This window comes from Coregonus clupeaformis, chromosome 28 (assembly GCF_020615455.1).
Source record: "Coregonus clupeaformis isolate EN_2021a chromosome 28, ASM2061545v1, whole genome shotgun sequence".
Classification (NCBI taxonomy): domain Eukaryota; kingdom Metazoa; phylum Chordata; class Actinopteri; order Salmoniformes; family Salmonidae; genus Coregonus; species Coregonus clupeaformis.
Window position 1 is genome coordinate 20,981,653 of NC_059219.1, and position 71,897 is coordinate 21,053,549.

General features: G+C 44.4%; 4 protein-coding genes across 4 annotated transcripts in view; 3 read left to right on the forward strand and 1 right to left on the reverse strand.

The window, feature by feature from the left end:
• The first annotated feature begins 13,605 nt into the window (after nucleotides 1-13,605).
• On the forward strand, nucleotides 13,606-27,485 carry LOC121570048 (PR domain zinc finger protein 1). Its single transcript, XM_045208723.1, is given in 9 exon segments — nucleotides 13,606-13,853; nucleotides 16,147-16,461; nucleotides 18,407-18,526; nucleotides 19,602-19,854; nucleotides 23,877-24,461; nucleotides 24,464-24,894; nucleotides 25,006-25,134; nucleotides 25,268-25,528; nucleotides 25,530-27,485. Coding segments are annotated over 9 exon segments (2,454 nt in total). The 5' UTR covers nucleotides 13,606-13,826; the 3' UTR covers nucleotides 25,863-27,485.
• Nucleotides 27,486-36,678: 9,193 nt separating this feature from the next.
• atg5 (ATG5 autophagy related 5 homolog (S. cerevisiae)) lies at nucleotides 36,679-66,873 on the reverse strand. The gene is made up of 8 exons (XM_041881496.2): nucleotides 66,773-66,873; nucleotides 65,803-65,964; nucleotides 65,299-65,426; nucleotides 64,734-64,812; nucleotides 63,499-63,661; nucleotides 62,925-63,019; nucleotides 45,450-45,567; nucleotides 36,679-38,109 (listed from the first exon to the last, which is right to left on the reverse strand). The coding sequence occupies exons 2-8, from the start codon at nucleotides 65,908-65,910 to the stop codon at nucleotides 37,973-37,975; spliced, it is 828 nt and encodes a 275-aa protein (XP_041737430.2). The 5' UTR covers nucleotides 65,911-65,964; nucleotides 66,773-66,873; the 3' UTR covers nucleotides 36,679-37,972.
• A 286-nt stretch (nucleotides 66,874-67,159) lies between these two features.
• On the forward strand, nucleotides 67,160-69,358 carry dctn3 (dynactin 3 (p22)). The gene is made up of 7 exons (XM_041881497.2): nucleotides 67,160-67,315; nucleotides 67,636-67,720; nucleotides 67,863-67,949; nucleotides 68,083-68,166; nucleotides 68,286-68,344; nucleotides 68,483-68,542; nucleotides 68,880-69,358. Exons 1-7 carry the CDS (start codon nucleotides 67,214-67,216, stop codon nucleotides 68,964-68,966), a joined length of 564 nt encoding a protein of 187 aa, XP_041737431.1. The 5' UTR covers nucleotides 67,160-67,213; the 3' UTR covers nucleotides 68,967-69,358.
• Nucleotides 69,359-71,130: 1,772 nt separating this feature from the next.
• Nucleotides 71,131-71,897, forward strand: part of nt5c3a (5'-nucleotidase, cytosolic IIIA) — a 15,324-nt gene continuing 14,557 nt past the window's right edge. The window contains 1 exon segment of the mRNA XM_045208729.1: nucleotides 71,131-71,354. Coding sequence (XP_045064664.1) covers nucleotides 71,172-71,354 — 183 coding nt within the window. The 5' untranslated portion in view covers nucleotides 71,131-71,171.

Consider the following 71,897-nt stretch of genomic DNA (forward strand, 5'->3'; position numbering starts at 1 on the left):
TCTCTCTCTCTCTCTCTCTCTCTCTCTCTCTCTCTCTCTCTCTCTCTCTCTCTCTCTCTCTCTCTCTCTCTCTCTCTCTCTCTCTCTCTCCCCCTCTCTCTCTCTCCCTCCCTCGGCTCCTGAAAGACTGCATGAAAATGTTGGTGTTCGCCTTTCACGCCCTCTCCTCTCCTCCCCTCTTGTTTTCATTCTTCAGCCCATTAATTTCCTCCTCTCCTGCTACCTTCCTCCTGCCTCCTCTCCAGCTATCATCCGTCCGTTCTTTCCAGCTCTCCCCTCATCTCCTCCCCTCCTCCGCCACTGGTGCCATCCACTCCTCCTCTCTTCCTCCTTTAATATAGCTGTATAATGGCTCTCTTATGTGGTGGGAGGGGGAGTTTGGGAGGAGAGGGGGAGTGAAGAGGGAGTGGGGGGTTCAGAGTAGAGCTGAGTCTATGTCTTGTCCAGAGGTCACCATGATGAAGCAATAATGGATAAAGGTAGAGTGGAAGAAGGACAGAGGAAGGGGGGCAGGAGATGTATAGTCCCCTGAAGGAAAGGGTGTGTGTGTGTGTAAATGTGCTTATGTAAGGGTGTACCTGTGTCTGCTCCATCAGTGCTCGCTCTCTGCCCATCTATGACCTCTGAGTGGCCGTAATGCAGAGGTGACCAGAGGTGACCAGGGGGTCAATCCAGGGTTGTTTGGGGGCTAAATCAACACCACGTTCCAGAATGGGTGTGTGTGTGATTGATCCAATCTGAGGATCCGGGCGTCCGGCGCTCCGGACAGGGTCACTCTGCTGACGGATGGTACCTATCTGTCTCCTTGGCGACAGGATGGACGATGGACTCTTCCGCTTCTTCTAAATATTTATAGAACGAGGCCCAATCAGAGAGGGGCTGGTGAGATTACGCTCAGAGAGTGAAAAGAGTGTGTGTGTGTGTGTGTGTGTGTGTATATGAATGTGAAGGTGGGAAGGAGTAGCAAGTATGGTCACCCTCTTGCCTTAATGAAATGTATTTAATATGATTACACACAATATGAGTGTAATTATAGCTGCAACTCATTACCACAGATATTAAACCCAATATTCTGCCTAGTGAAGTACTACCAGACATCTGACAATCACATCACACCATTTGCTCTGCCAGCACACACACATACATACACCTAATCTCCCCCTAATTTCGCTAATTTAATATTCATTCATTCAAAACACGCATGTGCACAAACACACATGCGTGAAGACAGACATACACACACACTTCATTCAGCCTCTTTCCAGTGAAAGTGCTTTTCCCGCTTCCTTTGAGTTCAAAGTAAATGAGTAAAATGTGTCGAGCCGCGGGGAGGAAGTGGTTTCCAGACCGCCTCGGCATGTTGGAGCTCACAGAGACATGTTTACAGCAGCTGTGTGCGTGGAAACGTAGGGGTCCTGTGCCAGACAGACAGACAGCAGAGGTAGAGGGCGCGATGGCCGAGCAGCCTTTTCAAAGGAAACCACATCTCAGACGCTCCTCTGTGTGACCATATTCATCAGTGACTGAAGACCAAGTCTTCGCTGGAAGAGGCTAATGCTAACATCGTACAGGCCATACATTACCCTGAAAAGGGAACATGCTGACCGCTAACTCTCTGGAAGAGTATGAAAAATTTATGCATTCACTAAAACTGTAAGTCGCTCTGGATAAGAGCGTCTGCTAAATGACTAAAAATTAAATGTTAAAATGTTAACACTAAATTACAAGAAAGGGGCCAACAAAAATGCTCTGTCTTTGGCAGTTCACAGGCTGCTAATTGTAAGTGTCTCTGGTGAGCTTGATCAAGGGCCAAGGATGTGGATAAAATGGGCTATACAAAACATAGCCTCATGCTTACATCAAAATACTTAACACACTAGATTTAAGATATTTACACTTCAAATACACTTACTGAACACACTCATTCACTCAATTAAGCCTACTCTAATGGTCAATACAACTAGCCCTGATGTGTAATTAACATAACCTACTTAGCATTGTCACTCTGACCAATCCACAACATAGCACTAACTGTCCATCTCACACACTCAGTAGCAATTCACAACTTTCACTCACTTGTTGTCAGAGCCTAACCAGTTAACACGTACACAATACCCCTCACAGCTTGAGCACTGGAGGGAACTGTTAACCCCCGCCCCAAATACACACAATCACTCCCTCCCACGCACACAGTTATTCAAAAACCAGTCCCGACACACACTTGCCAAGTGGAGCAGAAATAAGTGGAAGGGGGACAAGTGACACACCACACACACAAATACACATAACACACACATGATAACACTGACAAACTTAATAGACCTGTGGCCATGCTGATTAAAACTGTAAAGTCCTATTCAGTCACTCCTGACTGGCTCTCCCAGGGGGGTGAGTCTGAAAGGACTCCTGACAGTTCTATGGCAGTTTAATTACATAATGACAACAGCCAGTGATTATGATTAATAAACGATAAATCAATGATTGAGTGAATAGGCCAAACAGCAGGGGGTGGTCAGTAGTAGAGTGTGTGTGTGTGCTTGGATGGTTCTGTGCGCTCGTGCATGTGTGTGTGTTTTAAAGGCTGTGTGTGTGGTGTGTGTGTGTGGGGGGGTGTGTGTGTGTGTGGCTAGATTGAGTGACCACTCATTAGGGGTTAAAGGAACCTATTGTCCAGGCCATGCTGATTAAGCTGCACTGGTGCCAGCAGCTCCCCTCCACCTGCCATAACCCAACTCCAACTCATCCATCACTCACTGGACCTGGTCAGAGAAAGGCCTACAGCCCCAGACCAAGCACCATCACCAGCCAAGAGTTGGACACCAGTAAGAGAGCCAGCCTTAGACCAATTCCAAATCCCAGCCCCTAGCCCTGCCATGTTAGCCCCTACCCCAGGCCTGGTCTTTGCCCATCCTAAACCCCAGCTAGTACCTGACCCAGTCCAGCCCCAGCCTGAGTATGTGAGGCTCAAACTGCCCTGCCTCAGACCCATCTAAACACCCAAGCCCCTGCTCTAGCCCCTATCCCGGTCACCCCAGACAGGCCAAAGAAGCTTAGCCACCACCCGCTAGATGCAACAACCCATCAGCCCAAGGCAAGTGCCCGCCTGTCCTGCTCCACAGTTTAATTGAATTGCCTTTAGCTGCAATAACCATAATCAGCGGCGTCCTCCCAGCCCCACGCCACAGATGGCAGCTATAAATCGGAATCAAATTAATAACTGGATTATTACCTACATCCATTCTGAATTAAAACCTACATAATTGTTTTAATTAGGTCAAAAGACACAATAGGACAGGGCTATATCCTCTTCATACATAGGAGACTCATTAAGATATGGAGACAAAGTGGTGAAAGTAAATCTCTGTCTGTAGATCATATGGAACATCACAGTAGGCTATTCATTTTCAATTCTTGTATCTCTAAATTATTCATGTATTTTGCCCTCAGAACAGTCTCAATTTGTCGGGCATGGACTCTACAAGGTGTCGAAAGCGTTCAACAGGGATGCTAGCCCATGTTGACTCTAATGCTTCCCACAGTTTTGTCAAGTTGGCTGGATGTCCTTTGGGTGGTGGACCATTCTTGATACACACAGGAAACTGTTGAGCGTGAAAAAACACAGTAGCGTTGCAGTTCTTGACACAAACCGGTGCTCCTAGCACCTACTACCATATCCCGTTCAAAGGCACTTAAATATTTTGTGTTGCTTATTCACACTCTGAAATGCCACACATACACAATCCATGTCTCAATTGTCTCAAGGCTTAAATATCCTTCTTTAACCTGTCTCCTCCCCTCCATCTACACTGATTGAATTGGATTTAACAAGTGACAGCAATAAGGGATCATACATTACATCTCATTCCAAGATCATGGGTATTAATATGGAGTTGGTCTCCCCTTTGCTGCTATAACAGTCTCCACTCTTCTGGGAATGCTTTCCACTAGATGTTGGAACATTGCTGTGGGGACTTGCTTCCATTCAGCCACAAGAGCATTAGTGAGGTTGGGCACTAATGTTGGGTGATTAGGCCTGGCTCGTAGTCGGTGTTCCAATTCAACAAAGGTGTTCGATGGGGTTGAGGTCAGGGCTCTGTGCAGGCCAGTCAAGTTCTTCCACACCGATCTCGACAAACCATTTCTGTAAGGACCTCGCTTTGTGCATGGGGGCATTGTCATGCTGAAACAGGAAAGGGCCTTCCCCAAACTGTTGCCACAAAGTTGGAAGGACAGAATCGTCTAGAATGTCATTGTATACTGTAGCGTTAAGATTTCTCTTTACTGGAACTAAGGGGCCTAGCCCGAACCATGAAAAACAGCCTCCACCAAACTTTACAGTTGGCACTATGCATTCGGGCAGGCATCGTTCACCTGGCATCCGCCAAACCCAGATTTGTCCGTTGGACTGCCAGATGGTGAAGCGTGATTCATCACTCCAGAGAACGCGTTTCCACTGCTCCAGAGTCCAATGACTGCAAGCTTTACACCACTCCAGCCAACGCTTGGCATTGCGCATGGTGTTCTTAGGCTTGTGTGCGGCTGCTCAGCCATGGAAACCCATTTCATGAAGCTCTCGACTAACAGTTTGCTGATGTTGCTTCCAGATGCAGTTTGGTACTCGGTAGTGAGTGTTGCACACGAGGACAGACGATTTTTACGCCTTACGCGCTTCAGCACTCGGAAGTCCCGTTCTGTGAGCTTGTGTGTCCTACCACCTCGCGGCTGAGCTGTTGTTGCTCCTAGATGTTTCCACTTCACAATAACAGCACTTACAGTTAACCGGGGCAGCTCTAGCAGGGCAGACATTTTAAGAAATGACTTGTTGGAAAGGTGGCATCCTATGACGGTGCCACGTTGAAAGTCACTGAGCTCTTCAGTACGGACCATTCTACTGCCAATGTTTGTCTATGGAGATTGCATGGCTGTGTGCTCGATTTTATACACCTGTCAGCAACGGGTGTGGCTGAAATAGCCGAATCCACTAATTTGAAGGGATGTCCACATACTTTTGTAGTGTAGCTTTCACCTGGAGTCACCTGGTCAGTCTATGTCATGGAAAGAGCAGGTGTCCTTAATGTTTTGTACACTCAGTGTATACAAAGTTAGAGGAAAAAGTTTGCAAATATTTAACATACAGTAAAAAAACCTGCAGTATAGCATAACATAATAATAGTTGACCTTATATAACCAGGAATATCAATAGATTGTATTTACACAGCACCTTTCACTAGGTCTCAAAGCACCAATGTATAGCATAGCACCCAACTATATAGAACAATCCTGAATAGGTTTATCGCTCTCATTCAGTGCGTGTCTAAAGCAGGTCTTTGGAGCACAATCCGATCGCTGGACTTAATTGGTTCAGGTGGGATCTGATAGTAGGGGAGTTCAGTGGCTTTTCACACCCGGAACACTGATCTCTTATCAGTTCATAGTCACAAGAAAAGACACAGCAGCACTTTGTAACACAAACCCACTGAACCTCCTAACATTGAAAAGTTAAACTGCTTTATTGCCATTATGTTTTCCCATTCATTCATATGCACACACACACAAACACACACACACCTCATTGTTGCTGTCTCGTCGTTCCACCTCAAAAAGCACAAGAAAGAGAATTTCGGCACCCGTCATCTCAGATTGTTCTGAAATAGTTTCTGTTGTTAGAAATAGATAAGATTATCATTCCTTCAACATTATTTTGTTGAAATATAATTTGATCTCTGAGAAATTAAGCTAATTGATTGCATACAAATTTACCATTTTAATTTATAGCATTCATATAATATTCAATAAATATAGTACCTATCATCCGATTTGGACCAAACTTTTTTCTAACAATGAGTTAGACATGAGGAATCCAAAGAAATGGTCAAAAGCCACCCCCGGACCCCTTCGCCAATCCCACCCCAACAACAAATATATAGTATCAGATCTCTATGTCTGACAAGTAGTATGGAGCTGCGGCTCAGAGTATTGTTTCTTCATCCTATGTAATGTTTTCCCAGTGAATTTTGTGATGTTTTCTTTCCCCCTGTTCAGAGAAATTAGTCATTGAAGTTTTTAGGTTTATGTCCCATCCCACATGCTGATATTACCAGGTTCTGACCACTAGATAGTGCTGTTCCTGCTATTAGATTATGTTAAAGGGATAGTTCACACAAATTACATATTGGTTTCCTTACCCTGTAAGCAGTCTATGGACAAGGTATGACAAAAATCAATGCTTTGGTTTTGTTGTCCACTGTTTCAAATGCTAACTTTTTAGCATTAGTGGCACAAATCCAATGCAAGCCAATGGTATCTATATTATGAAACAGTGGGCAGGTAAACAAAACCAAAGCATGGGTTGCTGTCATACCTTGTCCAGGAAACCAATGTAATTTAGAAATTTGGGTGAACTATCCCTTTAACATTGAACTATCCCTTTAACACCTAATAGCAGGAACAGCACCATCTAGTGGCCCGAACCTGGTAATATCAGGATGTAGGACAGGACATAAACCTAACAACTTAGATGACTAATTTCTCTGAACAGGGGGGAAAAAAACATCACCAAATTCAATGAGAATACATTACATAGGATGAAGGGGGGCCAGTATGAAAAATAATAAATAAATAAAATAATAATAATGTATGCACTCACTAACTGTAAGTCGCTCTGGATAAGAGCGTCTGCTAAATGACTAAAATGTAAATGTAAATGTAATGAAGAAACAATACTCTGAGGCGCAGCTCCATACTACTTGTCAAACATAGAGAACTGATACTGTATATTCATTGTTGGGGTGGGATTGGCGTGAGGTAGGGGGGTCCATGGGTGGCCTTTGATCATTTATTTGGATTCCTCATGTCTTACTCATTGTTAGAAAAAAGTTTGGTCCTAATTAGTTGTTAGGTACTATATTTATTGAATATTATATGAATCCTATCAATTAAAATGGACGATTTGGGTGTTATCCAGGGGCGCAATTGCATTTTTGTCCCCCTCAGTTTTATCATTGGAATGTGATACAAAACGAGGCAAAGGTGTGCTTTAGGACCATGTGGACGCCTCCGAGCGTCGGGTAGGCTGTTTGGAGTGTTTATCCGACTGGATTTAAACAAATAAATAACAATGATGTCCCCCCACTTCTAAAACCAAAGTTGTGCCCCTGGTGTAATCAATTAGCTAAATATTTCAGAGATCTAATTATATTTCAACAAAATGTTGCAGGAATGCTAATCTTATCTGTTTACTACAGAAACGATTTCAGAACAATCTGAGATGGTGGGTGTCATTGCTTGCTGAAATGACATGGAACGACCCTTTCAACAAGTTTCTTTCTTACACACACACACACACACACACACAAAGCGCGCACACACAAAACACTCACACCCTCTTTATCTCTCTGTTCAGCCAAGGTCATGGTTTTTCATTGATAAGAAGAGACAGACAAAAAATAAAGAGAGAGAGTGAAAGAGAGTGACATACATTCTGTAACAAAACGGTGTCACTCAGCTCTGTGGTTTTGTGTGACAATCTTGTGGGACACACTTCCCTCAACACCTGACAAAATGTCATCATCTGCAGATTGCAGTTTCTCTTATACAGATACACAAAGACAGCACTCAAGCAGGCACTTACACACAGGAAGACACACAGTTATAAGCACACTAAGATTCAGATATATCAGATACACGCAAACCCACTGACACACACACTGAGCTGAGCTGGGGCGCGTGGCTGCCGTTGTAGGTGAATCCCAGCTTGGCTCAGCTTTGACTCGCTGGCAGCCTGCCAAGCTAAATATTTATCCTGGACGAGAATGTAGAACACACACACATTCACAGCTCAGCGCCAAGCTGCGATAAAGCAAAGGGCTTCCCTCGAGCCAACTAGGTGTATGTGCATGTGTATGTGTGGGAGAGAGAGAGAGAAAGAGATAGAGAGAGTTAAGAGGAGGCAAACTGTAGCAGCAGGAGCAAAGAGAGAAAGTGATGATTAGTCCCAGCTGTGACGTGACAGAGGAGAGAGAGAAAGAAAGAGGGATGGAGAGCGAAAGAGAGCGAAATAGAGACAGGGACATAATGAAGGATGCGGTATACCTCTGGGCACCCAGGGTTAGAGGAAGGTTGGGGCAGGGCACAAGGAGTGGGTGGAATGTGTATGTCTGCTGCGCTCAAAGGGTTCTGATCCCCCCCCCTTCCCCATCACATCCATCGTCCCACACACACTTCCACAGCTTTGATGAGGAGTGGGCTGCATCACTGTGTGTGTGTGTGTGTGTGTGGGGGGTTGGAGACAGGAAGAGTGTGTAAGTGTGTCTGTTTCGTGTAAAGATCTGAGACTTCTGGGCATAGCGGAAGTGTGCCACTACAGCTAACCCCCTCAGCATTGACTCCATTACCACAGGGATGGGGAGACTCAGTGGAGAGAGAGAGAGAGAGAGAAAGAGAGGGGAGAGAGAATGGATGGGGGGATTGCATAAGAGGGAGTGGGTACAGTACAGACCCTCATATCAAATGGGATAGGGCTACAGGGGCTCAGTCAAAGCTCAACAGGTGCTCACGCTCCCCCTTCACTCAAACATGCAGGACAGATATACAACATTGGATTCAAATGGCTTCCATTTTCACTCAGGCATAAAACGAAATGCCCTTTTACTTGGAACGATTTTAAAAGCACTGGACAATTATTATCGTAACAATTTCATAACTATAAAAACATACTCAGCCCCCAAATAGAAAATACATGTAATATAGTAAGTAGTCAAACACACACATCCAAATTCCAAATTCTCAGAAAAAGTGGCAATATGACTAGGCTACACAGAATTTGCCTTCACCAGACTGCTTCGGGTGCTCTAAGACACATATTTATATTATTGGCCTACCAATAAAGATAATTAAATTTTTTAAAGCAAATAGTATTCATTTTATTACAATTAAATGTGTTTAAGTTTTACGAAAATGTTTGGGACCAAAAATGTCATCCAAACATTTGGATGCATTTTTTAAAAAGAAAAACGTTCAGAAATTGGACTAATCCTGATAAAATGTATTTTTGCTTGATGAAAAACGATTCCTTTAAGAATATTTTTCTACCAAAGAATTAGAGGCCAGACAGGGTAGCATATGGTAGGCCCGCATATGCCTAATAATTAGGCTAATTCTTTCAAAATGGTCCTTGATTTCGTATCATTAAAGCGTTCAATGTCTTATATTAATCAAGTTTGAATTTCACCTATTGCTTCCAATTTTCCCTTTTCTTTCATGTGTTTTAATCATTCTAATATGCACATTACAAAGACATGACTTTGTAACGATTGCCTATTGATTAATTGTCTCGTCAGACACTGTCAGTTAACTTTTAGCAGCCTTCACAGGGGGTGAAGGCTGCTAAAACTTTCTCGACATTTAGGCTATCCTAAACGAACATGTTAATTTCCTTTAAGCACTCTGCAAATGTTGGAAAAGAGAGGTGTTACTTTAACAATTGTTCCATGAGTTATCGAAAGCGTCCGCGCAGGGGAGTTTGTTTTGTTAATTGCTTGTCTTAATCCTAATTACAGTTTTGGGTGGAGCAGACTTGGGCGCGGAAACAAGGGGTAGGCTACTTTGTGTATGGAAACTGTGTAGACTACAGACTCACCTCGACAATGTCATAGTATACTCGCACTACAAAGAGAAACGATCGGACCTAGGCCAGCAGCACCTGAGTTTGGAAATTGGGATAAGGATATCTTCCAGCGCTCCGCGGCAGGAGCTTCATATTGCGGACAGGTAAAAAAGCCTATCTTTTGACGAGTTGACCTGCTAGCCCCGTTTCGCTTCATATCCGACAGTCTCATCTTGCACAGGTTATTCAATGTCCTGATTCGATCTTTACACCATGGCGTTTGCTAAACTGGCAAATGTGCCCGACCGGGTATTTGACCGTTTTTAACAGTTGAACACCCGCTGCGCAACGCTTTGCTTGCTGTCACGGGCACGGGGGTATGGTACACACTCGTCGAGGTCCATTAGCCTATATCTGTCCAGTGTAACACATACCACAACCTGACAACTACATAAACATTGTTTTTAAGTACGGCTGTCGTGAGCGGTAGTTGGGCTACAATCGGACTTTCAACCACTAAACTATAGCAAAGGGCCTAGGCTCATATGTCCTATTGTTTTATGATTCGTTGCCTACTCTCTCATAGGTGTATAAAACATGGTGTGGTTTACATATGCCTATCAAGGCTATCATACAAATGTCAGTAATTCGAAATTTGTCCGATGACGCAGCCGGTTTGGAAGGTTGTTATCACAAAGTGCTGTGCTCATCATTGTGTGTGCAGTAGCCATATGACTTCCCTCTCAGTGCCGAAAAGAAGAGGCATGTGATTCTGGTTGTGACTAAGCGCACGTTTTGGGTTGTTTACGGGAAGGCACTATGAACCTCGGTAAAGAACCTCGGTAAACCATTTACCTGCGGAAAAGGTTTGCGAGCTTAAATAGGTTTCTCTGTTTAGTGGTTGAAAGTTTCATTTATAGTTTCTAGAGTTGAGTCCGTTTTGCCCAGGGTATCAGTCACACACATCCGTTTCTCTCTGTGCAAAACAAGAACATCTCAGTCATGTTACTTACACTATTATTGTCATTCTACACTGTATAGTTCAGTCTTTGAGCAAATGCAAAATGAAGATTTCATAAGTCTAATATTTGGATTTATGAGTTATGAAGCAAACATTGTAGTCTTTTGATTACAGGAAGTGATGAAGTCATTACATCATTTGATGTTTGAGATTTTATTTAACCTTTATTTAACTAGGCAAGTCAGTTAAGAACACATTCTTATTTACAATGACGCCAAACCCGATCATGGCCGGTTGTGATACAGCCTGGAATCAAACCAGGGGGTCTGTAGTGACACCTCAAGCACTGAGATGCAGTGCCTTAGACCGCTGCGCCACTCGGGAGATAGAGCTGGCCTGGCACTATCTGGAATCCAGTGGCTGCATGGCCTGAAACGTGTGTGTGATGGGCTAACTCTTTCCTTGCCTCATTGTCAGCAGTGTGTCAATGCCACTGGCCCCCGCTTGCCTCTTAATGAAAATCAGTGGCATGTGCCAAATAGACTATGATTAGCTCTTCCTCTGGGTTAAGGAGGGTGACTGTCTGGTGGTGGTGTTGATCGTAACACACACACACGTGTCCGCCGTGTGGACAGTCCCTCCAGATGGCTGAGGGGGGAGAGTGTGTAGCCACGGTGGATTGGCAAGATTAGGAGAGCTACTGCAATGCCCCAACCCCACCCTGCGCTACGCTGTAGGGGGGCTCGACCTGACGCATGCCACGCGTCCACACACACACAGGTCTCTCAGCCCAAACAGGGGATAATGGCTAGCTCTAACCTCCCTACTTCCCACTAATGGCTCCTCCATTGAGGGATTAACTCTTTCCAGAACAATACCCAAATCCACTGCGCCTCTGCCGCCTCCTCCGTGCACACACACTTTTTGAGGAAAGTTCAAGCGGATACAAGCTTCATTTGGACACACACACACACACACAAAGGCCACAGGAAATGGTCAATAACAATCTTCTTGCTATGATCTTGTGAGAGGCATCCTGTAGAGCAGAATTAAAACATATTGTGATGGGGGAGAAAATCAGTGACACTCCAGATCAACTCTCAAGATAAGATCCACTACTGTTGTGGGGAAAGTTTTGGGAAGTTTGCGTGTGTGTGTGTGTAAGAGAGAGTTTGAATATCAATGTGAATAACAGTCGGGGCATTTTGAATGAGAAATTGACAGTGTAACCAGTACTACTCTTCTTATGACAACCAGAACATGAAAAGCAGGACTGTTAAACTGTATCTGCTATGAAGTCAATAAAGTTTGCTGCTTTTTGCCTCTTGTCGCAGAGGGAACCAGGAATTTGGAATGGGTGCTAATCTCACCTGTGGCTTAGCCACCCCCACCCATTCCACCCGCTCCGTCTTCACCTCCTTTCTTCTCTTTCTTTTAATAATCCCTACCTCCTTCTGATGTGTTGGCACCACAATTCTGCTCAGCTCTGTGTGTGTGTGTGTGTGTTATATACTCTTAGCCCTGATAGGAGCCCTCTGTAAAACTAACAGAGACATGCCCTTCTTTTGTTCGGCCCTCTCCCGCCCTCTTTTCCTTCTTCCTCCTCTCCTCCAGGCATGCAGGCCACATTAAATACCCTCCTCGGCCTGCGCATAAACAAAAAGAGCCATTTGAATTTGACTTCAGAGCAGAGGGACCCCCCCCCAGCCTCAGGCCTGCCTGCACCCCCTCCTTCCTTTACAGTTTAAGCAGAGAGAGGGATGAGGAGAGGGAAAGGGATCAGGAGAGCCTAGTGTCCTGGGGGGGGGGGGGTTGTCTGTGTCTGGGCCCAGATTGTTCCCAGCCAGCAAGCGGGTCGGGATGGACCACATGTGACTTTCAAAGGGGAAAAGTCGTTATTTTCGATCTCGTTTTTTTTTAGTTGAAATCTTAACTTGTTTTTCTGGAGGGAGGAAGTTGTTTCTTTCAGTAGGGGTTGGTTGCTACAGAGCATGAACATGTAGACCAGCTGGGGTGCAGATCATGTGTGTTGGAGGCCGGTGGGTCGTCTGTTGGTAGGCAGCGGGTGATGTGGTCAACTCTCTGTCACCATGGGGACGGGGGGGAGGAAGAGAGGGGGAAGATTAAAGACCCGGTTCTGTCTTTCTTTCCCTCCCTCCCTGCCCTCCTCCCCTGCCTCATGTTTTATTTTCTTCATTATCATTCTTCATTAGCCCTCGCTCCACTCCGCCCCGCTCAAGACTGATGTCAATCAAGAGGGAGGGAGGAGTAGGGGATTTCCAGTTGAATTCCAGGACATGGTTGCTTGCTTTGAGTGGGCTTTGCTATGGGGATCTGATATACAGACCACGGACAGAGAGAAAGAGAGACAGTGTTTAGTGTTGTATTTAACCAGGGTCAGCAAGCCCTGGTTCTTTTATGCCTCAGTTTATTACCAGAGGCAGAGAGAAAGGGAAGGAGAGAGAGGGAGTGTGTTGGGGAGACTGAGCCATGAGGTCAGTTCAGTGTCGCCCTCTAGAGGGTGTGTGTGTGTGTGTGTGTGTGTGTGTGTAAGAGGAACGTCCGTCTGTGCTGGGTAAACAGCAGAGGGGCATTGAGTCACTGTCACAGGATGTCCTCCTTCCCCAGTAAGACGCATAACCCCCCCCCCAACACACACACATATATGTATGTGGGGGGGGTTGTTGATATATAGCACTGCCACACAAGCACCAACCCATGTTGAGGGAATATGTTTTTGAGACTGATTTGGAACTGCCAACCTTTTCTAATTTATTGAAGTTTATCGAAGACTGCAGGAGAATAATGTTTGAATTTATGTAACAGTGTGTGACGGTACTTTTATGTGCCAATTAATATTGCTGTTTTTGTGGAGCAGCAAGAGCTCTTGCATCAGGTGAAAGCGCCTGCTGTTTCCAAAGAGCATTGTGTGTGTCTGCCACTGCTACCCTGAATGAGCTGTGAGCGATCATGTTCCGCATGGTGGTGGGCGGTCCTTGGAGAGGGGGAGTGGAGAGAGAGAGAAATAAAGAGAGAATGAGGGAGGGACCACTGACTGAATCAACAGCTCACTCGCATGTGAAGGGGCAGTCAGTTAAACAGAAGGCACTCACTGGAGCAGACACACACTCTCTCACACACACAGCACTCACACTCTGGAGTAGCGCTTGGATCGGAGGGGGAGAGGGTGAACTGCACCTGTCCCACACACACACGCACACACATAAACACACTCGCCCAGGGGATAGATCAGTCGGCCCTATGTGTGGCTGGGACCAAAGCTTCTCGGTGAGTACGCTACTGAACCTAGTCAATGGAGAAACAGAGACTTGTAGATAAATAATATGCCATTTAGCAGATGCTTTTATCCAAAGCGACTTAGTCATGCGTGCATACATTTGTGTTAGATCTTTTTTTATTTCCTAAATGGTATTATTAGTTTTGAGAATTTTAATTAAAGTTTTGTGTATTAAATTGGTTTTGCTTGTTGTAATAAGAATTGAAACAAAGACTTTTCTAAATTAATCCAGTGGCAACAAATATGAAGGTTTATTTTATGACTTATTTATGTAAGTCATAAACGTTTTCTCCTTGTTTGTCTGGCCACTCCATTATGCAATGAGTTTGTTTAACTTTATTTAAATGCAATAATTTTGATTATTGAGATTGTATTTAAATTGTTAAAAGCTTATTGCAGTTTTGTGTCCTTCAGTGGAATTGTTTTAATTATTAAAATGCTAAAATTGTCATTGGTCATAGCTTGCTTAAATTTAAACGTGTATTTTCAAAGTCTGTTTTTAAACTATATCAGTAGTGTTTATCGAATATTTGAACAGAAGTGTGTGTGTGTGTGTGTGTGTGTGTGTGAGAGAGAGTTGAATAAATCAGTTGCTTTGGCCAGGTTCTCAGTTTCAGTATTACTTTTGCACAGCTGTTATAGAAAGACTTATTTATTATCAGGAACAGCTTTTGACTAGTGTTTGGTATTATATTTATCTATATATTTAAATCCCTTTTAAAAAAGATTCATGAAATCAATGTCCAATAAATAATATCACAATATTAATAAATATTAAATAGTTTGAAATGATATACTCTACATTGAAACGGAATATCCTAGTTTGTTGTATTATAATTTCATGTATGTAATTATTTGGGGATATTGTTTGTAGTACAATTTGTTTTAAAGTAATGTTGGAAAAGCATTTGAGAACGATTTGTTGTTCTGTTACTCTTCTGGAAGTTCATTAATTACACTAGTCTCCTAGGAACCTGTTTTGTTGGCTTGAGTGAATTTGTTGAGTATAGGGTCATGTTTAATTTGGTCAAGGTTTGGGGGATTTTGTCAAGCTTTTAGTTGTGGTTTAGTTTTGGAAATTGTTGGAGGGTTGAGTAGATTTCTGTATGGGTTGGAGTTATGGTACGTTTTTCCTGAATTATATGTGAGCGAGTGACGGCGTATAAGGTTGCACTTCAGTGTCTCATCGGCCTTGAAATTTGACAATCTTTGTGGCGTATGATAATTTATTCTACTGGCACTGTTCTTTGCGTGGGACAAGGATGTGTGTGTGTGTGTGTGTGGTCTTGGGTGGGGAGCGTTTGAAGTTTGTTTGTGCTGCTGTGGCCCCCCAAATGGAAAAGTTTGGCACTCCCTCCCCACTGTCCCACACACACACTTGGGGATGATTTGCCGGTTCCGCTGCTTCCAATTTTAGCTCCATTCAGACGCAGACAGGACTTCCTTCCTCCGCCTTCCCTTGTTTGTGACTCTTTTTCCACCCTGGGGAGAGAGAGAGAGAGAGAGGGACAGTGAGGGAGCATAAGGGAGAGGGCGATAAAGAAAGAAACAGGAGGATTAAGAGACTGATGTTGACAGTTTGACAAGGATGGAGACTGAAGAAGGGAAGGCTGGAGAGTTGGACGGAGAGGGAGAAGGGTCCAGAGGGAATGAAGAGAGTGAGGGAGGGTAGAGAGACCGGACTGACCTTATGCCAGCTTACATAGCTCATGGAATGGACTCACAGCTTCGCTGCCATTGGTCAGTCCGTCTCAGCCTATCTGCACAGTCATTGGTCAATCTGTCTTGCCCTGAGACACTAGCCGGATCAGCATACAGTATATAACACACACATACTCTTGGGTCACAACTCATCTGTAATTTAAAAAAAATGAATAGACTTTTCCCTCTGGATTCAATAAGTGTATTTTTATTTCATTTAACTTATTTGAATAGAGTTGATGAAAGTTTCCCTCTGTTTAAGTATAGAGTAGTGGGGATCGGACTGTGTCCTGGGCTAGAGGCTAGTGGGGTTGGTCGACAGTGGCTCTTGTTCCCACAGAGAGCGCACAGACACAGTCTGCTTAGTCAGCCAGTCTCAAAGGAATTCGCCACTCACTGACTCATACTTGATAATAATGCTGCCTCTTTTTTTTCTTTCTCCCCCTTGTCTTTCTTTGTTGTCTTTATCTCATCTCCCCCCTTCTCAATTTTTTTCCTTGTCTTTGTCTGTTTCTCTTGATTTTATTTCTCACTCACGCTCTCTTTCTCCCTTTTATCGGCCTTTCCTTTTCTCTCTCTCAGGCTACCTCTCATAGCTCAGCCATGTTGACTACTGAGGGGGCCCACACCGTAGAGCACAACGACGTCAAAATGGACACAGAACCCCATAGGGACACGGAAACCCAGATGGACACGGGATCCAAAATGGCCACCGACACAGACTCTAAGATGGAGGTGGACATAATGAAGTGGACGGAGGCAGAGTTTGAGGAGAAGTGTACCTACATCGTCAAGGATACGCCCCAGGAGGCGGGGACAGAGAGCGAGGGGTTAACGAGAGCAGAGGCCTCGCTGCCCCGTAACCTGGCCTTTAAACAACTAGCTGATTCCAAAGAGGTAGGAGGACACACACACACACACATACATACATATATACATACATACATACATACATACAGACACACACACCATCTGTAAACCCATACAAACTCACGTGACTCAACCGTAGGTCATATATATAAAAGCAGGAGAAGTCTTAGCCGGGGGGATTGCGGTGAGGAGTGTGTCTCGTTGTAAAAGATCACACACTGGAGCACGGCGACGACCTGTGTGTGTTGTAGGAGTGGTGTGTAAACCCTGTCTGGAGGGGAATTCACACACACACACACACACACACCACACTCTGAGGTGTGATGCAGGTTGCTACAGAGCCTCCGCAGTGAGAAATGAGCTCCCACCCATCCACGAAGAGTCATTAATCATACTTAGCCCTGCTGTTGATGGGAGCTTCATCAATACATCCTGATAAAACCATTTCCCCTACCTGTCTCTGTGTGTCTATCCCTCTGTTCTCCAACTTTGTCGCTCTGTCTCTTCTTTCCCCTAGAGGGCGCACTAGTCAGTCCCACACTAGACCAGACCCAGCTCTCCATACGTACCTACCTACCTACCTCTGTCCAAACATCAACCTCTTGAACTCAGACATCCCAAACTGATCCCCATTCAGTCTAACCGTTGAACCCTGTAGAATAGGTGTGAAGAGGGGTCATGAGATTAGGTGGGGAGCGTGTTGCGTTTTGTGGTTTTAACCTGATCAAGACCACATGATTTGGTTGCAATGAATAGATTTTCTCGTCATTGCTCATCTGTTTCTTATCACCGTGTGTGTGTGTGTGTGAGTGAGTGAGTGAGTGTTTCCCACCACGTTTGTTTACGACCTGATACGGTATCAGTCAATATTTATCACCTTCACAGAAGCAACCACTAAGATTGATAGAGAAAATCAGAAAGAGGAAAATGAGAGAGGATGTGGAAAGAGTATAGCATTACCCAGTGATCAAAGGATATTGACATAGTCATTTAGGGAGTATTGTAAAGTCAGTTAATAAGTTATCCTCAAAACACCCCTAATCTTGAGACGTGGTCTGGCCCTGGGGTGGAAATGGGAAGGGGGATTTCCCAATCCTTTAGGGGGGGGGGGAGGGGGGTGTTTGTGTAGGATATGCATGAAGGGGATAAGGGTGTGTGTGTGTGCAAATGTGGACTGTGTAGGGGGTTGGGTGAATACATCTCAGTTATATCAAAGTTTATCGTGGTTAGGAGATTAGCTGAAAGTCTAGGTTTGATAATCCCTCTTTTTCAGACAGATGCGCTTCCCTTGCTTTTCTTCCTTCCTCCCTCTAGTTCAAGTTTTCTCGCTCTCTTTAATGTCAATTGTTTTGAAAGGAACAACAGTGATTTAATATCAGGTGTGGATATCTTTCTCCTTTAAGGTGAACGGTCTATTGAGATAATGAGTTATTTTGATGTGGTAGGGTGCGTTGTGTGGTTAGCAGAGTGGGTGTCGTCAAGGGTGTCAGAGGGAGTGGCCCTGTGGTCAATTAGAAAGGAACAGAGACAAGGTGAGGCGAGAAGGGGGAGATGCTTTGTGGCATAACCTGGGTGAGATGGAGGAAATTGAACTCTGTCCCTCAGGGTGTCTAACTCTTCCTGTTCATGCTGGATAAGGTTTAGGTGTGTGTTTGCCTATGTTCACACACTTAAAACGCACACAGCATATGCGGCTTGAGGAAAAACGTGTATGACAGTCAAATTTCCAGCCTAGGCCACTGATTGTTCTGGTACAGAGTAGTAATTATACACATACACACACACACACACACACAGAGAGGCAGCCTTGTTTGTTGATTTGATCATGATGATGGGTTCTTCCGGCCGTCTTCATGTGAAGTCTGACCTCCTGGCAGGATGTGATAACGTAAATCCTCTAACCACAGAACACGCACACACTTCCACTCAGACACACACACTCCAACTAATGGTTTTTATCTCTGTCCTGTAGGTGATTGGAGTGGCCAGCAGAGAGTACATCCCCAAAGGAACACGCTTCGGCCCCCTGGTGGGTCAGCGCTACACTGCAGACAGCGTCCCCAAAGACGCCAACAGGAAGTACTTCTGGAGGGTGAGTGGTTTTCCCTCCTGTCCACTAACATGTGCGCGCACACACACAGAGAACGAGCACTTCACTTTCAGTAAAAGACAGCCACAGAGGAAGAAAAACAACCATAGGTCATTTCCTGTTCCACTGACTGACTTAGTGACGTCATGGCCGGGGTCTCTGTGTTCTGAAGAAGTTTGTGTGTGTGGAGACAAAGGAGAAGGGGTTTTCTCTCGAATCATTCTGAGACTGAGGCTCTCCACGTGTGTGTGTGTGTGTGTGGTACATCCTGTGAGTATGCAGTTTTTATACGCATACTTGTCTCAGACACACACACACACACACACCCTCAACGCCTATTTCATCATGATAAATCTACTGGGTAAAGCCTGCTGTTCAATAGTGGTTGTCTGCTCTGTAAGTGTGCAGCTAGTACAGTATGAACTGTAGTGGAACAACTGAGGGGGAATATGATGTCACTTTTACACTGTACACAGGAACAGTGCTACAGTGTGTCATTGTTCCTGGAAGTGACAGTATAGCACTCGTACCCACCCCCCCACACACACACACAGGCACTCACGCACACTCACCTAGATTCAACAACATCCCAAAGCAATGTGTTCCATTCATGTCTCTCGCTCAGGCAAGTCACAATAACACAGAGTTATAGATCTCACTCTCGCTCTCTCGATGATGTTGATGGCCACAATCAGATAGGAGAGAGAGAGTGGTCTGAGTGGAGAAAGGGGGAGAGATTCAGAATGAGTGTTGGTGACATTGTCGGCGTGACGTACTCTCTGACTCAACTCTTTTGGACATGTATAAGAGAGGAGAGGCTCCTACTCGTCTGTCTGTCTCTCCGTCCCTCAGTCTGTATAACTGGCTATAACGTCTGGAGTGGAGTGTGGGGAGGGAGGTGTGAGATGGAGATATTTAACGAGTCACATTAATGATATTACACAACACTGCCGAAAAATATGATTTGTCAACATATTTAGTCTTTACTCAGCACTGTTTTTCTGGAGCTTTCTAACTTGCCATTGAGACTTCCTTGACCGTTAACCTTTGACCATTTCCTTACTCTCCGTCCCCTCAGATCTACTCGGAGGGCGACTTCCACCATTTTGTGGACGGCCTGGACGAGGAGCGTTCTAACTGGATGCGCTATGTCAACCCGGCCCACTCGGCAGGGGAGCAGAACTTGGCGGCGTGCCAGAATGGCATGAACATCTACTTCTACACGGTGAGAGCCATCTCCCCTGGCACCGAGCTGCTGGTGTGGTACTGCCCCGAGTTCGCCCACCGCCTCCACTACCCGCCCTCTGGAGAGCTCATGATGCAGAAACTCAGTAAGTCCTATCATATGAAACCTTATTACATAGATGTTATACCATAGTAATAACACTGTAAACTGGAAGTTATATAATGATAATCATATACTGTATGCAATGCTTTATTACATATTAATAACACTGTATCCTTGGAAGTATAGTGTACTATTGGTATTATGTTGATGAACTCCAGTTCTATACCTTTCTATGGTCGTCTTGAGTGTGTGTGAGTGATTTTATTTAGCACCTACCTACTCAGTGTTGGTGTGTGTCGTGAGAGTGAATATATTTGTGAGAACCTGACAGTGTTTCTGAGGGGAGCCATGTCTCCTTCCTCTCTGAACATCCGCCTGTCATTAACACACGCACACAGAGGGCCTCGACCTTTGATCTCTGTCAGCGCCACTATTTTGTGTGTGTGTGGTCACTCTAGTCATAAATACAGTGAATCCGCTAAATGCAAATATGAATACGTGTGAGGGAGCAAAAAAAAAGAGACTGAGACAGATTATAGATTGGGGTGGGGGGGGAGTGAGCGAGAGCGCCAGACAGACTGAGTTAGAAGGGGAGGGAGGGAGGAAGGTAGGTAGGGATGGGAGGAAGGAAGGAGCCACATTCTTCCTCCAGGTGTGTGGTAGGTAGTGACTCAGTTCCCAGAGAGATGCGCATCTCCTAGGGCAGAGAGACACAGGGGCCTGGGCCCCCTCATGGTACTGGCCCCTACTCTCTCTCTATGGCCCCTGTCAATAAACCACCCCACTACCGCAGGGGCCCCCTGTTGACCTGGGAATGACATCATACTCACCTCTCTTTCTGTTTTTCTTCTCTCTGTCTGTCTCGGTCCGTCTCTCTCCCCTAACGCAGTCATAGTAGAACCAGACGTGTGTGTTTGGTTATGTGTGAGTCAGCAGAACTGGCTGGTCTGAAATGACTGAACTGGAGCTCTTCTCCCACTCGCTCTCCCTCTTTGTGTGACAGCTGTTTTCTTTCTCTGCGTGTGTGTGTAAGCATGTAACAATCAATGTACCTTCCTTAGAACGACAACAAGCTTTGCACAGACAAATGGCACCTATTAGCATTTTCTGTTCTAAATGTGTGTGCGTTCAAATACATACATCCTACTCACAGCCTCTCCCTGAATGCACACACATATACCAGTAGAGGCATTTCATTCCAACACACACTCTCACTCTTTTTAAAATCTCAAACGTGTTTGTGTGTGATGTGCTGACGGCTCCTTGGCCCTTCTCCCTAATTTATTTGGCACTTTAAAAGTGGAGAGAGAGAGAGGAAGAAAAGCGTCTCCTCTATTGACTACTTGAACTTCCTGGCGGCGGGGCCGTGCTGACAGATTGAAATCTCCAAGATGGCCGCCCTGTTTGTTTTCTGAAAGAAAAGAGGGGAAAGAGAGGAAGGCTGAGAGTGGTGATATCTGAGGGGGAGGACAGGGAGGAGGAGAGGGGGGAGGCACTGATAACCTCTGTGTTTACACACTGCCGCTGTACTGGTGTGGGGTCACAGAGTGTGTGTGTGTTGGTTGAAAATCTGTCGAGTAATTCTGAGTTCTGGAAAGTTTGAAATGTATATACAGTGGGGAGAACAAGTATTTGATACACTGCCGATTTTGCAGGTTTTCCTACTTACAAAGCATGTAGAGGTCTGTCATTTTTAATCATAGGTACACTTCAACTGTGAGAGACGGAATCTAAAACAAAAATCCAGAAAATCACATTGTATGATTTTTAAGTAATTCATTTGCATTTTATTGCATGACATAAGTATTTGATACATCAGAAAAGCAGAACTTAATATTTTGTACAGAAAGGGATTTTGGCTCACTCCTCCATACAGACCTTCTCCAGATCCTTCAGGTTTCGGGGCTGTCGCTGGGCAATACGGACTTTCAGCTCCCTCCAAAGATTTTCTATTGGGTTCAGGTCTGGAGACTGGCTAGGCCACTCCAGGACCTTGAGATGCTTCTTACGGAGCCACTCCTTAGTTGCCCTGGCTGTGTGTTTCGGGTCGTTGTCATGCTGGAAGACCCAGCCACGACCCATCTTCAATGCTCTTACTGAGGGAAGGAGGTTGTTGGCCAAGATCTCACAATACATGGCCCCATCCATCCTCCCCTCAATACGGTGCAGTCGTCCTGTCCCCTTTGCAGAAAAGCATCCCCAAAGAATGATGTTTCCACCTCCATGCTTCACGGTTGGGATGGTGTTCTTGGGGTTGTACTCATCCTTCTTCTTCCTCCAAACACGGCGAGTGGAGTTTAGACCAAAAAGCTCTATTTTTGTCTCATCAGACCACATGACCTTCTCCCATTCCTCCTCTGGATCATCCAGATGGTCATTGGCAAACTTCAGACGGGCCTGGACACGCGCTGGCTTGAGTAGGGGGACGTGGCGTGCGCTGCAGGATTTTAATCCATGACGGCGTAGTGTGTTACTAATGGTTTTCTTTGAGACTGTGGTCCCAGCTCTCTTCAGGTCATTGACCAGGTCTTGCCGTGTAGTTCTGGGCTGATCCCTCACCTTCCTTATGATCATTGATGCCCCACGAGGTGAGATCTTGCATGGAGCCCCAGACCGAGGGTGATTGACCGTCATCTTGAACTTCTTCCATTTTCTAATAATTGCGCCAACAGTTGTTGCCTTCTCACCAAGCTGCTTGCCTATTGTCCTGTAGCCCATCCCAGCCTTGTGCAGGTCTACAATTTTATCCCTGATGTCCTTACACAGCTCTCTGGTCTTGGCCATTGTGGAGAGGTTAGAGTCTGTTTTGATTGTGTGTGGACAGGTGTCTTTTATACAGGTAACGAGTTCAAACAGGTGCAGTTAATACAGGTAATGAGTGGAGAACAGGAGGGCTTCTTAAAGAAAAACTAACAGGTCTGTGAGAGCCGGAATTCTTACTGGTTGGTAGGTGATCAAATACTTATGTCATGCAATAAAATGCAAATGAATTACTTAAAAATCATACAATGTGATTTTCTGGATTTTTTTTTTAGATTCCGTCTCTCACAGTTGAAGTGTACCTATGATAAAAATTACAGACCTCTACATGCTTTGTAAGTAGGAAAATCGGCAGTGTATCAAATACTTGTTCTCCCCACTGTACACATCAGTGGACACACACACACACACAGAGAGAGATTCGTGACCCTCTAGTAAAAGTTCAATGGGTAGTAAATGGATGGGATTATTGATGTCCACTCTAAAGCCCGACTTTGATGGAGGTTTAACAGGTGAGGATGTGCTAACCTACATGCAGAGGCTTTTAGCGTGTGTAGCCTGGAAGCGCTTGCAGTAATCCCATCTCTCATCATGTGGAGGTGACAGTAGGTGCGAGGGAGGAGGAAGCTCTCCCAGTTGACCTTTAACCTGGAAACAATAGCAAACAAGAAGGAATCCTGGGTGGTTGTTTTTACTTCTACCTAAAGAACTGATAAAAGTCCAAAGGTGTAGGATAGGAAAAGTGTGTTTTTGTGTTAATGGAACGTGATTGAAGGGTCCTTCTTTGGGTCGTGAGTGTGCATGCTGGAGAAGATGAGAGAACCCATCAGACAAAGGCCTCTTTGTCAGGAAGTGTGTGTGTGTGTGTGTGTGTGTGTGAGAGGGCGAGAGAGACAGGGGGAGAGGGCAGGTTGAGGCCAAACTTTGGATAGGAAACTTTCAATCAGCCCTGCCCCATTTGGATTTTATCTTGATTTTTATCTGCCCCCAGACCACCTCCCCTACAGACACACACACCCTGCCCAGAGGCAGCTGTCACGCCTCACTTCCTGTCTTTTAGCCCCCCATGATCGTTCGTCAAATCTGTCGCTCTAATTGGACCACAGGGTTACCGTGTTCCTAACCCCTCCTCCCCCCGCACACGCTCTACAGCTGAAAGACCATTATTTCTCCTAAGCTAAAGACATGTCTAGATAAGTTTTTCTTCCTGTGTGCACTTTAAAATGCTCCTGACACCAAGTCAAAGGGAAATGTGGTCTTCAGTCAGAGGGAGAAAAGTGTGTCTGACCCTCTCTCTCTTTACAGAGGAGTCTCTGCTGGAAGCCAAGCAGCAGGCCAGTGAGGAGCGTGTCAGCAGCAGCAGCGCCCCAGTCAAGAGAGAACACAGTGTCTCCTCCATCCTCAGGGGCCCCACCACCTCCAGCAAGAGGGAGCCCAGCCGGCCCCTGTACCCCCGCCCCCTCTACCCCCCACTCTGCCCCCACCCTCATCTAACAGAAGAGTTTCTGAGTCTGAAGACCAGCCCGATACAGTTTGGTTACCCAGCAATCAGATCACCAGGCAACCAGTCGTCGGCGACCCCGAGTCCATCGGCGAGGAGCAGTCCGGAGAGTAGCCCCCACGGTAGCCCTGCAGCTCCCCAACCCACACGCCCATCCTCCTCATTCTACCCCCGAGGGTTGGGTCCTTTCCCAGGCTATTCTCCGCCAGCCGCCCCCCTTTCCTCGCCCTTCTACCCTCCCGGCCCCCACTACTCCCGCTACATGCTGCCTCACCACTACTCACTACCTGGGGGTGGGGTGCCCGCTGTCGGAGGCATGTTCCCAAGAATGTACCCTCTCTACAGCAGCCTGCTGCCACCCCACATGCCCCTGTTGCCTGGGGAGGCGGGAGAAGGTTCTTACTGCCTGACTCCTCCCACCCCTCATTCTCCACCCACAGGGACTTCCTCCTCCCCGCCTCCACCAGTGCCTTCTCGGCCGCCACCTCCCTCAAGGACAAGGCCGGCCCCCACTACCCCCATCACCCCTACCCTGGCCATGCCCATCCTCACCCCCACGCCCCAACCAGTGGCTCCCCTACAGCGGGCACAGCGCCCCCTAGCGAGCGCGTGCCCACCAAGCCTACCTCAGCCCTGCTGGGCAGCGCCAGCGGCCGGCCAGAGGAGGAGGCCATCAACCTGAGCAAGATGAAGCGTGGTGGTGGTGGTGGTGGCTCTACAGGCTACAAGACACTGCCTTACCCACTCAAGAAGCAGAACGGCAAGATCAAGTACGAGTGTAACGTCTGCAGCAAGACCTTCGGCCAGCTGTCTAACCTCAAGGTGAGACTCGAGACATTCTGTTCGCGTCCCTTCATTCCATGCATCCAGACTACTTTGTGTTCCCTTGCATTGAACCCAACTGACGTAGCGTTGTGTCCCTCCTGTGTGTAGGTGCACTTGCGTGTCCACAGCGGTGAGCGACCCTTCAAGTGTTCGACCTGCAGTAAGGGCTTCACCCAGCTGGCCCACTTGCAGAAACACTTTCTGGTGCACACTGGAGAGAAGCCCCATGAGTGCTCGGTAAAGACCACCACCAATGCTATGCTAGCTGCTTGTCTGTTAAGCTAGCTAGATAGCTAGCTAGCTAGCTGCTGCATACATAAGCAACGCTGAACTTCCTCCTCTAACCCTTCACTTGTCCTGTTTCCCCCAGGTGTGCCATAAGCGCTTCAGCAGCACCAGCAACTTAAAGACCCACCTGCGCCTCCACTCGGGTGAGAAGCCCTACTCGTGCAAGCTCTGCCCTGCCAAGTTCACCCAGTTCGTCCACCTAAAGCTGCACAAGCGCCTTCACTCCCGCGAGCGGCCACACAAGTGCCCCCACTGCCACCGCCACTACATCCACCTGTGCAGCCTGCGGCTACACCTCAAGGGCTACTGCCTGGTTGCGGTCACCTCCTCAGGTGGCCCCACACCCCAGCCCCTCCACCCAGGAAGAGCTCCAGCGCATCAACGAGGAGATTGAGCGCTTCGACATGAGCGACCACGCTGAGAGGCTGGACCAGCTCCAGGGAGGGGTTGAGGTGGAGGCTGTCCTGGAGAAGCAGGTCCTGGGGATGCTGTGGAGGGAGATGGACCTCAAGACCTCCGGCTACCACCACCACAAGGGCGGCGCCAGCGAGCTCCAGTCTACAGGTTACGAACTGTACAATTCAGTCAATGAGACGTCGGTTATCAAACTGCGCCGAAGCAGTCCACTTCTTCCCTCCAACGTCACGATCAAGCAGGAGTCAGAGGAACTGGCTTGAGCTCACCTTTTTGAAGGATGTTGAGTCAGACTGTGTGGCTCTGAGAACTTGGTTGCCAGGAGCAACGATGTAAATATCCTTTTGATGGTTGTCGGCGATGAGGTTGTAGTGACTGGGGTTGTCAAACTTTCAGGGACTTCTGTACTCAGGGCTCCAAGAGACACTGTCCCCAGACTACTTAACTGTTTCACTGTGTCCTACACTTAAGACAAAAGACAATCATCCACCCTGGATTTCATTATTATTAATATTATTTGTTGTCTCTTTTCAAATGTTATTTTTGTTATTGTATAACCTCCTTAATTTATTATGCAATTATTTTGTCCTCGAAAAGCAATATGTGGAAGGGATGTTTACAATGACCAGGTAATTCATTGTAATTTACTGTTTGTTTTCCTGGTTTTGATTTCACTCTGGGGCCATTTCTTTGTAGATACTTTCTCTCTCTGCCTCTATCCGTCCGATGAGTCTGACCTGTTGAGAAGCAGGGGCGCCCACTTTTCATTTATTTTAATTATTTAAACAATATAGCAGGTAAGAAAGGGTCAAAGGTCGCATCTTTATTGTTGGTGAACACAAACTGTTGATTAGAAAGAAAAGGCTTTGCTTGACCTTCTGACCCTTCCAGCAAGCTTCCCCTATGTCCACGCTCGTCCTGAGCTCTACTTATTTAAACAGCACAAAAAAGGGCATTTTGTTTTGTATATTTTCAACAACGGTTACCTCAGTGTGTGTATGATTGTATGCCTGTGAGTAGGAGTGTGTTGAGTATGTGTGTCTGTACGTTCAGATGGAAGCTGAAGGCGAGTGAGTCTCTATTTATTACTTTTGCTACTTGAAGAAGAAACCAAAATGAACTGGAGTGCAGCTCCACATGATCCAAAGGGCAGGAAAGTCTGCTCAAGATGTAGCATATAAAGACTGGGAGACCGAATCCTTCCCCCCAACAGTCCAAGGGAACTTCAAAACACTGTCAATACCAAAAGGAGACAAAGTAAACCTACTCAAATGGGATTTGTAGGATTCGAGGCTAGTAACCAAAGTTTACTTGGCTTTAGTTTCAAACGCACCAAAAAAAAGAGACTTTAAAGAATCGAAAAGAAGACCAATAGAATACTGTTTGTCTGTGATGAAGTGTTAGCTCTTTAGCTGTGGCCTTGTTTTTGTAGTTTTTGTTTTTTGGTTGAGAAAAATGTATCCCCCTTCACGTTTTTAAATGGCCCAGACCAAAGCACCTCGGCCTTCTTATGCACTGGCCCCTCCCCTTTATGACTTAAGTGCCGGTGCTTGCTCCTACCACTCTTCGATCATATTGGACTGTTATAATGGCTTTAAGACTACATATGGTTTGTCTCCATAGCAACTGTGACCCCGGGCCGGTGACCTGACCTGGAAGCAGTTGCACATCAGTCCCCACCCCCTTCTCTTTCTTCCATCTCTATTTTTTCTCTCTCCCTCTCTTCCTCCATCCCTGAAGTATGACCAAAGCATCCCCTTTCATCTTAATCTTTAGCCCTAGAGGAGAAAAATGGCAAAAATACTGTCTCTGTTTACATACCGGTTTACATTGTTATTTATGTGCAAAATGTAAATTTATGATAAATGTCCACAGTTCTAATCTGACTCTTGTGAGTGTTTTTTTTATTTGCCTCCTGTTTTGGGTATTCTGCTTTAGGAGAAGGAGCTAGCAGACATTAGGGTCTCAGTATTCTATGGCTTCCTGTAGATCATGTTTGCTTCCACCTCTCATGTAGCACCAGATCAGTGCTCATGGAGGAAAGGACAGAAGGAGAGGTAACTAGTTAAAACTAATGAGACACCACTTTGCCTCTGACAATATGAGGCATCATCAAAGTGGTAAGCATATGCCTTTGGTTTAGATCAAGACACTGGAAGAAGTTCCAAGGGATGGAATGAATGGAGAATAGTGTATTTAGAGGGATGCATAAACCTTTCATTGACATCAACACAAGATTTCTATGAATGTTCTAGCCATGCATGGTCGGTCAAACATGTAGTAAAGGGGACTGAAGGTTTATGTCTATTTCCGTGCCGTGCAAAGCTAAAAGACAAGGAAAAGGAAATAGGAGTACATTTGGAACACATCCCCCCGCCCCACGGCAATAGTAACTGTGGTCGGTATTTTATCCTCAGTTTATCCTGCACCATTTCCTCATGAGCAGACCCTCATTGAAAAAGTGAATAATTCAGTACAGACTGCAGGCTCAGTACAATCAAACCCACAGTGCAGTACACACAGTGGCATAACATACCTGTTTTCCTCATGGTCAAGTAAAACAGCAGAATGGTTTTGAGCAGTGTAAAACATACTAGACATCCCCTTATTCTGGTTCCAGTTTCAGAGTAAGGCACGTACAGGTAACTGCCAAAATAAAGGAAACACCAACAAAGTGCCTTAAGGGGTTGAGTGGACCTAAACCATAACAGATCTGCCAGAACCCTCATTTACTTGTTTCCTTTATTTTGGCAGTTGCCTGTACGTAGGCCTACAAGGCACAATCATGAACGAGGCCTATTATATCGTAAAAGTGAAGCTAGCTAGCACAGCTGATGAGCTATTCATGTTTCTGACCTAGCATTTATTTGGTTTATTTCAAGACTAGCTGGAATGTAGCCATTACCATTTGCCTATAAACTTGCTCCTGTTTGTGAATCTTCTACATTAGCAAACAAGAACAGTCATCTGAGTTTGTAGCGTAGCCTACGTGCTCTTTGTCAAACCGAAAACATCCTGTGCTCTCACCTTCTGACTCAACAGTTTTCGATTTAACGTAGCATGGGCTATTTGCTCTCTCTCCAACATCCTATTATTACTATCAGGGAAACTGAACAATCAGATGTTGACACAGCAAGTTCCACTGCCTCAGCTAGTATTAGCTAGCACGACTAAGGGATGGTACTTTTTTTGACTTAGTGGGCGTAAACAGATTTACCAGGCTTCCCTACACCTAACTGGGGAGCTCACCTCAACTGGTTGGTAATGTGAGTAACACGTTTATGGTGTTGTCGAACATTGTGAAATGAAATACTTTTTGGTGGAGTCACGCTTGAGACACGCAAACATTGGTGCAATTCATGTTACTAAACGAACATTGGATGTAATCTCTTAAATTCAGTTGGCAACATGTTGGCTCATAAAACAGTATGGCTCTGGACCTTACAACTCTTTCACTCTCACACACACACACACTGGCTGTGTGACAGAGGAGTAAATCTAGCTAAGCGATAGTTTACACACAAAAGTGTCAGTTGTATTTAGCGTCTCCATCTGCGAGTTAATGTTCTCTCCACAAGACTCCTTGGTCATGTGTGTGTGTGTCTTCGTTTATATAAATGAAACCGTAGACAAAACAGACCCTCCGACACACACACATACGCACACAATGAAATACCTATGTGTGAGTTTCGTTCCAGGCTGACGCCATCGATGAGGATGTTTCCAGAAAACAACCCTAGCTTTGCCGTAAATATACTGAACGAGGACAACATTACGCAAGCAGAGGGGGGTCGTCAAACTCAATGGGATGTGATTCAAAAGTGATACATCGCCCTCCACCTCATATAACTTCCCGAACCTGTCCCCTTTAGCCCATCTTGACAGGAAGTCGACCCCGTTTTAGGACAAAAACAGAAACCAGATGAGGACCAGAAGAGGCTTGCGGTCGTAGTCACAGATAAGGACCAGAACACATGGTGACCGGGTCATATGGACCGCAGAGAAGGGAGAAATGATGAGCTACAGTACAGTTGGTCACTTGAACACATGGACAGACTGCTGTGCAGCTAAAAGCATCTGAGAAACAAGGGGAACTGTGGTTGAATACAAAGGAGCAGCAAATGAAGCTCATCTGTCCCATTGAAGCTAGAGGCTGAACAAAGATGGCTGCAGTGATGTAGTGCTGACTCTCCGCCATCATGCGTAGGTGGTATGCGTGTATCTGCGTATGTGTGCAAGCATGTGAGTGTGTGTCTCGAGGTGCAGATTTCTCACAGATACACCAGGCTTGAATAGATTTGCTGAGTAACTTTCTTTGCTGAGATACCCAAAAAACTGAATATATATGAATTAATGTCTTTACATAATCATGAGAAAGGAATCCTCTTAGTCCCTTATGTGACTAGTGGCCCACAGATGTCCATAGTGTTGTCATCGACCCTATCCAGATGACACAGATGGAGTAAGGATGGGAAGGGGAGTGAGTTGTTCGGCCATTATAGCAATTAGTGTTCTGCTGTGTGAATTTACGAGCCACATGTGAAGCCCTCTGATTAGGAATTATGATTACCTTCCTTTGCTTCCTGCTACCAAACACCGCTCCTTTTGTCTCCCCTCCCTCAGACACTGTATGTGACACACACACAAAGTCTCTCTCCATACCACATCATATGCAAACAATATCCTCACTACTTCAATGAGAGAGGTATTATGTGTGACTGTAACTGTGTGTGAAGGGGGCTTATAGCTGGTGCTATATATCAATGTGGGTGAGTGTAGTGTGAGTATGTGTGGGTTTTGTGAGAAGGGCCTAAAATTAACACACGCCACCTGCCAAATGCGGGTAGATTTTGGCATTGGTGAGTAAGACGTCTATTTCACCAGCCACGTTGGAGGGTGGTCAGGGCTCCACAGTGCGAGCACTTCACTCGCATTTGTGAATAAAAACAGTAAAGTATGATCACATTTATAGCTAAATAAATGCTGCAGTAGCTGTTTTCAAAGTATTTTCATAGCTGGTAAATTAATTGCACAAAGTCAAAGAACTACCAATCCTATAGACCAGGGTTTCCCAAAGTTGGTCCTGGGGCCCCCGCTGGGTGCATGTTATTTTTTTTCCCCTAGCACCACAGCTGATTCAAATAATCAAAGCTTGATGATGAGTTGGTTATTTGAATCAGCTGTGTAGTGCTAGGGCAAAAACCAAAACGTGCACCCAGGGGGGGCCCCTGGACCGACTTTGGGAAACCCTGCTATAGCCTGTCCCACCTTGCGCTGCAACATTGCCTGGCTGGGGGCTGTGTGCATGTGAAGAGCTGAGTGAAAGATTAGTTTTTAGAAGCATTGTGCACAGGAATAAAAGTTGGTCTAATTTACTTGAAACGCATGTCTACTGAAGTGAGACTTTGTTTTTGTGTTTCTTGGCTATTTACATTGTTTTGTTCACAAGCTAGGTTGTTTTTCAATGTTTGCGTTTCAACTGCTAGGGAAGAGAAGACAACGCCGCTATTAGACAGACTCAATCTCACAGGGACATGACTGTCTAGTCACGTTACCACGGTAACCTCCCACCCTTTTTTTGTTCTATTTTTTGTTGGTCAAAATAAAGTTAATGAAAATATGTAATTCATTGTTATGTTAATATGTTGGTAACAGTTTTGTAAAAGCAATAAAGCATGCGAGGCAGTGCTGTATTATGAATATAGTCACAGGCAAATTGAGTTGTTCGGCCTGACGCGATAGCGGAGGCCAGTCAACCCATCTACCTGTGACTGTATTTATGACACAGAACCGTCTCTTGTTTCCCCACCGCTTAATTGCCACCTCATTTTCGAACAGTGCTATGGGTACTGCCAAACAATGAAGTGATGTATTTTTTTATTTTATTTTTATTAACAAACAAATATCAACAAACAAAAGAGGAATAGTCACATGCAAACAAGTATACATAAACTATTTACATTGCCAGGAATCCTAAACAAACCATATTCATTAATAATAAAAACAAGTTTTAATTGCCTTTTTGTTTTTTCATTTTAGTTAAAGTAGTGCCATACTGTTTAAATTCATTTATAAAGTGAAAAATGTTAAGTTTTGAATTAGACTATTTGCATTTGTGACCTCCCACCCTTAAAGGGGTAGGTGAACATTTTTGGTTAAAAGGCTCAGGTCACAAAATATTTTATGAAATTAAACAATGTACCACATTACTTCTCACTAGTAATATATTTGATTGTTTTAAAAACATTACAAAGTATGCTCATCCGTTTTTTTTTATTGGTGAAATTTTAGCGAAAATTTTATTTTGGCTGGTAAGAAATCTGAGTGGCTGGTAGATTTGTGAATCTACCTGACACAGTGGCTGGTGGACCAAAAAGTGAATTTTAGGCCCTGTTTGTTTGTGAGTGTTTTACAAAACTTTTAATGTACTCAGATGGGCCAGAGAAAAAGTCCCAATGGACTGTGGCTCAAGGGTAAACTCAAGTAACAAGAACATAAATATTTACAGCATTGCATTTTGTTTATTTCAGGAAGTTTTTCAGGTTTTGAATTGGCTATCAGTGGGGAAAATACTGTTAGCAGTGAATCAACATGTTCTATTTTTGTCACACAAAGACACGTAAACATACACACACCACACACACACACATGGGCGGAGGGTCAGATTCTCTAGTATATTAAAGACAAATTACAGTCTTCCTCTTTGCACAGCCAGCTAGGAGCCACAACTTCCAGTCAATACTTACTCACACTGATACCCTGAGCCAGAGGCTACAGCTGGGAAGTGGGTACAGTAGTTATTAGAGAGAGAGAGAAAAAGAGAGGCAGAGAGAGAGAGGATACAGTAAGCTCAGCCACTGCGACTGAGACAATGATGGGAGGATGTAGATGAAGGTGAGTGACCATAAAGGCCTTGAAGTGACTATTTCTTTCTTTCTCTGTCTTCAGCACCTGCCCATTAGGGGCCTAGGTTAATGACAGGTTGGCCCCTGCGTGGGGCGAGGGGAGGGGGATGCACTCAGAATGAGAGGGCACCCCTGGGAACGAGAGAGAGGAAAGAGAGGAGAGAGTTATTTGTTCCTCTTACAGCCATTCTTACCCCTGGCTACAGGTGTGCTTGAGGTATGGAGGGAACCTGTGTGTGTGTGAATATGTGTAAGAAAGATAAGGTTTGTATTCGTGAGTGTGTGTGTAGTCACGGGGTGGAGGGGGGTGGGGTGAGGGTGGCAGAGGGGAAAGTTGTCTCCAGTCACCTCGTATAACTTCACAAGGCAGAGTCTGACTTATGGTCTCCAGCATCTCTGGTTTACCTCAACATCCCCATCAACAGAGAGAGAGAGACGAGGGGGGACTCTTTGGCTAGACAGTAGTTTATTTTTTTCCTTTTGAACTAACAATACAATTTGAGTTTGACTTTCATCAACTCAATACTTGTCATTAAAAGGTATCCAAAAGCAGAAAAGTGTGTGACAGAGAGAAAAGACAAAGGGAATGAGAGAGGGAGTGACTAAAAGCAAATGAAAGAGCTAGGGTCGCTAACATCCAGAGAGCTGAACTCTGTCCTTTTAATAATTACACAAACTTCAAAGGCTGTTTCCTCGTTAAAACAGACATAATTCTCTCCATCCTTTGAAGCAGGAGGAAAAGAGAGAGATGGACAGAGAGGGATGTTTGTAGAGAAAGAAACAAGGAGATGTGTTTGGTGACTAGTTTACAAGAAGTGGAGACTGGGACAGGATGACTATTTCCATATTCCACAGAAAGAGACCACGTCACTCTTGAAAAGAGATTAGATCGGGAGATAAACATGGAATAATAAGGGTAAACAATAGTGAGATTCAGAAACTACTCTTTTAAAGGATTTTTTAAGAGACACATAACAACCCCATTAAAACGATAACTCAAACCAGAACAGGAACAAAAAGACACAGGCATAGCCCAGAACTACAGTATAAAACAATTTCATTTTTAATTCAATGTTAATTCTACACAAAAACATTTTTACAGCATTGTATTGTAATCATTGCAGTAAGTAGCAAAAGACAGAAAAGCAAGCCACTGCAAAATAATATATTTGCAAAGAAATAAAATGAAAAACAGAAAAAGAAATAAAATGCAAATGGTTGTTGTTTGTTGCGGAGTTAACAGTGTGAAAAACGCTGACTCCAGGTAAGATCTGAGAGTTGAAGATAGCATTCGTTAATCAATAAATATATTTAATTAGTAACGTTTCCACTGACTGGATGGTTCTATGCTTGATCCTGTGCTGTAAGTATGATCGCTGTCACCAAGAGGAAGTAGAGGAATGGAGAAAAGACAAAAAGCAGAGGAACGGAAAAGTATCTCAGAACTCGTTTACAAATTGACTAGTCTTTGTGAGAGAGAGAGAGAGAGAGAGAGAGAGAGAGAGAGAGAGAGAGAGAGAGAGAGAGAGAGAGAGAGAGAGAGAGAGAAAGAGAGATGGAAGCAAAACAACAGTATTTGTAAATAAGCTCAGAGTCCAAATATAGAAATATAGAGCACAAATCCCCGGTAGTGAGCTTGTGCCGAGAAAAGGCCTGTTGGCCGCCTCAGCTATGCACTCTCATCTGCTCTTTCTCCCTAATGTCCTGGGGGGATGCAGCATGGAGGGAATACAGTCATGGATTCCTCTAAACTACTAATCACTCTCATGTGTGTCTGATACCCTCTGACTGCTCTGTAACGAGTTCAATTCAAACAAATGTCTGAGTGAGCTCGGTTTCGCGGAATCTAGTGCCAATGACTAGGACAGTAAGGGTTTGGCTATTGTTGGAACACATTTGGGGGAGCATTTGGGGTTGTTGCAGCAAAAAAACACACACGTCAATCATCACACCGCCTAAGTACAGAGCGTGACCTCTGACCTTTCGTTGCCACCTCAGCCTTAATGACGCATCCGGGTCTGATTTCTAATGGCCTTGGGGGGGGGGGGATATAGCCATGAATTAAAACACGGCAACAACCACAACAGGATGAACTAAGTGATGACCTGGGGAGCAGAGGGACAATGGGAAAACTGGGGTCAGACATTGTGTCCCACATATAGGTAACTCCCAAAATAAAGGAAACACTTGAGCAACTGAGGGATGCAAAGTATATTGAAAGCAGGTGCTTCCACACAGGTGTAGTTCCTGAGTTAATTAAGCAATTAAAATCCCATCACGCTCAGGGTCATGTATAAAAATGCCCATTTGCCCATTATTTTGGCTACCATGGCTTGAAGAGATCTGAAAAAGAGCATCCGCTAAATTAATCAAATCTGAGAGACTGAAAGAGGGGTCTCAAAGAAGCATAGGGGGTTTAAAGGGGTGTGTGTCTCAGTCACCAGATATCAACTCAATTGTACACTTATGGGAGATTCTGGAGCGGCGCCAGAGACAGCGTTTTCCACCACCATCAACAAAACACCAAATTATGGAATTTCACGTGGAAGAATGGTGTTGCATTCCTCCAATAAAGTTCCAGACAAAGTGCATTGAAGCTGTTCTGGTGGCCCAACGCCCTATTAAGACACTTTATTTTGGTGTTTCCTTTATTTTGGCAGTTACCTGTACTTCCCCATTGTTATTAATAATAATGTGGTGACACTGGCACAAAATGGTTGTCGAGGATCACTTTGGGTGAGTTGCGAGACATGCTGCCAAAGGGCTTGGAGATCTGAGGAATGGCAGTATACACATGCAATAGAGATATCGCAGGCTCTGCAATAGAGATACAGCCAGAGCTGTCAGTATTGAGCAACTCAATCCAATAGGTTGACTGGGAAATCCCATCAAGACAAGTGTGTCAGCAAGATGAGAGGGAGTCTAGCTCTGCTTTTGATCATCAGCTTGTGTCTTTGTGACTGAGCACACACACACCGTGCCTTCAGAAAGTATTCACACCCCTTTACTTTTCCCACATTTTGTTATTTCATTGATATTTTGTGTCACACACACACACACACACACACACACACAATACCCCATAATGTTAAAGTGGAATTATGTTTTTCAAAATAAAATTAAAAAATTAAAGCTCAAATGTCTTGTGTCAATAAGTATTCAACCCCTTTGTTATGGCAAGCCTAAATAAGTTCAGGAGTAAAAATGTGCTTAACAAATCACATAAATTGCATGGACTCATTCTGTGTTAAATAATAGTGGTAAACATTTATTTGTCACTACAAAGATACAGGCGTCCTTCCTAACTCAGTTGCCGGAGAGGAAGGAAACTGCTCAGGGATTTCACCATGAGGCCAATGGTGATTTAAAAACAGTTACAGAGTTTAATAGTTGTGATATGAGAAAACTGAGGATGGATCAACAACATTGTAGTTACTCCACAATACTAACCTAAATGACAGAGTGAAAAGAAGGAAGCATGTACAGAATAGAAATATTCCAAAACATGCATCCTGTTTGCAACAAGGCACTTAAATAATACTGCAAAAAATGTGGCAAAGAAATTCACTTTTTGTCCTGAATACAAAGCGCTATGTTTGAGGCAAATCCAATACAACACATTACTGAGTACCAATCTCCATATTTTCAAGCATGGTGGTGGCTGCATCACGTTGTGTATGCTTGTCATCGGCAAGCATACACATAACGTATAAACGGAATACACCTAAGCACAGGCAAAATCCTAGAGGAAAACCTGATTCAGTGTTCTTTCCAATAGACACTGGTAGACGAAATTCACCTTTCAGCAGAACAATAACCTAATCTACACTGGAGTTGCTTACCAAGAAGACAATGAATGTTCCTGAGTGGCATAGTTACAGTTATGACTTAAATCGGCTTGAAAATATATGGCAAGACATAAAAATGGCTTTCTAGCAATGATCAACAACCAACTTGACAGAGCTTGAAGACTTTAAAAGAATAATGGGAAAATATTGTACAATCCAGGTGTGCAAAGCTCTTATAGACTTACCCAAAAAGACTCATAGCTGTAATCGCTACCAAAGGTGTTTCTAACATGTATTGCCTCAGGGGGCTGAATACTTATCTAATCAAGATATAGTAGGGTTTTATTTTTTTGTATTTTGTTAATAAATGTTAAAACAATTTCCACTTTGACATTAGAGTATTTTGTGTACATCATTGACCAAATTGACCAAAAATTACAATGAAATCCATTTTAATCCAACTTTGTAACAAAATGTGTAAAAAGTACCCATACAAACGTGTACATACACACACGTATGCACACGCCTACCCCTCAGACCGTACCCCCGTCAAGCCCAGCCCCGACTCAGAGCTGTAAACTCCCACACACGTGTACATACCCACACGCCTACCCTTCAGACCGTACCCCACGTCGAGCCCAGCCCCGACTCAGAGCTGTAAACTCCCCTATTCCCATCCTCCTAGGCGGCGAATGAGGAAGCCTGACGTGCTGAGACAGGTGTGACATCATCACAAGCTTCCCTCCCCTCCGACTGCAACAACACACTCCAAATTACATGTCTGGCTCCGTCTCCCTTTGACACGAGACACGCAAGAGAGAAGACAGACAGGATTCCATTCGGACTCTTCACACCTTCCTCACCCCCTCCATGCCCCTCTAGGAGACTATAAATGATGTCTCTAATTACAACACACAGACACACACAACCCCAAGGCTTGGCATGGAGACAGGAGTTTAGCGGTCTCATTAGCAGCAGGAGGAATTCCAATAGATAATTAGCTATGGAGATGAGAGAGCATCGGCAGTAAATGACACATGAGAGAGAAAGAGTGGGAGGGAGGAAGAGAGAGAAGAAAGAGACAGGAAATACAGTGAGAGAGGAAGATGGAGAATTTACAGACAGAGAGAGCGAGAGACAAAGAATGAAGTCTTTAAAAATCCCCTTTCACTCCTCAGTGGCATACAGTACAACCATGTAAACTCAGTGTGACTTTATGAACGTCCAGCCGTTTAGCGCATGACGTGACTTGGGAAAACTAAGGCAACTTCTGTCTGTAGGGGGTCCCACTAGGCATGTCTGGGCCCTGTCTCTTTCTCTAGGAGGAGGAAGAGGAGAGAGGTGGTGGTAAGCTGAATCTCCCTGCCTCTCTTTTTTAACGGATGATCTCTCTTTCAGTTAGGCCTTCCACATTTTGGGCAGAACAACTTTCCCCAAACAGGTAAAGGTCCAAAAGAGAAGGAGGGCGGAGGAGGAGAGGAAAAGAGATGAAGAGAACAGAGAAGGGTACATTTTCTCCGGTGGGCTCCTGTTTGGGACAACTTGAATGAGATGACGTCACACTGCGATTGCGTCACTCTTCGTCCCCCCAGTCACGTGGGTTTTCCTGCTCTCTAAAGAGTCCGTTCGGAGTTTGCAACATTCCCAGTTGCCGGGTGTTACCAAACTTTGCCAGGGGTGTCAGTCGCTAGGCGCGGGTATGACGCTGATGTGGAGGAAGTTATCGGGGTGACTGAGGTGCTCGCTCAGCCACTGCAACGGGGTCTCCAGCAGGGGCTCAATCCCATGGATCACCACCTGGTAGCGCTTGGACTCGTCTGTATTAGGAGAGAGAGGAGGGAGACATGGAGGGAGGGAGAGGGGGGGGGGGATTGAAAATACTTTTGACTTTGTGTCAGACTCCATACATTTCTATTCCTACAAACAGAAATGCTCAAAAATTCTTTAAACATCACTACTCATAGATTGTAGCGTGGGTTGGTGGTAAGTGTGAGAGCGTGTGTCTGTGTGCAAGCGATAGTTAAGTGAGTGTGTGTTTAAGTTGTCCCTCTCACCTCAGAGTGACCGAAGCCTCTCGGCTAGCGACAGACAGATGAATCAATCACAGTGACCAGGCCTGACCCTGGGACTGACCACAGGTCACACAGCAAGACAAATGAGCCTCACTCACTATGACGGCCCGACGAGGTGTGTGCGTGTGCGTGTGTGTGTGTGTGTGTGTGTGTGAGAGAGAGACTGAGTGTGAGTTAGCATGATCATCTGCATGCGTTCTCTGTGTTTGGACGTATGGCTATGTGCATAATATGTGTGAAAGATTGCCAGCAGGTAAACGTATCTGAATGGGTGTGAATGTGAGTAAGTCTCAATGGGCATTTGTTGTATGTGTGTACATTGATGTCTGTAAGTTACTGGTTTTACTCAAAGCAACAGTAGCCCCACCCCCTCAGAGACACTAGGGCCCCAGGTCACGACCTTTCACCCACACATATCAGAGCGCTGAGGGGAAGGGCGGGGTCAAACACTAGAGGGCCGTAGTCAAGTCATGTAGGAGCTCATTGTCTATATGACTACACACACATACACTGACCGTTTCTCCTCATACGGTACCAAAAGATGCATACCGTTGCATGTACACGTAATATCTGAACGACCGTTACAATCGTTTGAAACATCTGTCTGAGTGTGAAGCATCTAGGGTTAGTAAGGATCTCCTCAGGCACACCCACCTGCAGACTGGCACACAGTATGGATATACAGTGCCGTGAAAAAGTATTTGCCCCCTTTCTGATTTTATCTATTTTTGCATATTTCTGATACTGAATGTTATCAGATCTTCAACCAAAACCTAATATTAGATAAAGGGAACCGGAGTTTACATATAACAACATTTATTTTTTATTAACAAGGTTATGCAACACCCAATTCCCCTGTGTGGAAAAAGTAATTGCCCCCTTACACTCAATATCTGGTTGTGCCACCTTTAGCTGCAATGACTGCAACCAAATGCTTCTTGTAGGAATTTTGGCCCACTCTTGCATGCAGAATTGCTTTAACTCAGCGACATTTGTGGGTTTTCAAGCATGAACTGCTTGTTTCAAGTCCTGCCACAACATCTCAATTGGGATTAGGTCTGGACTTTGACTAGGCCATTCCAAAACTTCAAATGTGTTGCTTTTTAGCCATTTTCATGTAGACTTGATTGAGTGTTTTGGATAATTTTCTTGCTGTATGACCCAGCTGTGCTTCAGCTTCAGCTCACAGACGGATGGCCTGACATTCTCGTGTAGAATTGGAGGGCAATGTCGTCAAAAAGTATACTTTTGATATTGTCATAGAACATTCTTCCAAGAGTCTTGATGATCATCCAGGTTCTTCCAGGTGCTTTTTGGCAGACTTGAGTCAAATGTTTGGACGAGATGGGTCCCATTATGTCTGATGAAAACCAAACACTGCATTCCACAGTAAGATCCTTATACCAACAGTCAAACATGGTGGTGGTAGTGTGATGGTTTGGGGATGCTTTGCTGCCTCAGGACATGGACGACTTGCCTTAATAGAAGGAACCATGAATTCTGCTCTGTATCAGAGAATTCTACACGAGAATGTCAGGCCATCCATCTGTGAGCTGAAGCGCAGCTGGGTCATGCAGCAAGACAATGATCCAAAACACATTATCAATTCTACGTGAAAATGGCTAAAAAGCAACATTTGAACTTTTGTAATGGCCTAGTCAAATTCCAGACCTAATCCCAATTGAGATGTTGTGGCAGGACTTGAAATGAGCAGTTCATGCTTGAAAACCCACAAATGTTGCTGAGTTAAAGCAGTTCTGCTTGCAAGAGTGGGTGAAAATTCCTCCACAGAGATGTGAGAGACTGATCAACAACTACAGGAAGCATTTGGTTTCAGTCATTGCAGCTAAAGGTGGCACAGCCAGTTATTGAGTGCAAGGGGGCAATTACTTTTTCACACAGGGGAATTGCGTGTTGATTAACTTTGTTAAATCAATAAAATATATTTTTTTAAATCATTATTTGTAAACTCAGTTTCCCTTTGTCTAATATTAGGTTTTGGTTGAAAATCTGATAACATTCAGTATCAAAAATATGAAAATATTGAGAAAATCTGAAAGGGGACAAATACTTTTTCACAGCACTGTATACTACAGATGTCCCCAAAGAGTTTTTATGTGTATGGTTTAGGCCTATCACATTTAAATAACATGATCCCACACCTGCTGTTGAGAAAATAAAACAATGACTGCATCACCAATTGTGGCCTGTGTTCATGATGCCGTTCCAGCCATGTACATTTTAGTCATTTAGCAGATGCGCTCATCCAGAGCGATTTACAGGAGCAATTAGGGTTAAGTGCCTTGCTCAAGGACACATCAGACTTTTCACCTAGTTGGCTCGGGGATTCGAACCAGCGAACTTTTGGTTGCTGGCCCAACATTCTTAACCGCTAGGCTACCTTGCCACCCTATGTACAGCCATGCATAGCAATTTATATGTATAGCCTATGATCAATACAGTCACAAGTACTGACATTCATATTGCAATCACACTTTCTCTGTCTTTCCCTCTCTCTTGACAGTAGCAGGCACACGTTGGGGGAGGAGGGGCGCTCCCCTGGCACTCTCATTATGACACATGGGAAAATCATCCCAAATACACACAACTTGAATATCCGTACACAGATTGTATGGTCTGGTGGGCCCTCGTATGGTTGCCATGTCTTTTTCAGAGGGTGGAGACCAACGTGATTCACCTTTATTTCTCCTCTGAAACGTTGTGAAAGTGCTGTATCATAGTGGAAGGATTTAGAGTCCTCTAGATATAATTATATTGTGTATTCTCCATGGATCCTTCTATACTGTGGCCAGAAGGTGTGGGATATCTCATAGGTTTCACTGGAAAGTTGCATCATATTAGGACAGGGATCTTAGAAAGACTGACTGACAGAGATGTTTTCTCATCTGAATCACACTGTGCTGCTGTGAGCCATTAACATGGGTTGTGTTCCAAATGGAACCCTATTACCAGAGACCTATGGGCACTTCTCACAAGCAGTGCACTATTTAGGGAATAGGGTGCCATTTGGGATGCATGCATGGTTGTTATACATTACTATAGTGTTTTGGGATTGGGGCCAATACAGTTATGTGTTTGATTAATGTTAATGGAATTAATCAAAACACATAACTTTATTGGCCCCAATCCCAAAACACTCTAGCAATGTAGCAATGTATAACTCCATAACTTATTTCCAAAGAGGAATACTACCACCAAAGTTTGTATAAAAATTTTAAATGACAAATTTGCACACTCATGAACACACATTGCGGTTGTGTATTGCGCGACTAACAGTCAAGACATTATGTTTTGTTACTTAAGTATAGCCAAGTCCTATTTAAGACGGCCGCAACCCCATTCTTCCCTGCAGCGAGGCCAGCCAAGACTAAACAGTTACACCAGAACTCGACCAACACACTGACTGGCCAACAAGAAATATGTGTTTATTTTAGGGGGAACTGACAGGTGTAAATCTATCAATAAATCTCTCTAGACCTGAAAGACATGTTTGTCTTTATGATGTCTCATAAGAGTAATTTCCTTCAGGAAGTTAGGTAGTTTGTTGTTTCATGAAATATACTCAACTGCATTTTCAAAAAAAGAACAGGGAAATGGAGTTTGCAGGTATACAATAAATAGACCATAAGGTATTGACTTGGATACCTCTGTCTCATTTCTGCCTCCCCCTACTCAACACCTAGCAACACCTCACACACCCATCGTCCCTCATATCAAACTAACCACTGAAACCCAGAACACCCCCGCTCTCTGAACAGTGAGACGGCCCGTTTGATGAGAAGAGACTGGATTCGCTATTGATACTGACTGTGGTGTTCTGTGTGGGCGGATTGGCCAATAGTTTCACTCCTTTGTTCTGTGGGCTGTACCATGAATGAGTAAAATCAATAAGAGGGGTGTGTAGGCGAGTATTGTTGGCGCGTGGGCTTGTCAGTCGGGGGGATTTCTGCATTCTCCGCTTATTAGAAATATCACCACAAAACTAGTTTTTCTTTATAAGAAACATGTCACATCTGTAAAGGACATGACGGGGGAATTCTCGTAAGGCTTCGACCCTCCGAGAGGCAATTATTTCTGAGGCTTGTTCAATTGAATTTGTCCTTCGTCATACATGGGGAGAAACGTGGTACTGTTCAGACATATCTCTCCTGTCTCTAACCCAGTCAAACCATGTCTAATACCTTGGTCAAAACAAAGCGTTCGCAGATGTCAAAGCTGACCAACCGACCGCTAATCAGAATAAGATGTTGACGTTCGATTTTCCTGCGTGGGTGGAAGAACGTCGGTCCGGTCCGGCAACAGTACGACTCATCTGAGTATTATGCTGCCATATGCTGGGAATCCCCAGTTAATATAACCCCTGGTTACAAGTTTCGTTGGGTTAGTTCAGTTTGACAGGTTTCGGGATCCTTGAACGGCCATTAAGGCTTCCAGACAAAACAGAGGGGAATGTTTTAAAAATGTTGGTTTGATGTTTGAAACATCACAGAGTCGAGTGCAGAGAGATCCTTATCCGATTGGTCCTCACAAGGAATCGGGTCCCCAGAATACGTCAGTGAACAATGCCACCATTAGGCTGCCTGAGTACCCCCCCCAGTCCCGCTAACCCAAACACACCACTATAATCCCCCGCTATCACACACACCCATCTCCCCAGCGAGGAAGAGAGGGAAACACAACAAACGACAGGAGACAAAGCAGCACTTTCACCTTATTCAAGCCAAGCCAACCACCCTCCTCAGACAGAGCAGGGAGAGGAGAGAGGGAAGGAATTGAGAAAAAATGGATAAAAGAGATCATATAAGTACAGGAAGTGGATAAAAAAAAGAAAATATAGCGGTTCTTGATGAAGCAAGAGAGAGTGGGAGAGAAGGAGCGAGCAAGACAAAGACATGTGAGGGAGGCAGACAGAGAGCGAAAGAGAGAGAGAGAGAGAGAGGCAGGCAGATAGACAGAGCACTAGTAATGGTAGTGGTGCATTGCTCCATGCTGGTGATTCTCCTGCAGGGTCCTCTGTCTCACATCTCCATTGTCTGCTTATCTACTTCCTCTGCACACCCCTCTAGACACTACCTGTTTAGGCTGCCTCTCTCTCTCTCTTTCTCCATCGCTCCCTCTTCTCTCCATCTAGTGTCTCTCCTCATTCCACTATTTATTTTCCTTCACCTCTCCCTCGCTTTTCACTCTTTCACATGAGGGCAACTATTTTCCCTCCTTGAGCCTCTTGTGTGTTTTTATCTCTGAGCGTTGATCTCTAAAAGTCCTCTTTTACGATGTAAATAAAATAGACCTACATCATTCCTGTAAGATGCAGAGTACCCTTTGATAGCACAATGAGGAAAAAACAGGTCTGCTTTCTCTTGTGGGACTGTGTGTGTACTGTGTGTGTGTGTGTGTGTGTGTGTGTGTAAGAGGTATACAATGAGGGAAAAAAGTATTTGACCCCCTGCTGATTTTGTACGTTTGCCCACTGACAAAGACATGATCAGTCTATACTTCTAATGGTAGGTTTATTTGAACAGTGAGAGACAGAATAACAACAAAATAATCCAGAAAAACGCATGTCAAAAATGTTATAAATTGATTTGCATTTTAATGAGGGAAATAAGTATTTGACCCCTCTGCAAAACATGACTTAGTACTTGGTGGCAAAACCCTTGTTGGCAATCACAGAGGTCAGACGTTTCTTGTAGTTGGCCACCAGGTTTGCACACATCTCAGGAGGGATTTTGTCCCACTCCTCTTTGCAGATCTTTTCCAAGTCATTAAGGTTTCGAGCCTGACGTTTGGGCAACTCGAACCTTCAGCTCCCTCCACAGATTTTCTATGGGATTAAGGTCTGGAGACTGGCTAGGCCACTCCAGGACCTTCATGTGCTTCTTCTTGAGCTACTCCTTTGTTGCCTTGGCCGTGTGTTTTGGGTCATTGTCATGCTGGAATACCCATCCACGACCCATTTTCAATGCCCTGGCTGAGGGAAGGAGGTTCTCACCCAAGATTTGACGGTACATGGCCCCGTCCATCGTCCCTTTGATGCGGTGAAGTTGTCCTGTCCCCTTAGCAGAAAAACACCCCCAAAGCATAATGTTTCCACCTCCATGTTTGACGGTGGGGATGGTGTTCTTGGGGTCATAGGCAGCATTCCTCCTCCTCCAAACACGGCGAGTTGAGTTGATGCCAAAGAGCTCCATTTTGGTCTCATCTGACCACAACACTTTCACCCAGTTCTCCTCTGAAACATTCAGATGTTCATTGGCAAACTTCAGACGGGCCTGTATATGTGCTTTCTTGAGCAGGGGGACCTTGCGGGCGCTGCAGGATTTCAGTCCTTCACAGCGTAGTGTGTTACCAATTGTTACCAATTGTGTTACCAATTGAAATCATTGACAAGATCCTCCCGTGTAGTTCTGGGCTGATTCCTCACCGTTCTCATGATCATTGCAACTCCACAAGGTGAGATCTTGCATGGAGCCCCAGGCCGAGGGAGATTGACAGTTATTTTGTGTTTCCTCCATTTGCGAATAATCGCACCAACTGTTGTCACCTTCTCACCAAGATGCTTGGCGATGGTCTTGTAGCCCATTCCAGCATTGTGTAGGTCTACAATCTTGTCCCTGACATCCTTGGAGAGCTCTTTGGTCTTGGCCATGGTGGAGAGTTTGGAATCTGATTGATTGATTGCTTCTGTGGACAGGTGTCTTTTATACAGGTAACAAGCAGAGATTAAGAGCACTCCCTTTAAGAGTGTGCTACTAATCTCAGCTCGTTACCTGTATAAAATACACCTGGGAGCCAGAAATCTTTCTGATTGAGAGGGGGTCAAATACGTATTTCCCTCAATGCAAATCAATTTATAAAATTTTTGACATGCGTTTTTCTGGATTTTGTTGTTGTTATTCGGTCTCTCACTGTTCAAATAGACCTACCATTAAAATTATAGACTGAGCATTTCTTTGTCAGTGGGCAAACGTACAAAATCAGCAGGGGATCAAATACTTTTTTCCCTCACTGTATGCAGTACAGGTGTAATTAGTGTAGTGCAATGTCTATGTGTAGGTACGTACCATCGTTGGATATCGCCACGGGGTACACCTCCTTCAGCAGATCCCCCAGTGTGTGTGTGTGGCCATCGGGCAAGATGGGGCGAAACAACTTCTGGATGAACGGCCTGTCACTCATTGTCTACACGGAGAGGGGGGAGAGGAATCAGAGCATGACAAATAAATTACATACAGTGCCTTCAGAAAGTATTCACACGCCTTGACTTTTTCCACATTTTGTTGTGTTACAGCTTGAATTTAAAATGGATTAAATTGAGATTTTGTGCCCGTGATCTATACAAAATACCCCACAATGTCAAAGTGGAAATTTGTTTTTAACATTTTTCACAAAATAATCAAGAATTAAAAGCTGTAATGTCTTGAGTCAATAAGTATTCAACCACTTTGTTATGGCAAGCCTAAATACGTTCAGGAGTAAAAATGTGCTTAATAAGTCACATAATAAGTTGCATGGACTCACTCTGTGTGCAATAATAGTTTTTAACATTCTTTTTTTATGATTACCCCATCTCTGTACCCCACACATACAATTATCTGTAAGGTCCTCAGTTGAGTAGTGAATTTCAAGCACAGATTCAACCACAAAGACCTGGGAGGTTTTCCAAAGCCTCGCAAATAAGGACACCTATTGGCAGATGGGTAATACAAAATAAAGCGGAAACTGAATATCCCTTTAAGCATGGTGAAGTTATTAATTCGGCTTTGGATGGTGTATCAATAAGTCACTACAAAGATACAGGTGTCCTTCCTAACTCAGTTGCCGGAGAGGAAGGAAACCACTCAGGGATTTCACCATGAAGCCAATGGTAATTTTAAAACAGTTACAGAGTTTAATAGCCGTGACAGGAGAAAACTGAGGACGGATCAACAACATTGTAGTTACTCCACAGATACTAACCTAAATGACAGAGTGAAAAGTAAAAAAATATTCCAAAACATGCATCCTGTTTGCAATAAGTTACTTAATTACTCAAGTACTTTTATGCAATAACACAATTCCACTAATGCAAGAACATTAAATTAAGTGCTTATTCTAGGCTACACGTCATGACTAGATTATTTTGAGCACAGACCCAAGCCCTCAGGAACTGCGCCTCAAATGAATATGCCACTAAATAGGCCAAAGTCTCTGACGATTCAATCAGAGCCTACTCTGATTAAAAGTTAGTGGCAATACAAGGGAGGCTGGTGGGAGGAGAAATCGGACGATGAGCTCATTGTAATGGCTTATAGGTTGTTATCAATAAAACGTCACAATACGTTCGATTTGGCTGCTGGGAACCCCCCAGCTTCGTTAAAACCATTGACAACTACGTGCCCTTTCAAGAGATTGTTAAATGTTATAACGATTTGGTTTTAATATCATCACCTCTTGAAGAGGATAGTCAGAAATACAAATTATTCCATCTATCATCAGAGATATACAGCAAGTTTACTACATGCTTTTCATGTAGTAAACATCAATTTATCATGTAATTTCAGATACAGTGGTGTGAAAAAGTGTTTGCCCCCTTCCTGATTTTTTTTGGGTTTGCATGTTTGTCACACTTAAATGTTTCAGATCATCAAACAAATTTAAATATTAGTCAAAGATAACACAAGTAAACACAAAATGCAGTTTTGAAATGAAGGTTGTTATTATTAAGGGAAAACAAAATCCAAACCCACATGGCCCTGTGGGAAAAAGTGATTGCCCCCTACAACCTAATAACTGGTTGGGCCACCCTTAGCAGCAACAACTGCAATCAAGCGTTTGCGATAACTTGCAATGAGTCTTTTACAGCGCTGTGGAGGAATTTTGGCCCACTCATCTTTGCAGAATTGTTGTAATTCAGCCACATTGGAGGGTTTTCGAGCATGAACTGCCTTTTTAAAGGTCATGCCACAGCATCTCAATAGGATTCAGGTCAGGACTTTTACTAGGCCACTCTAAAGTCTTTATTTTGCTTTTCTTCAGCCATTCAGAGGTGGACTTGCTGGTGTGTTTTGGATCATTGTCCTGCTGCAGAACCCAAGTTCGCTTCAGCTTGAGGTCACGAACAGATGGCCGGACATTCTCCTTCAGGATTTTTTGGTAGACAGCAGAATTCATGGTTCCATTTATCACAGCAAGTCTTCCAGGTCCTGAAGCAGCAAAACAGGCCCAGACCATCACACTACCACCACCATATTTTACTGTTGGTATGATGTTCTTTTTCTGAAATGTGGTGTTACTTTTACGCCAGATGTAATGGGACACACATCTTCCAAAAAGTTCAACTCGTCTCGTCAGTCCACAGAGTATTTTCCCAAAGGTCTTGGGGATCATCAAGATGTTTTCTGGCAAAAATGAGACGAGCCTTAATGTTATTTTTGCTCAGCAGTGGTTTTCGTCTTGGAACTCTGCCATGCAGGCCATTTTTGCCCAGTCTCTTTCTTATGGTGGAGTCATGAACACTGACCTTAACTGAGGCAAGTGAGGCCTGCAGCTCTTCGGATGTTGTTGTGGGGTCTTTTGTGACCTCTTGGATGAGTCGTCGCTGCGCTCTTGGTGTAATTTTGGTCGGCCGGCCACTCCTGGGAAGGTACACCACTGTTCCATGTTTTCGCCATTTGCGGATAATGGCTCTCACTGTGGTTCGCTGGAGTCCCAAAGCTTTAGAAATGGCTTTATAACCATTTTCAGACTGATGGATCTCAATTACTTTCTTTCTCATTTGTTCCTGAATTTCCTTGGATCTCGGCATGATGTCTAGCTTTTGAGGATCTTTTGGTCTACTTCACTTTGTCAGGCAGGTCCTATTTAAGTGATTCCTTGATTGAGAACAGGTGTGGCAGTAATCAGGCCTGGGTGTGGCTAGAGGAATTGAACTCAGGTGTGATAAACCACAGTTGAGTTGTGTTATAACAGGGGGGGCAAACACTTTTTCACACAGGGCCATGTAGGTTTGGATTTTGTTTTCCCTTAATAATAACAACCTTCATTTCAAAACTGCCTTTTGTGTTTACTTGTGTTATCTTTGACTAATATTTAAATTTGTTTGATGATCTGAAACATTTAAGTGTGACAAACATGCAAACAAATAACAAATCAGGAAGGGGGCAAACACTTCTTCACACCACTGTATAAGGGTAGCCTCATGATATCGCTTAATATTGGCCACCATTAATTGGATATTTGAGTGATATAAAATGAAAGTGAACTATACCTGAAAAGTATAAGTGGTTTAGGTTAATTTCCCATCATTTGTGGGCTCTGCCTGTCAAGCAACAGAAGGGTGCATTTGTCGATGTACTGTTAGCTAATAATGTCGGTAGAAACTTTGTACAGTTGGCTAAACAGTGGTAAGTAGACCTAATGTACTTTTCCTCTCCAACTGCAACGTAGACCTACATAGTGAAGTTAGCTAACATGATCCCTTTTCAACATTGTTTTTAAGAGTTTAATAACAATTGCTGCTGACAGACATGATAGGCACTGAGGTTAAAAAAAAATATATATATATATTGGATATTCGGTTTTCTCTCATCAATAGCTATTAAAACCAAGCATGCCATGACTATGAAGATGGTATATTCTGAATCAGGGGAGGATGGACAAAAATCCACAATTTTATTTTCTCCATCCTCCCCTCATTCAGAATACACTGACAAAACATTAGGAACACCTGCTCTTTCTATGACAGGCTGACCAGGTGAATCCAGGTGAATCCAGGTGAAAGCTATGATCCCTTATTGATGTAACCTGTTAAATCCACATCAATCAGGGGAGGAGATTTTCTAGCCTTGAGACAATTGAGACATGGATTGTGTATGTGTGCCATTCAGAGTGTGAATGGGCAAGACAAAATATTTAAGTGCCTTTGAATGGGATATGGTAGTAGGTGCCAGGCGCACCAGTTTGAGTGTGTCAAGAACTGCAATGCTGCTAGGTTTTTCACGCTCAACAGTTTCCTGTGTGTATCAAGAATGGTCCACCACCCAAAGGACATCCAGCCAACTTGACACAACTGTGGGAAGCATTGGTATCAACATGGGCCAGCATCGCTGTGGAACGCTTTCTACACCTGACGAATTGTGACTGTTCTGAAGGCAAAAGGGGGTACAACTCAATATTATGAAGGTGTTCCTACAGTTTTATACACTCAGTGTATATCATTTTCATAGTCATGGCACATTTTGTGTAAGAGCTATTGAAGATTGAAAGCCAGAAGAAAAAAAGAAAAAGAAAAAAAAAAAATATATATATATATATATATACACACTGCTCAAAAAAAATAAAGGGAACACTTAAACAACACAATGTAACTCCAAGTCAATCACACTTCTGTGAAATCAAACTGTCCACTTAGGAAGCAACACTGATTGACAATAAATTGCACATGCTGTTGTGCAAATGGAATAGACAACAGGTGGAAATGATAGGCAATTAGCAAGACACCCCCAATAAAGAAGTGGTTCTGCAGGTGGTGACCACAGACCACTTCTCAGTTCCTATGCTTCCTGGCTGATGTTTTGGTCACTTTTGAATGCTGGCGGTGCTTTCACTCTAGTGGTAGCATGAGACTGAGTCTACAACCCACACAAGTGGCTCAGGTAGTGCAGCTCATCCAGGATGGCACATCAATGCGAGCTGTGGCAAGAAGGTTTGCTGTGTCTGTCAGCGTAGTGTCCAGAGCATGGAGGCGCTACCAGGAGACAGGCCAGTACATCAGGAGACGTGGAGGAGGCCGTAGGAGGACAACAACCCAGCAGCAGGACCGCTACCTCCGCCTTTGTGCAAGGAGGAGCAGGAGGAGCACTGCCAGAGCCCTGCAAAATTACCTCCAGCAGGCCACAAATGTGCATGTGTCTGCTCAAACGGTCAGAAACAGACTCCATGAGGGTGGTATGAGGGACCGACGTTCACAGGTGGGGGTTGTGCTTACAGCCCAACACCGTGCAGGACGTTTGGCATTTGCCAGAGAACACCAAGATTGGCAAATTCACCACTGGCGCCCTGTGCTCTTCACAGATGAAAGCAGGTTCACACTGAGCACATGTGACAGACGTGACAGAGTCTGGAGACGCCGTGGAGAACGTTCTGCTGCCTGCAACATCCTCCAGCATGACCGGTTTGGCAGTGGGTCAGTCATGGTGTGGGGTGGCATTTCTTTGGGGGGCCGCACAGCCCTCCATGTGCTCGCCAGAGGTAGTCTGACTGCCATTAGGTACCGAGATGAGATCCTCAGACCCCTTGTGAGACCATATGCTGGTGCGGTTGGCCCTGGGTTCCTCCTAATGCAAGACAATGCTAGACCTCACGTGGCTGGAGTGTGTCAGCAGTTCCTGCAAGAGGAAGGCATTGATGCTATGGACTGGCCCGCCCGTTCCCCAGACCTGAATCCAATTGAGCACATCTGGGACATCATGTCTCGCTCCATCCACCAACGCCACGTTGCACCACAGACTGTCCAGGAGTTGGCGGATGCTTTAGTCCAGGTCTGGGAGGAGATCCCTCCGGAGACCATCCGCCACCTCATCAGGAGCATGCCCAGGCATTGTAAGGAGGTCATACAGGCACGTGGAGGCCACACACACTACTGAGCCTCATTTTGACTTGTTTTAAGGACATTACATCAAAGTTGGATCAGCCTGTAGTGTGGTTTTCCACTTTAATTTTGAGGGTGACTCCAAATCCAGACCTCCATGGGTTGATACATTTGATTTCCATTGATAATTTTTGTGTGATTTTGTTGTCAGCACATTCAACTATGTAAAGAAAAAAAGTATTTAATAAGATTATTTCATTCATTCAGATCTAGGATGTGTTATTTTAGTGTTCCCTTTACTTTTTTGAGCAGTGTATATACACACAGCTCTGGAAAAAATTAAGAGACCACTGCAAAAAATATAAGTTTCTCTGGTTTTACTATTTATAGGTATGTGTTTGGGTGAAATTAACATTTTTGCTTTATTCTATAAACTACTGACAACATTTCTCCCAAATTCCCCCCCCAAATATTGTCATTTAGAACATTTATTTGCAGAAAATTACAACTGGTCAAAATAACAAAAAAGATGCAGTGTTGTCAGACCTCAAATAATGCAAAGAAAATAAGTTAATGTTCATTTTTAAACAACACTATACTAATGTTTTAACTTAGGAAGAGTTCAGAAATCAATATCTGGTGGAATAACCCTGATTTTCACAGCTTTCATGCGTCTTGGCATGCTCTCCACCAGTCTTTCACATTGATGTTGGGTGACTTTATGCCACTCCTGGCGCAGAAATTCAAGCAGCTCGGCTTTGTTTGATGGCTTGTGACCATCCATCTTCCTCTTGATCACATTCCAGAAGTTTTCAATGGGGTTCAGGTCTGGAGATTGGGCTGGCCATGACAGGGTCTTGATCTGGTGGTCCTCCATCCACACCTTGATTGACCTGGCTGTGTGGAATGGCACATTGTCCTGCTGGAAAAACCAATCCTCAGAGTTGGGGAACAATGTCAGAGCAAAAGGAAGCAAGTTTTCTTCCAGGACAACCTTGTACGTGGCTTGATTCATGCGACCTTCAGAAAGACAAATCTGCCCGATTCCAGCCTTGCTGAAGCACCCCCAGATCATCACCGATCCTCCACTGAATTTCACAGTGGGTGCAACACTGTGGCTTGTAGGCCTCTCCAGGTCTCCGTCTAACCATTAGATGACCAGGTGTTGGGCAAAGCTGAAAATTGGACTCATCAGAGAAGATAACCTTACTCCAGTCCTCTACGGTCCAATCCTTATGGTCTTTTGTAAACCTCAGCCTGGCTCTTCTTTGCTTCTCATTGATGAAGGGCTTTTTTCTAGCTTTGCACGACTTCATCCCTGCCCCTAGGAGCCTGTTTCGAACCGTCCTCGCCGTGCACTTCACCCCAGCTGCCGTTTGCCATTCTTTTTGTAGGTCACTTGATGTCATCCTACGGTTGTTGAGTGACATTCGAATGAGTTGGCGGTCATCCCGGTCAGTAAAGAGTCGTTTTCGCCCTCTGCCGGTCTGTAGCTTTGTTGTCCCCAATGTCTGCTGCTTGACCTTGTTCTTATGAACCTCCGTCTTTGAAATGTTAAGGATGGAAGCAACCTGACGCTCACTGTATCCCTCTGCCAGTAAAGCCAGAATTGAACCCTTCTTTTCCTCACTCAAAACGTACCTTTTCAACTCTTTTAGCATGGTCAATAGTTATTTTTTGATTAATATTAATTTTGAGGTAGTATAAGCACTGTTTTTGCCATCCAGCTGGTCCTATTGCAAGAGGATAGTGATGACCACAGCGGTGGTTTTTATACTTTTCCTCGTTAAATAAAATTTGGTTCAGGTGATCACCTAATCAGTACCTATTTCAGTAGAATGAGGTGTGCCTGTGATCGAATTCAACAGACACTGGAATGGACTGGCTGTCATACATGTAGAGATGCTGATTTAAGAAAAATGTGCAGTGGTCTCTTACTTTTTTTCCAGAGCTGTATATATATTGTGACGTCACGAGAGGCTACACAGCTTTCAGCGGGATTGCTCAAGTAGTGCAAGGAGACAAGGTTCAAACAAAACAAGGATTTTATTATAGGTCTTGGGAAATTAACGAAAATATAACAAAATTCTGTTCTCTTGTGGCTCTTTAAGGGTTAACAGTTCAGGGATGTCTCTTCCACATCCAAAGTCATAATTCTCACTCGCTCAGATAACTTTTCCCCAGCCTTACTGTAGTCCACGTTGCAGCTAGTGGCCAACCCAGCAAAAAGTCCTTCCAAATGTCTCTCACGTATTTCCACAGGTGCATATATCCAAAGGTGAGTATTTCCCAAAGGTAAGTATCTCCAAATCCTTATATTCCTCATGGACGTGGACGTGCAGCACTCTTGTCCTCCAGAGAGCCCCGGTTGGAGACTGTGTCTCTTCCCTTCCCAAACCTTCAGCTCATCAGCTCCTCATTTGTTTCAGCTGCGTGGGAAGATTGGCCATAGAGGGGTGGAGTTCCCGACCATACCAGCAGATGGAGCCATAGCTGTCTGGGTTTGCAGCCACCTCAGGGATGTAACGTCCCTCCAGGACACAGCCTCTCGTGACATCACACATCCCCCTCCTCGGGACCGACGTCCTCGTCGGGGTAAAGGCAGCGGAAGGCATCACGCCGGGAGAGGGCGTCCGCATTGCCGTGGTGCTTGCCAGACTGCTCTCTCTTCAACTCCTCCAACTCTAGGACCAGGGACTCAGGCTCCTGTTGTCTCTCCTTGAGTTTCTTACTGAACGCATCAGCCTTGGTTTTAGCAGAGTTTAGCTTCTGTTGAGCAGCTTTCAGTTCCTTCTCTCTCTCTGCCTCCGCATTCTTCATCTTGTTCTCCAACACCTTGTACTTCTCTTCTGCCTTCTTCTGGACCTCCTTACTACTGCGCAGGGTCTCCTCACACGCCTCGATGGTCCTGCGCAGCCTCTCCAGCTCCTCCTGTTGCTTAGGGAAGGAGCTCTGTTGGAGTTTAGCCTGGAGGATATCTAACTCTTCTGTCTTCATGTCTAACTGTTGCTTTAACAAAGCGATACCTCTCAGCGGTCCCCTTCAGACCAGACAGTTCTTTGTCCAGATTCTGTAGCTCCGTCTCTGTGTCGGTCTGGGCACCTGCCATCCCTATCAGAGCCCGGGCGGGAGTGAGTAACTCGGAGGATTGCACCGGAGCCTTCCCAGGATGAGTCTTGCCTCTCCGTTTCCGAGGTACTCGGGTTATCCTCTCCTGAGACTCTCTCCAGAGTGGGTAAAAGGCTGGGCAGTCTCGTCCAATTAGGACAGGGACGGGGAGGGAATCAACCACCCCCCGCCGTCGTGTGTATGGTTCCCCGTGTGCTGGTCATTGTAAGTTCAGTAATGGGGTATTCTCTGGTGTCCCCATGGACACAGGAAACTGGGAGGACTTTCCCCGGGGTCAGACACGTTGGGCCCACCAAATCCTTACGCACCAGGGTGGCCCGGCTACCAGAATCCAGTAAGGCCTCCACATCATGGTGATTCACAGTTACCGGGCAGGTGGGGGGTCGATCTGGGCCGCCATCTACGACTCCCAAGAGCGAGGCAAAACGGTGTGTGGGTGCTGAGCTGGAGGACTCCGCAGTGGGCATAGGTTCATCGGCTGGTTTCCCACACTGCCAGGAGATATGTCCCATCTCCCCACACCGGTAACACTGTCGAGTTTCCCCCTCCTGGTGTACTCTTCTTGGACCCGCCTGGTTTCTGGCTCCCCCTGGAGCCGGGATAAGTCCTGACGTGGCTGGGTTCGAGACCTTGGGGTCCTTTGGACGGGTTCTTCCCATTTGTGGTGGGGCCGCACTCCTGGGGTCTTTTCGGGAAGCATTCAGCATCTCCGCTGTGGCCTGGTACTTTTCCACAGCTTCCACGGTCAGATCAGCCGTGGTCAAGGCCTGTTGACTGATGAACCGTTTTGCCTCAAAGGCAGGGCGCGTAGGTAACGATCCACCATAACGGCCTCCACCACCGCCGCTGCTGTATTCCTCTGCGGATCCAGCCATTTCCTTGCGATTCGGACAAGTTCATGCATCTGCGCCCGAGGGAGGTTGGTCTGGTTGGAAGGTCCAGCTGTGAAAGCGCTGGGCCATACCAAACTTTGTGAGTCCATATCTGCTGAGGATCTCAGACTTCAGGGCATCATAGTCAGTAACCTGGTCAGGGCCCAGGTCCCGGACAGCATTCAGCGATTCCCCGGTTAGAAAGGGGGCTAACAGACCAACCCACTGTTGCTTGGGCCAGGCTTCCCTAGTGGCCGTGGCCTCAAATGCATGCAGGTATGCCTCAATGTCATCGGTAGCTCCCATCTTAGATATAAAGTCACTTGCCTTTATTGGGCGGGTATTTTGGACCACCCTCTGTCTCTGCAACTGCAATTCCTCTGCCTTCAGAAGGTTGGCTTTCTTTTGCTCCTCCAAGAGAGCCACGTTTGCTTGCATCTGGGCTTGCTGGCCAGCAACAAGGGCTTTCAATATGTCCTCCATTTCAGTCGGCGGGGAGCCTACGGCCAACTTGGAAAACTGGGTGATCAAACCTTCGGTATCCTCCTCTGACATGCACTATTAACGCTTGAGCGTGCCTGTATTCTCCACCATCTGTGACGTCACGAGAGGCTACACAGCTTTCAGCGGGATTGCTCAAGTAGTGCAAGGAGACAAGGTTCAAACAAAACAAGGATTTTATTATAGGTCTTGGGAAATTAACGAAAATATAACAAAATTCTGTTCTCTTGTGGCTCTTTAAGGGTTAACAGTTCAGGGATGTCTCTTCCACATCCAAAGTCATAATTCTCACTCGCTCAGATAACTTTTCCCCAGCCTTACTGTAGTCCACGTTGCAGCTAGTGGCCAACCCAGCAAAAAGTCCTTCCAAATGTCTCTCACGTATTTCCACAGGTGCATATATCCAAAGGTGAGTATTTCCCAAAGGTAAGTATCTCCAAATCCTTATATTCCTCATGGACGTGGACGTGCAGCACTCTTGTCCTCCAGAGAGCCCCGGTTGGAGACTGTGTCTCTTCCCTTCCCAAACCTTCAGCTCATCAGCTCCTCATTTGTTTCAGCTGCGTGGGAAGATTGGCCATAGAGGGGTGGAGTTCCCGACCATACCAGCAGATGGAGCCATAGCTGTCTGGGTTTGCAGCCACCTCAGGGGGATGTAACGTCCCTCCAGGACACAGCCTCTCGTGACATCACAATATATATATATATATATATATATATATATATATATATATATATATCGAAATTTCAACAACAAAAAAAGCTGTGATTTTTTCTCTATCCACCCCGATTCAGAATATACCATCTTCATAGTCATGGCATGCTTGGTTCAATAGCTATTGACGAGAGAAAACCGAATATCCAATATAAAACAAATTTGACCTTGGTATGATAGGCTACATTGATTGACAGACCACGTCAAATTGGCTAGCTAGCTAATAACAGATTACGTCAATATGGCTAGTAAACAAGCTAACTTTCAAGGGATAAACTAGATGGCTATATCCAAATATTGTTTAATTTGCTTGTCATCTATAGTAGTGATGACAGTAGTCCGACTGACAACTTTACCAGGACGAGGACTTGCCGATGTCAAGCTCTTTCCAAAAGACTAATCTCTGATGAAGCAAGCTAAATGACACGTTGTATGCTTAGCTAGCTAGCTACATTTCAAATGGATAGGCTACCGTCACGCATCTGAAATTACATGATCAATTGATGTTTAGTAATCATGAAAAGCACGCAGTTACTTGCTGTATTACTCTGATGATAGAGCTAAATGTGCGCAATTGTTTTGCATGGAATAATCTAAAATGTCTAGTTCTGACTATGCTCTTCTAGAGGTGATGATATTACAACCAAATAGTTATAACATTTAACAATCCCTTGAAAATGGCATGCAGTTGTCAATGGCTTTAGTGGAGCTGGGGGTCTCCTTGCCCCCAGCAGCCAAATCTAACGCTCTGCACCGTTTTGAGATGTTTTATTGATAACGACCTATTGAAGACAGGAGTCCACCTACAGACACATCTAGTGAAATATTGAAAGTGGTGCTTGCTACCCAATCTCTGATCTGAGGGCACATGAGAAAGGTGCCGTTCGCTGGATATGGTCCAGAAGATCAGGCGTTCGCACACGGACACCGGCGATGGAGTTGGCTATCAGTTCTGGGAAACCAGGGGCCTCCGAGGTGACAAACAGGGTGACAAACGGCGTGTCTGATACACAATAGCAACTAACCATGGAGCTGTGAAAAGGAAACCGGCGACGGGAGGGCTCGGGTAACGGAGTTGTAACTAACACCGCCGGGCGCGAGGTCGGGAAGGTGGCTCCAAAGGCGTGAAGCTGTCTCTCGGGTTACCAGAAAGAGTGACTCACTGACAGGAAGCGCAGAGTTTGTGCGGGATTATGCTGAGAGCTGGAGTGGAGAGAGTGCGATAAGTGACAGCTACTTCGTTGCATTTTTTAAAACCGTCATGAATAATTGACCTGGGTACCATACAAAGAGGGGGCCATTGATCCTGGAGAGAAGCGCGATACTTTTGGACGGTGACACTTTCTTTTCAGTTCGCGTGACACCAGAGCTAGCAGAGTACCACCTGGCGACACCCAAGAGCGATGCGTCATTAGCTCTCCGACGATGAGAGAGGTCAGGTGAAAAGAGACTCGCTCTCCCTGACTGATGTGAGCAAAGAAACTCAACCCATAGCCTAATTGCCTGTGTGGATTCAATCCGCCTAATTGACAGTAAACTGGTGGCTGAGGTGCACGAACGTCAATCAATATAATAATGATTATTATTGGCCCGTGACGTGAACGCGCAAAGGCGGTGAGGGAGGAGTGCCCTTCTCAAATCTAACAGTAATCTGCGCAGTATGGTGCATTGTCTAGAAACATAACATCTCTTTTCCATAAAATATATGTTTGAATTTTCAAACTAGTTTTCATTGGGAAGGCAGATAAGCAATCATTTACATTTTACATTTTAGTCATTTAGCAGACGCTCTTATCCAGACATATTTTTTTTTCATACTGGTCCCCCATGGGAATCGAACCCACAACCCTGGCATTGCAAACGCCATGCTCTACCAACTGAGCTACACTTTTGCATGTAAAAACACAGAATCCGTTCATTACTCCACGTGCTTAATCTAGTCTAGGCTGCGTTACTTTTGTTTTGAGCCGACTTCGCCGTGGACTTTGAACGGGGCACCTAGCTCACTCCCGGGAGCCAGCCCGGCTCTAAAATGAATGCAATCACTTTTCACCCGGTGACAACTCCTCCCACCGGGGTAACCGGCCCAGATAATCAAATCCCCCTCACTTGAGTGAGTTGGAGAGAAAGCGTTACCACTTTCCCCACTGAGCCCAAGACCTTCCATTGGTAAATAAAAATTCCAAGGGGGTTTTTTGGCGCTCTCATTTTCCTCAACCACTGAGGCACCATGTAATGTACAGTATACATGTAGGCTACTTCTCATGGAATTGGATGTCTCCCTCCTACATGAAGGAGCCAGTCTGTTTAGCTTAAACATCATAAACATAACACCTAGGTCTATAGCTTAACACTATACTGTAGCCTATAATATACCATGGGTTTGATTCCCTTTCCATTCATTCTATTCCAGCTCGTCCTCTGATTTCTCCCTACAGTAGTCCACACACACAACAGGGAAAAGGAATATTGAATAATATTTTGTAGGCGTGGGTATTCTGGGTGTTATGTAACATAATTAGTGAGTGAGACATTCTTGCAACAGTATGCCCAATGGCTTTCACATCTGTTGCCTTAACACCCACAAGCAGGGCTTGTAAACAGTTGTGTCACCGTCAAATCACCACGTAGAGACATTTAAGAAACTCTCAACCTAGTTTCCTAGAAGAAGGTGCCTCTCAAAACCAACATAAAAAGGTTAGTGGGGCTGCCATTCAGTTGATGAGTAAACATTTAGTCACAGGAGAAAAAGGTATACCTGCCGAGAAACAATGTAACCAGTCTCTGATACAAGCATCTAGTTTTGAATTACATTTGGTTGAGTTGTCAACTAACGTAAATTCAACAAACAAATTCACCATGTCATTGGATTTAGGTTAAAAGTTGGGTAAAAAAAATACTAAATGTTGATTACTTTTTGCAAATCCAATCAGTTTTCCACGTTGATTCAACGTCATCACATTAATTTTTTGGTTGAAATGATGTGGAAACAACGTTTATTCAACCAGTTTTTGCCCAGTTGGATTATAATTTTCACTTTCCGCGAGATTTAGTGGCTTTGGCACTTTGTAACACAGTGGCATCACTTTTGGAGCTGGAAACTGGCGGCCGACCGAGACTGGCGCATGCAATCACGAAGTGCGCACAATGGCACACTAGGACGCACGCGTGATGACGCACAGACACAGATAAATCCATCCCCTCAAAATCTCTTCCCTTTTCCATAAGGAGCACAGTCTAGCGGAAGTGAGTGCTCTGTTATTTAGAGTCAATGTTGTAATTAATTCTGTCTGCATAAAAAGCAGCACGTTATTTACACTAAAGACCGCAATTTGATGTCAGAGGGGGGCCTGCAGGTTGAAATATAGTCATCAATGGTGACTTTTGCATCTGGACCCGGATAGCTTTGTCCACCGTTGGTTTGGAGTACACAAGTACATTTCTGTCTAGACCCAAGAAATCCTGTTGCGCATGGTGTGTCTGTGGTTTTACAACCACTGTTTTATTATTGTGTTGGACCGTTTTATTATAGGCGGGGGAAAAAATGCTCTGTTGAAGTGTGAAATGAGTTACATATGTACCTAGTTTTGGGACACAACATCAGGAGTCTGTGTATTGGTTGTCCAACCGATGTTGTGTCCCAAAGCTAATGTGTACCAGGCTTTTGTTTCATTTTGCATATATTTTTTATTGATAGCTATACAGTGCATTCGGAAAGTATTCAGACTTTTTCCACATTAAAATAGATTAAATAAAAAAATCTACACACAATATCCGATAATGACAAAGTGAAAACAGGTTTTTAGAAACTTTTGCTAATTTTTTTAAGAGCTAAGAAACAGAAGTATTCAGATCCTTTGCTATGAGACTCTAAATTGAGCTCAGGTGCATCCTGTTTCCATTGATCATCCTTGAGATGTTTCTACAACTTGATTGGAGTCCACCTGTGGTAAATTCAACTGATTGGACATGATTGGGAAAGGCACACACCTGTCTATTTAAGGTCCCACAGTTGACAGTGCATGTCAGAGCAAAAACCAAGCCATGAGGTCAAAGGAATTGTCCGTAGAGCTCCGAGACAGGATTGTGTCGTGGCACAGATCTGGGAGAAGGGTACAAAAAAATTCTGCAGCATTGAAGGTCCCCAAGAACACAGTGGCCTCCATCATTCTTAAATGGAAGAAATTTGAAACCACCAAGACTCTTCCTAGAGCTGGCCGCCCGGCCAAACTGAGCAATCGGGGGAGAAGGGCCTTGGTCAGGGAGGTGACCATGAACCTGATGGTCACTCTGACAGAGCTCCAGAGTTCCTCTGTGGAGATGGGAGAACCTTCCAGAAGAACAACCATCTCTAGAGCACTCCACCAATCAGGCCTTTATGGTAGAGTTGCCAGACGAAAGCCACTCCTCAGTAAAAGGCACATGACAGCCCGCAAGGACTCTCAGCATGAGAAACATGATTCTCTGGTCTGATGAAACCAAGATTGAAGTCTTTGGCCTGAATGCCAAGCGTCACGTCTGGAGGAAACCTGGCACCATCCCTATGGTGAAGCATGGTGGTGACAGCATCATGCTGTGGGGATGTTTTTCAGTGGCAGGGACTGGGTGACTAGACAGGATCGAAGGAAAGATGAACGGAGCAAAGTACAGAGAGATCCTTGATGAAAACCTGCTCCAGAGCCCGCAGGACCTCAGACAGGGGCGAAGGTTCAGCTTCCAACAGGACAACAACCCTAAGCACACAGCCAAGACAACACAGGAGTGGCTTTGGGACAAGTCTCTGAATGTCCTTGAGTGGCCCAGCCAGAGCCTGGACTTGAACCCGATCGAACATCTCTGGAGAGACACGAAAATGGCTGTGCAGTGACGCTCCCCATCCAACCTGACAGAGCTTGAGAGGATCTGCAGAGAAGAATGGGAGATCTCACCAAATACAGGTGTGCCAAGCTTGTAGCACTCGAGGCTGTAATCGCTGCCAACGGTGCTTCAACAAAGTTCTGAGTAAAGGGTCTGAATACTTATGTAAATTTAATTTTCAGTTCTTTTTTTATTCTTTTTTTCAAAAATGTCTAAAAACCTGTTTTCTCTTTGTCATTATGGGGTATTGTGTGGAGATTGAGGGGAAAAAAACAATGTAATCAATTTTAGAATAAGGCTGTAACGTAACAAATGTGGAAAAAGTCAAGGGCTCTGAATACTTTCCCGAATGCTCTGTATATCCACGTGACAGAATTGGACACAATATTATAATTGAAGACTAGGCATTACATCGCATTTTCCTGGAAGTGGCAAAAAATATTAATAATCTCATTTTGTGGTAACATTTAGTTTCCTTTACCAACTAAAAGTCAATATAGGCCTAGACGTTTTAGTCAACACTTAAATGATATATTTTATTGTTCTGTTTGGTCGTCTTTAATTTTGAATAGATTTATGATTGTAACATTCCAGTGAAAACATTGATGAGAGATTTTATGGGCATAAAGGCTGACATCTGTTGTAACACAGCAGCAAAGCCCTGACAACCTACTCTGACTCCTCTGGAGAAATGTCCACATCAATCTATATTTAGCAATATATCGCTAGAACCCCTTCACCACTGACTCGTCCAAACATGCCTTCATTTGTTTATTCTTGTTGAGAAGAGATGGCCTCGAATACTTTGGAATAAGGTAGGCAAAGCTATATACCAGTCGAGCCGATCCAGAGGGCTTATCGGATAGCAGAGTGCATTGAACGCAGTCTTGGGTACAATCATGCCCGTTCCAGGCGCACCATTTACCCACATGTTTTCCCTACACTATGGGATATACACAGGCTAATGTTTTCCTGACCTTCAGGGCGATACACTGGCGCTTATTCATTTTTTGAGGGAATTTTATTTGAGTCATGGATCCGCGGGATCCCCCTTAGGAATTCGCCTGTGCCCGCGCACATCATTTGAGTTGCACTCATCCAACTATAAACTAGTAAAACTAAACGCTTACCAAGCACACAGTCAAAACAAACATTAGGCTAACTAATTTGTAGTTGTAATGGGTGGGTGATATCTGGCAAAATATGAGGGTTGTTTGATTTATCTGCTGTTATCAAAGGAGTTTAACGAAATAAACATTTGTTTGGAAAATGTTATTCACTGAATATCTCCAGGAAATGTTTTGCAACTGAGCACTTCTGCAGGGTCGTTTCTGTCACTGGATGACAATAAATTACAAGCTTACTAACAAATAAAAAGTTGCTCAACAGCAGCCCACTTTAATCATTGCCATTGGCCTTGGGGGGTGTCCTATCCATGAAGCAACTTACTAGTCCGTCATACAGCACCATCTACGGGACAGTTCAGGTACTACACTGCATCGTCATAATACAAGGCAGTTGAGTGACAATAAATTCCTGATTGTGTTGGTATGCGGTTTGTGCTGCACATTTCAGTTGTAAAATTGTATTTTTGTGTACTGTGTATTTTGTTGCATTCTTCTGATTTTCATATTCACTCAATGCTTTCTCATATCCTAAATACAGTATCATGTTCTATTTGCTTATCAGACGATAAAAGACTATTCTGTCATTACTGTGCATTGCCGTATTTGTGACCTGTCGTATATTTTTTTGATTGCATCGATGACATCATCTATTAACAGTACCAGTGATGCCACACTGCAGGTCACACTGCATGTTGATGTCAACATCATTGAAATTTATTTTTTGTTTAAGGCTGTGATGTCAACAAGACATGTATCAGCCCATTTACCAGGTATATCCTGAAGGGGATGTAGCGGAAGCCTCCCTCTTCTGTGGGGTATTCCATCAGCTTACGGTTCATGGCCCAGAACTGGTCAAACTTATCTGAGGAACGCAACACAACAACATTTACATACAAACTGTCCCCATCTCCTTTTTTGTTTTTAACCAGCTCTACAAGGCTGCTCTACAAGGCTTCTGAAACCCTTTTAACCTGTCCCGGTTTCTAACTCCCCTCCCCTGTATCTCACTTTCACACAATGTTAGCTTTTGAAATATTTCAGATCTGCTTTCTCTTCTGGGTGGAGTTGTAACTGTCTCTTTCTCTCTCTGTTTCTGGTCTGTTTTGGTTATGGAAACCTCCAAAAGAGTATATTTTGGTAAGTGAGAAAAAAATAAAACTTTGCAGCTGAGGCAAAGACACTGTTCAGAGAGTGTGGGTGGTGTGGGCTTGAGTGGTAGGGTTTGTGGGGGTTGTTGAGTAGAGGGGCAAGATAAGGGTACAGAGTCCCAAAGTAAATACTTAAGTATGTGTGTGTGTGTGTGTGTGTGTGTGTGTGTGTGTGTGTGTGTGTGGCCCTCACCGTTCTGCAGGCCCATCCACAGCTGCTTGTGGTCTTTCTTCTGCATGTCGTTGATGACCTGGCTCTTGTGTTTGAGGGCGTCCGCCTCCTTGATGCTGGACATGAAGTGGGCCTCGATCACAGAGTTAGAGGGGCAGTGGAGCAGGTCACACTCTGGGAAATTCTACCGCAGAGAAACCACACAGGCAGGACTGATTTTTAGCACTGTATACCAGCGGGTTGGAACCGGTTCAGGGAACCGGAACCGGAAAATAACAAAACATTTCAAGGAACAAAAGTGATCCATACTGTTTCGAAACAGAACCGTTATTTTAAAAGCATGGGAACCGGTTAATAACGTTATTTGACGTTCCAGGCATTTTTTTCTAGTCCCACAACAAAACACAACAAAGCGCCCATGCAAAGCCCTCACCTTGTCACTCAGAAACGTATTCCAGTGTCTGCCTGCAAGCTGAAAATCTTTGCATGTGCTACCTGCCCCTCCCACGTCTGAAGCATAGGCTGGTGATTGTACTGACATAACAAGCTTGATTCAGAAGATAGGAAGAGAGATTTTTAATTAGCTAGAGAAAAACGGATTAACTTTTCCAATGCTAATTAAGGATAATATAGGCCTAGATATAATGTTTCACGTTGGATTTATTAACTACAAAAAGGTAAGACGTGTTTTAAATTCTGGTGCCACACTGCACACACAGGCTTGTTAGCTTGCTAGCTCAAGCTTGTTAGCTAGCTACCTTAAAGGACATTCAAAGTTCCTCCATAGAAGCCGCTCCTCTTAGGTATAATTCTGTGGACCTAATTAATATAATGCATGTCATAACAAGATGCCCAGCGCTTCAAGCCTCCTATTCAACCCTCTCTCCCCACCCTCAAAATTTCCGTCGCATCTTGCGCCATAGGCTACACTGGTCTGTCCATCATGCATGTAAACAACTAGCTTGTCGCACTGACTGGTGAAGTAATTGAATTAGCTAAATGTTTTTTAAAAACTGTTGATTTCATAGGTTAAAAAAGGAACAGGAAGGAACGATATAAACCGTTACTTTTTTTTAGATCGAACCGATTCAGAACTTTTTTTTGGGGTCGGAACAGTGAAACGGAAATGAAAAAAAAATGGTTATATTCAGAGCAAAATGATTGGAAAATAATTTCGGTTCCAACCCCTGCTGTATACAGGCCAGCATTTGGAGGATTCTACATTTATTTGCTGCAAAACAAATTATGTGTTGTACCTTAAAGTGCACAGTGATGCTCCAGGGCAGGGCAGTGTTGGAGGCATGCAGGTCAAACAGCAATCCGATTGGATAGTGCCTGCAATGAATAAACACAGCCACACCACATTAGTAGAGGAAACAGGGCTTCATTCTATTCCAACCCTGAATCATAATGAGTTATCCTCTCCTTCACCTTGGGCTGGATCCTAAGTAACCGCTTAATAGGTTTGAAAGGAAATAATTTAAATCAACACCTTATTTACCCAAAGGTCTGAGTTACGTGTGTATGTCAATTTAAGATTAGGACCCTTATGTCCAACCAAATGTCCAATGCTTGTGTTGGGCTGCCACCTGGTGCCTGAAATGTAATACTGCAGACAATTGGTATGTAGTCTCCTCATTGATTATGATGACAGGAGGCGAGTTGATCTGTAAAATATTTACTTTACTGCTGTGCTAGGACACATGTTTCTACAGAGGGGCACAGGGAATTCTAACCATTATCTTCACTAGTGGTTATTAAAACAAGTTAATGATTTACAACACACATAGCCCTCAAAGTCGTCATTTAAAGCTCACCCACCATTTGAGTGGCGTTCCCTCGAAATCAAACCACATCTCCTCTACGTCCTCGGCCTTCATGACCTTCAGGAAATGCTTTTTCACCTTGTCTGTGACCAGAGTCAGGTAGCTCACCCTTGGTAGGAGGAGCTGAGGAAAGAACAGCAGAGAGGGGGAGAAGAAAGGTGCTCAATTTAGGCTCCTGCAAGAGTCCATGGCTCAAGCCAGCTCAGTAGTCATCATGTGTGTGACCTGAATTAGCTAGACCTATGTCACAAAAGCCATGTCCATTGCACAGGATGCTGGTCGCACCTTAATTGGGGAGGACGGGCTCGTGGAATGGCTGGAGCGGAATGGTATCAAATACATCAAACACATGGTTTCCATGTGTTTGATGCCATTCCATTCGCGCCATTCCAGCCATTATTATGAGCCGTCCTCCCCTCAGCAGCTTCCACTGGCATTGTCCAGTAGAGCAACATCCGTTTTTTTTTTAGAGTACTAGTCTGCATGATGTCATACTTACATAGAAGGGTTCGGCCTCTCTCTCTGTGATCTCATCCTGGTAAAGTGTGAAGCAGGTCGGAATCCGACCAAACCAAACATCTCGCAGCACGTCCTTGTCATCTGCCATCCTCCCGTCGCTCCCAGTGGCACATAAAGGAAGTACTCTCTAGCTACAAACTACCTGTCATCAACAGATTAAAGGGTCAATCTGTGATTGGTACATCCATTGTGGGACTTTTAAATGAATGTTATATACCCATTGATTCTTGAAGAGTATCATTGATCAATTCCTCATGAGTTGAACTGTCTTACCCCATCCGAACCCAAAATATGAGATTGTAATTGTAAACAAACCCTGTATAGCCTCAAAACATGCTAAAACTATAATGATCGGTCTATGAGTGGCAGGGTTCCGTTGTTGTTTGAACTCTAGATTTTGCCCCAATGACAGACAGTCAGTCTGATATGAGAGAGTACACCAGAACGGTAATATTCGAAAGCTCTCTACAGAACTTGTCAATCAACCTCTCTTTGGAACCAGTCAATCACAGGTCTGCAAAGAGTTCGAATCTTACCACAGTTTGTGAACACACAACTTCAACTAGCCAGCGTTACGCTAGTGGAGAAATACAAAGTGCTAGTTAGCTAACGTGTTAGCTAGATACTGAAACTAACTAGCCACGACTTCACTGGTGGTGAGGAATACGATTACATTGAACATAGTTAACTAAGCAATGGTGTATTAGTTACTTTGCAACGACATACATGCAATGTCATGGTTGTAAGTTTGATGCAGTAAATTATTCTGTATTGACTTGCTAGCTAGCCAACTAGCTAGATAGCTGCGTATGCTACCTAGCCTGTCACTGACACCGGCAGGAATAGTAGCGACGCTGTGGACATATTTGAAAGTTTGCCCTAAACAAGTGGTAGGACTAGGAGCAGATCATTTCTAAAAGTTTTGAGACAAATGATGAACAACATCTTACTTTTCTAGAGCGTTTGTAACAAGCTGCGATGAAGGAAGAGGGCCGTGGTGGTGTTATCATTCGCCTGTCAAGGAAAAAAAGCAAGGAAATCCCCCTTTTCCCTGACGAGGTGTAACGCGCAGTATAGAGCGACATCCAGCGTTCATTGTAGTGTATTGCAATAATCAGGTCGAGATGGTTGTATTCAGTGCAAAGAGGACCTATAAAGTTGTTGGTTAGAGACGATTATTTTGATTCGCTTAGTAATCGATAAGTCATTTTGTAGTTATTGGTAGTTTCATTTACAGCTTGCAAACCACAGAAGTTTTCTTTGGGGACAACAAATATGGCGCCTTTCACGGTCCGTAGATTTGTTTGCTATAATGCAATAAATATGCGCCGTCGGCTGTTGTACGTCATTGCAACGATCCAAATCTATTTGTTGTGCTCCCTGAATCAAGAATGGATAGGAAAGCTGAAGTTGATAACCTCGAAACGCGTCTTGAGACGCTGGAAAGTCGTATATACGGTGAAAGAAGGAACAAGGGAGGGAAACCCGTGAAGGTTTGCCGATAATGTTTTATATTAGAAATGCAGAATAGTGATTCAACTGGCTGCTAGCTTTGGCTAGCTAGCTAGCGAACCCCCTTTTTGCACACAGATTTTATACATATGTGTGTGAAGAACAGCTATGCCAGTGCATTCCAACTAGCTACAATCCAACATGTTAATGTTGAGCGAGTACTTGCTAACTAGATAGCTAGCTAAATAACTCACAATGCCAGCACAGCCATAAACACAGTTTATTTTCACATTGACAGTTCGATGAGGGCAAGTTTTGCTTTTTAGTTTATCTTCTTTATATAATGCACTCTGTTCCGTAGTGCGCCGATTCCCTCTCCAGAGTTCAGGCCGCCCTTGCAAACACTGCAAATAAGAGGGAACGAGTGAAGATTCTACACAAAAAGAGTGAGTGACATCTTAGACAACACATAACTGTGACTTGGACGGGACACATTATTACCAGGACAATCACAAAGGTGGGTTAATTGTGATTATATTTCCCACATAGTAACTAATATATATTCTGCAACCTTTGTTCTCTGTACAGTTGAAGACCTGCTGAAGTATCTGGACCCTCAGTTCACTGACCACATCACTGTTCCTGATGCCATGAAGCTGGAATTCATCCTTGCTGGTAAGAGTTTTTTATTTAAAATATGTGAGTAAATGTTGGCAAATTTGGTCCTGCATCATGGTGATTGAGTAGGCCTCTGGCATATGGGTATGTGCCTCCAGTCTCAAACTCATGCACTTGTTTCTCCCCACAGAGGAGGACTTCCTGCTTTCCCAGGCCACCCTTCTGGAGCAGGTCAGCAACCTCCAGCCGCTATTGGACAGCAACTACATCCGAGGTCAGTGAGAGGGAATCTAAGTACCTTTGCAAATGGTCTGTGTGAAGTGTTGATGGGATGATGGGTTAAATAGTGTTTGTTATGTTGAACGCAACTCAGTGTAAAGTTCTCATTCACAGATGTGCCAGAGCATGCCACCAAGCTACAGCGTTTGTCTCAGATTCACATCAAAGAGCAGGTATGAACCCCCCCACCTTTACTTATTCTCGCCCCTCTTTTCTTGATTTTGTCTTTCCTCACAAGTCAATCTAGACACGCTAGAATGACTTGTGAATTGCAGTATCTTGGTGACACCATACTTGTCATTTTCCCAAAGGACCAAACTGAGGCCCAGTCCCTAGAGGTGAAGAAGCTGTTTGAGGAGTACAACAAAATGGTACCTTTCCTTCATTATAATGGCAAATACTGTCTTGATGGATTAATGGAATTATTGAAGTGAATAAATAACACTGATCAAGCCAGAGGAAGATGTATCGGAGGTTAGCTAGTGAAACTTTGAAGAGTACATTGGCTGTCATGTCTTCTGACCTCCTCGGTCAGATGAATGAAAGTGAGTGGTTGCTAAAAGTAATTAGCTAGCTTGTTGTTTCTGTCACAAGTCATGTTGAACTCTGAGAAATGTCTAGTCTGCTTAATTATTAATTATAGTCTGGGCTAATGGAATGAACTGCCTGGCCCACCAAATGATCTTTGAACCTTGACCTCTTTGGCAGATGTTCCTGCTGTCCAAGCAGTTCACCCAGTGGGATGAGAGCCTGCGGAACGTGGAGGAGGCCAAGGTCATCCGTCAAGTGGAGTAGCGACCATGTCCAGTGATGACCGTTATGACAATGTCACGGCTTGATGTCATCCGTGTGTCCTATATGCAGCTTAATATAACTTGCTGGAGATTATTGTTATTTATTTACAGCTACATCTAGAGACATTTGCATAGCTTTTTTTTTTTTGCAACCTTCTTGTACATTTATTCAACATACAATGTACCCATGCATTCCAAGTCTGCAACACTGCTCCAGGCAGTCACAAGACACTGCTTTTTTTCTGGGTCGCTTGACAGAAGAAAAGCATAGAGAAGAATTTGCACACTAACTTATTTCTTCTTCCACAGTCCTGGTTTTAAATGGTTTTAAATCAGACAGCATGACCGCAAATGTAAAGTAATTGCAATAAAATCCATATTATTCAACTTGAACTGTTTGGTTTACTTCAGTTTGTGCAGGATGTATTTCAGTATATTGTTGTAAAACAACTAAAGTCTGAAACTACAAATGTGTGCTTGAATTCAGCTGTGCCTGAGATTATTTTTCTGTTTGCATTTAATTACAGTTATTTCAATAGCCATATCTATGACTAAAAATAGAATACGTTTTACAATCGGCGAGATACAATTGATCGATTGTAAAACGTCTTCTTTTTTAGTCACAAGCTAGGTTTCCATCCAACTTGCGACAGATTTTAATGATAATATTCTAAAATCTGTATAAAATAATATGCGCATTTTCCCACCAGAGATGTTTCCATCAAACGGATTTATTGCGGCTAAAAGCCTGTGCGTGATGACGTAGTGCACATAAAAACGTTTATTGTAAAATGTCCATGTACCGAATGAAAAATATAATCGGTTAAATTCTATTGATAGTTTTGTCAGAACAACTGTTGCGTAATAGCAAATGTGCCCACCCTGGTCTTGGCACGAGCACTTTAGCCAACTGCTCAACAGCTGCGGGTAGGCTACCTACATTATGAGATTATTATGGATAGAGTGATATTTTTTATTGTCAAACGGCAGCCGCATCGATCATTATGTCACCAGAATAAGATCCCTCGATTTTTATTGGAAAGGAGCGTCAAGCTCATCACATGCACTTTCACCACCCTGTGAAATTCATCATAATTTATTTAATCTGTAGCCTAATAAACTGTAGGTTTCCCGAGTCGTAGTGGGACCAAACAACATATAATCGCGTGACTCCAAGTTTACTTCGATATGATGGTTATTATATGAATATTTGCGCATAAAGAGATGTCCACCGCAATTTCTCACACAATTAATTTTACCGACACAAAAAGAGCCCACCATTTCGAACGAACAAATTGTCTGTCGGCATTTAGTTCAACATTTATTGTACGGGCATATCCTATTTCCATCAGCCCGGTCGTGACTTTTTTCATGAAGCAGGTAATTCATCCGCATGAAATGGTTGGATGGAAACCTGGTTATAGATATGGCTAGTATTTCAACAGCTTACAAATTGTGGTACAGCATCAACAAACATTTTTGACTTCCCCTTGCCTCTTTTCAAGTCACGAGCTTGCTAACGTTAGAGAATATATATCCTCGCCTCCTCAAACCCCTTTGGATGAGAAAGCCAGAGGTCTTTCCCCTCTGACCTCCAATGGGCTTTGAGAAGGGAGAAGGAGGCGAAAAGAGAGAACGCGATGAGGATACAATTGAGATGCTCCCGCTGTCTAGCGCGCGATCGGTATTGTGGTCAATTTGGCAGCAGATGGGAGCAATTTTCATTGTAATTGATTAGTCCTTCTTGTGTAAAACACGCATCATTGGTTATGTTGGTAAATCTTTTTCTTCATACAATATCTGAAATGCAGACTAAAATATTGCATAATACAGGCAGACACGCACGCACCCTATCATATTATTGGGCTATAGAAATGACTAATGTAATTCATTGTAATGACAAATGTAATGTATTCTTATTACTTAATCTGTTTTGTTGGGGCTCGTTTCCATGTAACTGAAACTGAAAATGTGTATACATTTCTTAATTATAGCATTTTACTCTATGCATTACCAACACAATTATATCAAATATTTGGGTCCGTTTGGTTAAATACCCCTGGATGATTAAAAAAATGTTGGTATAAATGCACATCACCCCCCCACTTTCTCCCCCAGTGGTAGCGGCAGGAGGGTACATGTACGTACGTACGTCAGTTACAGCCGCAGCCACAGCGCAGCCGCCAATCGACTCGAGGGAGGGACTATGTTCGAGAAAGGACTAGGGTCGTTTGTTAGGAGCGGCACAACCATGGACAAGACTGCCGTGGTAAAAGTCGGTGCGGCGGCCAGTGCCAGTGTATGTGCCCTATTCGGTGGTGTGGTTCTCGCCCAGTACATGTTCGCCAAGAAGAAGAGAGCGGGAAAGAAAACGAAGATCATCGAGATGGTGAGTGGACTCGCGCGTGCTATTCATGCTCATGCGTGCATTGCGCAGTCCCCGGATGTTCGTAGAAATAGCAAGGGTGGTTTAGAGGTCATTATTTGCTACATAGCTATCGTGGTGTCACGAAAAGCTGTCCAAAATCGTGACATGACAGTAAACTGACGCTGTTTGTCAGCTAGTCCTATTGTCCTAATCTTTTTGTTGAGAGGATGTTGGTACAATGGTTTGTTTCAGAGTTATGCAAACAATGCAGAGTCCCCTCTGCTCTACCCTCGAGTCCCCTGTCCAAAATGACAACAACTAAACAAGTTGTGAAGCCAAATTACAGTCTGTCTATCAAACAAGTTCAGTCACTTGTTAAATCCACTTCAATCAGTGTAGATTAAGGGGAGGGGATGGGTTAAAGAAGGATCTTTAAGCCTTGAGACATGGATTGTGTATGTGTGCCATTCAGAGGGTGAATGGGCAAGACAAAATATTTAAGTACCTTTGAACGAGGGTATGGTAGTAGGTGCCAGGCGCACCGGTTTGTGTCAAAAACTGCAA

Excerpts from the sequence above, each read along its gene's own strand:
- atg5 (XM_041881496.2), bottom strand. The coding sequence starts at position 65,910 with ATGGCAGATGACAAGGACGTGCTGCGAGATGTTTGGTTTGGTCGGATT. Across the intron at positions 64,813-65,298 it reads GAGGGAACGCCACTCAAATG|GCACTATCCAATCGGATTGC; the intron begins GTGGGTGAGCTT and ends TATTCATTGCAG. Across the intron at positions 45,568-62,924 it reads TCCCCTTCAGGATATACCTG|ACAATGAGTGACAGGCCGTT; the intron begins GTAAATGGGCTG and ends CTCTCCGTGTAG.
- dctn3 (XM_041881497.2), top strand. The coding sequence starts at position 67,214 with ATGGATAGGAAAGCTGAAGTTGATAACCTCGAAACGCGTCTTGAGACG. Across the intron at positions 67,316-67,635 it reads AGGGAGGGAAACCCGTGAAG|TGCGCCGATTCCCTCTCCAG; the intron begins GTTTGCCGATAA and ends TCTGTTCCGTAG. Across the intron at positions 68,345-68,482 it reads AGATTCACATCAAAGAGCAG|GACCAAACTGAGGCCCAGTC; the intron begins GTATGAACCCCC and ends ATTTTCCCAAAG.